The 70,118-nt window shown below is 53.7% G+C and overlaps 1 protein-coding gene across 3 annotated transcripts; it reads left to right on the top strand.

Annotated features, from left to right (window-relative positions):
• The first annotated feature begins 22,095 nt into the window (after positions 1-22,095).
• On the top strand, positions 22,096-67,824 carry CRHR2 (corticotropin releasing hormone receptor 2). Of its 3 annotated transcripts, XM_039229842.1 has the most exons (13): positions 22,096-22,182; positions 31,235-31,328; positions 38,366-38,491; positions 52,121-52,206; positions 53,774-53,883; positions 54,249-54,366; positions 56,144-56,297; positions 56,793-56,853; positions 58,310-58,382; positions 64,565-64,650; positions 64,816-64,951; positions 65,332-65,373; positions 66,773-67,824. In XM_039229842.1, exons 1-13 carry the CDS (start codon positions 22,096-22,098, stop codon positions 66,911-66,913), a joined length of 1,314 nt encoding a protein of 437 aa, XP_039085773.1. In that variant the 3' UTR covers positions 66,914-67,824. The 3 variants fall into 3 exon arrangements, with proteins under 3 accessions (XP_039085773.1, XP_039085775.1, XP_039085774.1); XM_039229843.1 differs by lacking the exons at positions 22,096-22,182; positions 31,235-31,328 and adding an exon at positions 38,119-38,230; XM_039229844.1 differs by lacking the exons at positions 65,332-65,373; positions 66,773-67,824 and having other exon boundaries at positions 64,820-64,907.
• The last annotated feature ends 2,294 nt before the right edge of the window (positions 67,825-70,118 follow it).

Here is a 70,118-nt window from a genome sequence, read left to right as displayed (position 1 = left end):
GGGCAGGGCGGGGTGCACAGGACACGTGCAAGCCTTCAGACGTGTGTGTTCTGCATGCAAAGATCTGGGTGCATGCACACAGGGACGTGTGTGTTGCTAGTGCAAGGATCTGGGTGTGTGCACACAGGGGACATGTGTGCCAGCAGGTGTGTGTGTGAGTGGCAAGTGTGTTGTCCGTGCAGGCCCGTGTGGGTGCGTGTGCATGCACGTGTGTGCTCGTGCATGTGGAGAGCCTTGTGGACCACTGTACGGCCCAGGCTGTCATTTGGAACAAGGTAGAAGTCATTGGAGGCACTTGAGCAGAGGAGGAACATGATCAGACTTAACCTTGAAGGCCCACGTGTGAAAGCAGCCTCCTGGGGACCTCACGCCTCCACCCCGCATCTGGTTCCTGCCCCAGCACCACCCCTACTGGTGCCTAGGACGGGGCCCGGCAGTGCTCCCCAAAGCCCTGTGAGCAGAAGCGCCAAGCCGGTGGATGCAGAGACAGGGCTGGGGCTGGGGAAAGAAGCGGTCAGGCTCCTCCTGCACCCTGGACAGTTTCCTGGGTGTGTTATTGGAAGAACAGTCTAGAAGAGCCTCGCTGGAGACCAGAACCACCCTCAGGCAGGCCCTCAGCTCTGAGGGCTTTATAAATAATGCCCAGAATAATTAAAAAGAGACTGTTCACTCCCCCTCCTCCTGCCTCCTGGGAGGGATATTCATCTGCAAATAAATTAAAACCAAATCCAGCAATTTGCATGACTCTAGCTCCCCGGCTGCCTAGAAGCTGCCAGGTCCTTGACAGTGCTGTGGACCTGAGTGTGGTTATGCCCCAGGTACAGCCCTGGGGGAACATCCCTTCTTCCGGTGCAGAGGCTCTCTCAGCCAGGTGCTGAGAGCACTGTCCTTGCAGTCAAGGATAGGGGATAATGAAGCCCTACTCACCACGGAGTCAGAGGTGGGGGCTGTCTGCAGGGGTTCTCAGTGGGGCTCGAGCTCCTATGACGTGCAGGGTGACCTCGGGAAGTTTCAGTCTGCTTGAGGGGAATGGGAAGAAGCCTTATGACTGATCTACACTGTGGGAAGAGGCACTGGCATTGAAGGGGTTGATGTGACAGGGCTTCAGAAAGAAAAAAAAATGGCGATGCAAATTCAAGGTAGAATTACATTATGCAGCCTAAAAATATCAGCAGAAACCATGCTGAGCCCTGCTTCTGTGTAGCTGAGAAACCTTCTCAAGTCCCAAATGTATTGCTGTCTGCAGCCATAGGACACTAACCCCATGATGGGGGTCCCTCCCAAACCCACCCCTCCCAGCCTAATATGATCATATAAGTTAGAGCATCAGCATATGAATTTGGGGAGAACACACTCAGTTCCTAACAGTGTGTGCACCATCCTCCCTTACCCTCTGGCTGCTTCATACAGGAGTTTTCGTGGAGGTTAAATGTGAGCAGAGCTTTGAAGGATGGGGTGGGGCAGTGAGCCAGACTGTGGTGTCAGGCCAATCTCCACAAATCCATCATTCTGTCCCCAGTGGGCAGGACCCCTGCTTTGGAGAGAAGAACCCCCTTGCTTCTCCCGGGGTCCCATCTATTCCTGGGCAGCCTCCTGCAGCTGGAATGGGGACGGGTGGGGGGTGGAGGGAGGCCTAGATTCTATGGCCCTGGGATGGCTGTCCCACCCAGGGCACACTCAGAGTGCAGGTGGCAGGGAGCCAGTGCAGGTGACAGGGAACAGGCTCGTGGCTCCCTATGTAAAGGGGGCTGATAAATTCAAGCACAAAGAGGTAGGTGCTATGGGGTGAAATTAAGCAGGGGAGGGAGATTGGAGTGCCCCGGATGGGATAGGATGGTGCAATTTTAAAAGGGGTGAGGAAAGGCCTCATGGAGAAGGAGACATTTGAGCAGACTTGAAGGAGGAGGGGAGAGAGTGAGCCATGGGGGCTCTTTGGGGAAACAGCCTGGCAGAGAATAGGTGCCAAGGACCTGGGGCAGAAGCACAGCTGGCATGTCTGAGACACAATGCAACAAGTGCATCCTGATCAGGGGGGAGACAGGTAGAAGATGGGGTCGGTGAAGAAACCAGGCAAGGTCAGGTGAGGTCCTATGGGCTCTCAAAAGGCCACTGGCTTTCACACTGAGATGGGGCTACTGAAGGGTGTCATTGTTATCTTACCATTATTAATAAAAATGCATGATAAGTGACCCTGAAATTAACAACATATAAGAATTAGTGGTATTATTTAGTTCTTCCTATGTGCCAACCACTATGCTAAGTACTGTACATAAGTGACCTCATTTAATCTTGTGATCACCCTGTGAGTTGATAGTCTCATTAGCTCCATTTTACAAATGAGAAAATTGAAACTCGGGAAGCTGTAGTAACTTTCCCAACATCACACAGTCATAGAACAGATCTGTCAATCCGGGCTGACCCCCGAGGCCATGCTTGGGACTGCTTCTTACACTGCCTTAAATTAATGAACAGGTATTCACAGGACCCCTCCTAGCTCTCAGACTGTTCTGGTCAGTTTCACGATGGGAGGATATAGTCATGCCCTGATCTTACTCTTTTAGATGAGTGCCCATCACCCACCCATCTATCCATTCTTTCTCCCTTCTATTTACCCATCCAGTCATTCACCCATTCAGCATTCATTGAGGCTTTCTATGAGTCTACACATGCTAGACTAGCGGTCCTCAGCTGTTTCCTGTTGATATTTTCTTTTGTTTCTTATGTTTATTCTTTATAGGGAGAGAGAAAGAGAGAGTGAGTGGGGTAGGGCAGAGAGAGAGGGAGATACAGAATCTGAAGCAGGCTCCAGGCTCCAAGCTGTCAGCACAGAGCCTGATGCAGGGCTCGAACCCATGAACCGTGAGATCATGACCTGCCCCTCTCGCCAGAATCTCAGAGCCACAAGGGCAGTGATTTTCACCCCTTCTGTTCCTCGGTGCTACCATAGTGCCTGGCACATAGTTGGCACTCAATAAACAGTTGTTGAATAAGAAAATAATGTGTTAGGAGGGTATGCCAAGACTTACCCCTGTGCCTCAAAGCCCAGTGATCCAAGGTGAAAGAGACAAATGTCCACATGGAGGTAGAAATACTTCTCAGGGGCCTAGAGGAGGCCTTGTGAAGGAGATGGCCTTTGCACACCTTGGAGGGTGGGGAGGATATGCTCAGGTAGAGCAGGGAAGGGGGGCATTCCAAGCTGTGGCTTGACATCAGTCAAGTCCCTGCAGAGAAGAGGAAGAAGGCATGGAGGTCCTCTAAGCAGGCCAGCCTCTGGGCAGGGCTGGGAAAGCGGTGCCGTTGACCCTGGAGCCACAAACCAGGCTTTTGCCTAGACTACAGGAGAGGGTGTAGGTCAGAGGCAGCCCTGGGGAGTCCCATCCCAGCCAGGCAGCCGGACCCCAGGGAGATATAACGAGCCTTCTCATCAGAGCTTCTGGAAGGATGGATTGCCCTCACAGAGGAGGCTCAGAGGTGAGCGTTACTGCCAGCCCCGTTCTGCACCTCACCTCAGGAACCACACATTCTCAGCCCCTGCTGGAGCTCAGGTGGAAGGCACAAAACCCACCGGGGTGATTGAAACCCTTCACTCTAGGTGAATTACATGTCTAAGTGGACCCCCATCCACCCTGCATGGAACGATGCCGCCCCCTCTGAGCAGGAACCAGAGGAGGCCACTGATAAGAAAGAGGCGTGGCTGCTGGATCCAGCCTTATGGACCTCGCACAGGTTGAGCTTGGCAAGGACTCAAGGGGAGTTGGGGGAGGGGGTGGCACTGGGCGTGGACAAATGAACGTTCAAGGGCAGCTAGAATGAGCTTTGGCTCTTGAGTCAGATGGAGGTGCCGGGTTCAGGACCTGGCTCTGCCACTTACCAGTGTTGGGCCATCCCTTCCAAGTCTCTGAGTCTCATTGTCCACACCTGGGGAAAACCTGCCCGAGGCGGGCCCACTCTGACACTCTGGGGTTTGCAAGTGGGATCCATAAACACTGGGGGTAGTTGAAGTGGGAGGCTGAGGGCACTCTCCTGGAATGGCCTCACAGAGCCTATGAACTTGGAAAAACAGAGAAAGCAGGTGTGCTGGGGAGGTCGTGGTGACCTGGGAAGGTCAGAGGTGTGCGGCCTCAGTTTTATTTATTTATTTTTTAATTTTTTAACATATACTTATTTTTGAGAGACAGAGACAAAGCACAAGCAAGGGAGGGGCAGAGAGAGGGAGACACAGAATCCAAAGCAGGCTCCAGGTTCCAAGCTATCAGCACGGAGCCCGACATGGGGATCAAACCCACAAACCGTGAGATCACGACCTGAGCCAAAGTTGGCACTTAACCAACTGAGCCCCCCAGGTGCCCCCAAATGCAGCCTAAGTTTTGGATATTTCTCCCAATCCAGACCTTCCCTCTGCTGTGTGTCCTGGCCGTGGGTTCTCTGAGATATCTCTCTAAGATCTCTGCGGGTAATCCATTCTCCTTTCCTCAATCTGGTTTGAGATGATTTCAGTTCTGTGGCAGATTGTGTTTCCAGAGACCACAACAATCTCTCCCAGCCCATATCCTCTTACAATGGGCCCTGGCCCCTCCCCCAACCAGGGGTTATGTCTGTTTCCCATCCTGGCCCCGTGATTAGTCAATGGCATGAGGTGTCATTGAAACTCTGGGCCTTCTGGGCACCGGCATTAAGATCTGACAGCTTACACTTTTGCATTCTGGGGGCAGCCAGCTGCCAAGTAAAAACTGTCACTTCCCAGAAGCCACCGTGCTGTGAGGAAGCCTGAGCTAAGCCACTTGGAGAGGCCCCAGAGAGATGCCTGGCCCAGCCCAGCCTCCAGACAGTGAATGAAGAAGCCTTCTCGAATGTTCCAGCGCCAGCAGACAACTCACGGAGCTGGCCCTTGACAACTGAGCTGGCCCCATTGAACCCTCCCCAAATTGCAGAAGCCTGGGCAAATAAATGGCTGTTGTTGTTCTAACCATTACACTTTGGGGTATCTTATTACACAATAGTAGGTCATTGAAACACACTGCAGCTAAAAACTATAATCCTCACTACTCCCAACTATTGGATTCCTGAGTTCGGATAGCAACACTTCTGATAGTGAGAGACTATCACGCAGTTAGGGTGAGACTCCATGAGCTCAGGAGGCCTTGGGTTCGTGTCCCAGCCTTGTCTCTGATTGGCTGTGTGACTCTATTGTCCTAAGAGTCAGAACCACCTTTCTACCCCTGCACCCCACCTAGGTCCCATGAGCATTGCTCCTGGACCAGCCTGGTAACCTGGAACCTCACAGAATAGTCTTCCCTGAACCATGCACATTACTCTTCTCCTCCGTTATCAGTATCTTTACGAAGCACCTAATTCATTCAATGAGCATTTCCTCTACAAATGGCCAATATTCATAGGAAAATATACTCAGCCTCATGAGTAATCAGCGAAATGCAAATTAAAGCAAGAATGAGATTCACCCTCCTGTTTATCAGGTTGGCAAAATGAAGATAGATCACAGCTGCTGCAGACAGAGGTGGGCATATCAGGGGTCCTGGGTGCCAACAAACAAGTAATCTGCAAGGCAGTTTTGCAGCATATATTAAAATACAAAATGTCTGAATCCTCCAATTTAGTAATCCCACTTCTGAGTTTGTACCCCAGGGAAATACTTGCACATGTTAGACAAAGAAGCAGGTGCAAAGACATTCTCTGCAGCATTATCAATAACTGGAATTCTGGAAATGTAGCGCACCTCCATTAACAAGAGCAATGTATACTTGCTCCAACACACCAGGCAGCCATTACCATAAGTGACATTTTAGGCCACATTCATGCCATAACAGAGATGATACACAAAGATGACATACATAAGTGACACAGACATAAGTGACTGAAAGTTCTCTAAGACATCTTGTCAAGGGAACGAGCATCTTTCCAGGGTGGTATCTGGGTAAATAACTTCACAAAAGGTAGAAATACAAAAATGTACTATAAATGCCAAGTTTAAGGTATGTTCGGAAAGTAACTCAGGAAACATAAAAAGTATTCTTTGGGGAGGCTGATGGTCTTGGGAACATCAAGGGAAATGTTTGTCTTATTTTTATTTTTCTAACAATGATAATGTATTTGTGTGTATTTCTTATGTTTTTAAACATAACAGTCTTTAAGTTTATTTATTTATTTTGAGAGAGAAAGAGAGAGAGAGAGAGAGAGAGAGAGAATCCCAAGCAGGCTCCTGGTTGTCAGCACAGAGCCCAGTGCAGGACTCAATCTCACAAACTGTGAGACCAAGACCATGGTCTTGCTCCATCCTCTCCTGTGCTCTGATTTCTCGGGCTGCTGGAAAGTCCTGGTCCCTCTGTCCATGATGCTGGGGACCAGGGTGCAGAACAGCAGAGAGGCAGGGCTTGACGTGTCCCCATTGCTTAAGCCCCAGGACCATTCACAAGCACGCACGCCTGCGCCACCTCTCCTGCCCCTTCGCATTCATCCACATGTCTCCTTGTGGGCTCATCTGTTCATTTGCATATTCTTTATTAAATCATGCATTCTTTTCCCACCTATGTGCCTATGGGCCCAGCACTCTGTCTCAGCCACCTGCCCTCCTGTAGCAGCTGAAGTCACTAGAGCTGGAAGGACCCTAAGAGTTCATCTAGTCCAAACGTCACCCATTTTATAGGTACCAGCAGGAGCACGACTTGCCCAGAAAGGCACAGAGAGGCAGGCCAGAACCAGGGTGAGGAAGGCGCCCCGGCCCTCCCTACCCCACCCCAGCCCACCTGCCAATCTCTCATTCATCTGCATCCTCCCTGCAACTCTCCCAGCCCCCGCATTGCACCTGCGTGTGGAGAGAGATCAAAACATTTGGTTCAACGAATGATGGAATAAATGAACAAATGAGATATGAGTAAATAAAAACTGGGCAATGCTGGCTTTCTCATCAGAGAAAAAGGAGAAGAGAGAGAGAGAGGCTTTCTTCTTTACAGGTGTAATCTGCTCTCCTCGTGTGCCTGCATGAGTGGGGCTGGGGAGGGGAAAGTCTCCAGGCCTTGGAGGGGATGTTTGGGCTTCAGGCCTAGATGTTCATCAGACCAGTACATGTGTGCCTGTGCCTGTCGGGCAGGGCCCTGAGCAATGTTGGGAGATGATCAGACCTTGACCTTAAGGAACTCAGTCAAAGGCAATAGCTCCCAAAGTTGACTGCATCAGAACAAGCTTGGGGATTGCTGCGCCCTAGTCAGAGAATTGCTGATCCAGTAGCTGTGGGGCGAAGCAGAGTCTTCATTTCAACAGATGCCCAGGTAATACTGATGCTGCTGATCCGGAACAGCAGTGGTTCGCAGTCCTGGCCCTGGTCAGAATCCGCCAGGGACGCTTGGAAACCACCCAGTGCCTGGACTGCTTCCTTGACCAACTACATCAGAATCTCTGGAGAAGAGACTCAGGCGGCAGAGCTTCTCATACTTCATTTAAGGTGAAGGACCGCTACTTGTTCATTATTGTCAATCAGTTGTAGAGCAGCACTTTCGAGAAATACACACACACAAAAGAGACATCTAGAAAAAATGAAATCAACCATGAAGTTGCACAAACATACAGTCACATTCTAATTCTTGGATTCAGAAAGCATAAAACTCCTCTGTCGATTGCCATAAAAGTATTCATATGCTTCTTCTCAATCTCTGTACTTACTGAAGATTGGTAGTCAAAAGTTTACAAACTGACAAACTGACGTCTATGGACGCCTGCTTGGAGCAGCGCTAGGCTAGACCTCTTACTCTCAGGGTCAGTCAAAGCCAGACAAAGATGACCAAAGCCTAACCTGCTTCTGGAAGTCGTGTCTACCATTCTCATATCTGGATGAGCATCAGATCCTTTTTCCCATATCTTAAGGTCCATCCTTAGAAGGGCCAGAGTTGGGGGATTTTCTGAAATACCTCTCAAAACACATCGCTAATAGGAAAACCAATAAGAGGAGACTTGCGGAAAGTACTACTTTCTTGCAGTTAGATTCCTGGTTGTGAAGTCAGCCTGAGTTATGGTTTTAAACCTATCACTCACTGGCTAAGAGGTAAATAATATTTCCCTGGGTGTCATTTTCCTTCCCTGTGAATGGGACAGAAAGGCGTCTCTGGACCCTGCAATGTCATTGGTGTGGTTCCAATGACCTGGAAAATGCCTATCACCCCATAGATTTGGTCATCAAGGGCTGGGATAGAAACCACAGTGAGATCCTCTCAGAAAGAATTGCTCAGCTAACTAGTCACACAGCTAAGAGGTCTGATTATTTTTTAATCTTCTTTTAAGGTTTATTTATTTTGTGAGAGAGAGCACACACACAAGGTGGGGAAAGGAAGAGAGAGAATCCCAGACAGGTTCTGCACTTTCACCATGAGCCTGATGCAGGGCTCCATCTCATGAACCACAAGATCATGACCTGAGCTGAAATCAAGACTCAGCCACTTAACCGACTGAGCCATCCAAGCGCCCCTAACAGGTCTGATGATTAAACTGATGGCTGCTGCCCCTCCGTAGGTAGATCCTGGCACCACCTCAGTGCCAAACTTGCTAACTTGAGTTGTGTTTGCCTTTTCCTAAAGGCGAGTTGTTTATTCTTTGACATTCAAACCTATGATCAGGTCACGGTCATGGATAGAGAAACAAATCTGGAAAGCCATTCACCCTAGAGGGACTTAGTCCCAACTCTAGGACTTCTCTGGGCCTCTATTTCCACATCTACAATGAGGGTAATTAAATTAGATGTTCTCCAAAGTCACTTGAAAAGCTCTACAGTAATTTGCCAATTATTGCTAGACTTTGATCACAACACAAACATCTATAAAAGATCAATATCACTTCTGGCCTAGGGCATCAGGAACAGGGTGGCCAGGGTGATCTCCTCCATCTTGGCCACATTCTTCACTCACTTTCCATATAAAACCTGCCATAGCATAGTGAGGTGAGTTGAGAGTGTGTGATGGGCTTGCCGTTGAACTAACCACTCTACCGTGATTAACCCTGTCAGAGGCCGAGCCGGCTCCAACAGGTCCAGGGGTCCCTGAAGGATGGACGGTGTCTGCGAAAGAGAATGAGAGAGCCCCGAGATTCTTACTGATCACCAGGCAGGCATCTCTGTCCTGTCGGTTTTGGTGTCTTTATTTATAGGTTAAATGATAACATGACATCAGAAAAAGGAATTTTTACAATGGATAACTCTTTGTGATAAGATGCTTTGGAAAGTGTACAGGGCAGGTTTTACAGAAATATTCTTGCAGAACTATTCCAATTATAGTGAGCTTAAGTAAATCTTATAACTAAAGATTTAGCAGGGTATTCTTAGTAAAAGACAGGATACATATTTGTTCTAAGTTAATAATGCTAAGGTTAGGTCATAGGTTAAGTGTATAGATGGGCTAAGAGTCATTCTGTCTGGCTCTCAAATGAATGTTTTTGAGTTGGTTAATAAGTTGTTTGTGGAAACCTATTTGATGCTGAATGTGTGAACACCATGGAGGCCCTAAATGTGTCAGCCTTTTGTTTGTGGGTAATGTTTTAGCTACTCTTATCTATCTATCCTCATCCCAGCCACCTGTAAGGGAGGGTGTTTGCAGAAAGTAGGCCTTGGGGAAGGGACTGCCATACATCACCAGTTAGGAGAAGGTGTAAGTATTAACTTAAGTTCTGCCTTTATCTGTACCTTAACTCTAAATTAGGCTCTTTGTCTCGGGGCCAGGCTCAATTGTAATTCTTGTGTTCTTAATCCCCTAAGTCTTGGATCTGCAAGGCCCATAGGAAGAGCCTTCTGACAATCATCCATAGAGCTTTCATCTAAAATCTCTCTTGCAAAGGCAGGAATATGCTTTTCCTTATGAGGTATCTGTGTTCAGAATATTGGTCTGATATGGAATATTGGGAGGCCTGGTCAATATCAGCACAACATGAGCCAGTAGTAGCAGGAGATACCAGTTTTCATTTCTCATGGCAGGAGCTGTGCAAACACTGCCATTTCCTTGCTGTGACTGCCATCCAGAGAGGCCGGTGTGGCTCTCGGCCATAACCCATTATCCTCAGAGGAGGAAGGGACTACAGTAGGTACCCTTCTGAGCTCCACTTTCTGTGGGGAATTATGACCCAGAGAACTGAAGCAACTCACCCAAGTTCACGTCACTAGAATGCAGCAGACACAACTCTAACCAGGCAGCCTGGCTTCAATCAATTGCTGTTGAGCCCCTACTACATGTATGTGATATAGGATCCTGCACAGAATCAATATTTGGGGACATCTCTGATGCTATTTATGCTTTGTTAAAAACCAATTGCTCCTTCTTCCTGACCAGCCAAGGGAAATTCAGGAGAATGTGGATTTCTCCTGTCAATATCTGTATACATGCCAAAGAGAACATTAGCAGATTGTGCAGGGAGATGCAATTCTCTACATAAATACGTCTTATTGTCACTAAATCAATGGCTTCAGTGCTAAGTTGGAGAGCACTATCTTTCTTAAGGGAAGAAAAAGGTTTTGAGTGAAATGCCAATTCTTCCTTCACAAACAGTCTCCTGGTAAGACTGGCTGGGGGGGTGGAGAGAGCAGGTAGTTGATGTCCCCATGGGCTCTGAACTTTGTCAGGAGACCTGGGTGGGAGATGTCATAGCAAACTCTGAGAAAACAAGAGTGGTATTTCTAAGGACCTGCAGACCTAGGGAACCTTTCCTGTGAAAGATAACCTAGCATAGTGGTTAAGAGCATGGCCTCCTAACCCAAACTGCCTGGGTTGAATTCCTGGGTCCACCACTTATGTGTCACATATGTGTCACAATGTGACATTGGGCCCATTATCTAATCTCTCTGTGCTTCAGTTCCCTCATCCTCAAAACAGACCACAGTAAGGTGTCTGAATATAGAAGTCCATCCAGTATATGCATCAGCTGTTATTTATTTCAGTTCCGGGTAACTCACAAAGCTCGCTATTTGGAAATGCAGATGTCAAGGGTTTAAGTGTCAGATTCAACTTTCTCATTAAATGGGCTTCCTTCTAAGAACAGTGTGATGGCCTTCCCTGAACACCAAGCAATGAGAATGTCCATCTTTCCCTTTTTCCTTCCACTGTCCAGCTGTACCCAACCTTGGGTTCCCATGGCCTCTCCTTGGCTGCCTGGTACACTCCAGCCTGGGCTGTTCTCCAGCGGAAGGGGAGTCAGGTTGAGAAGGGGGCCTGGTTTTTTCCTCTGCTCTTCCTCCCCTGCTTCTTATCCTTCTGGATCAGGCTGGGTCACCTCTTCTCCTCCTCCCTGACAAGAGCTGAGACAGGGCTAGGCCCACAGAAAGGATCAGGGGAAGGGCTAACTCATACCAGCTGACCACAGTAACAAGGTTGCCCTGAAGACATTCTAGGGTGACTCTGGCCACAACGAATGTGCAAAGCCATCCACAGAGTAGGGCTTCCACCAGCCTAAAAGGCCTGGCCTACTCTCTGATGCCTTCTAGGATTTTTCAAAAGCCTGGCTGGGGTTTAATTTCTGCACTTGGCCCCAGTCTGACCCAGAAGCAGATCTCCCAGTAAACCCTAGCTTGTATGTGAGGGATCCCCAGATCCCCAGCTCCAGGCCCTGGATTAACCCAAATGGCCTCACTCTCTCTGCACCCTCTAGCCTCCAAGTCTCCAGCTGGAACTGGGAACTGTGAGGCTATGCAGTGAGGTGGGGGAAGCTCAGGCCCAGGGGTCAGGAGGTCTGGAGTCTACTCCATGTTACCCTTGCTCAAATGCCCAGACCAACCCACCCAAGTAGGGGGCTGAAGGGAACCTCTTCTCATCCTCCAGAGGAAGCCATAACTTATCTCCCCTGCTAAATGCCAATCCCTTCCATTTTAAATGCTTTTTTTCCTTACTAGTAAAAGTAATATATATCCTTGCAAACGTTTGGAAAATACTAAAAGAAACACCAAACAAGTAAGAAATCATAGATATTCCCATGATCCAGATTTGTCTGTGTCTGACAACATGGTTCTATCCTCTAGTAATAGATATATTAGATGCACAAGCTTCCACAATATCTGAGGGAAGGAGTTAGGCCTCTATGCTCACCTGGTAACACTGGATGTTGACAGGTGGTCTATGGGGCTCTTAGTAAAACTCAAAGCCGAGCCCACCACATTCGGGGTTCAGACACACAGGACTAAAACATGAACAGGTGCAGGGCTGTGCTGTGGTTAATGTTAGATGTCAACTTGGTTAGACTGTAGTACTCAGTTGTTAGGTCAAACTCCCGTAGAGATGTGGCAGTGGAGGTATTTTTCAGATGTGACTAACATTTAAACCAGCAGCGCTTAAGCAGATTACCCTCTGTAATGTGAATGGCCTTCATCCAATCCATGGAAGTTCTTAAGAACGAGGACTAAGGTCTTCCCGAAGATGAAGGAACTGAGCCTCAAGTCTGCCGCGTGGGTATGGTCCACAGTAATAGTGCTGTACGGTGACCAATGGTAGGTGCACTTGTGGGGAGCACAGTGTGATGTTCAGACTTGCCAAATCACCATGCTGTACACCTGAAACCAGTGTACACTGTCGGTCAACTGTACTTCAACCAAGACGAAACAAGACAAAACAAACCTCCCACGTGAAAGCCCTGCCTACGTTTCTAGCCTGCCTGGCCTGACCTACAGATTTCAGATGCAAGACTGCAACATCAGCTCTTACCTGCATTGCCAACCTGCCGACTTACCTCTGGATTTCAGACTCGTCATCCCCTACAACTGGATGAGCCGATTCCTTAAAATAACTCTCTCTATAGGGACTCCTGGGTGGCTCAGTGGGTTAAACATCTGACTCTTGATTCCGGCTCAGGTCATGATCTTACAGTTTATGAGCTCGAGCCCCCACCTCCCCCGATAGTCTCTGCACAGACAGCATGGAGCCTGCTTGGGATTCTCTCTCTCCCTCACTGTCCGCCCCTCCCCTGCTCACACTCTCTCTTTCTCCCTCTTTCTCTCTCTCTCTCAAAATAAATTAAATAAACTTTAAAAGAAATCTCTGTATACATACCCTACTGGTTTTGTTCTTCTGGAGAACCCTAACGTAAGCAAAGGTGAATGGCTGAGCCGCTCTGGGACCCTCCAGGGGGCGTCACGGCAGGCCAGAGGCCAGAGAAAAAGAGTGGCCTCAGTGTGCCCCAGTGACTGTCATTTGCACCATCTCCACTCACCTCACTGGAAGTCTGTGGGCACGTTTATCCATTTCAGGAGCTGTCCCAACAGCACCCTGCTGTAGGATTCCAAACAGAGAAGACCCAGAGGAGGAGACTGTTCTCCCTCCCTGTCTGCCAGCAGCCTGCAGGGACTACAGTGGCCCCACAGTCAGCAATGTGCCGTCCCCAGCACGGTCCCCGTCCCCAGGCAACGGCGAGTGGGGCTGATGTATGGCAGATGCCAGGTTAGAGGTCCCAGATCCCAGTGCAGCTAGTACGGAGTGGCAGGGTCTCGGGCTTAGCAAGGTGGGAGAGGGTCTTGCAGCAGGAGTGGCTGCCCCCTGTTTCATGGTCAAGGGCTCAGGAGACATCCACGCATGAGCCTGTGCAAGCCAGAGAGAAGAGATGAGAGCCGGACCGAGAAACCAGCAGAAAGCGGGACGCTGACCAGAGGTGACCATGAGAACATGAGCTCCCTGGACTACATAGCTGCCCGGGAAGGTCACAGAACCTCCCCCTGGGATGCAGGATAGCGTGCTTACACCAACTCGAGTTAAGTCTCAAAGGACAGCTGTCATCATCACGTGGAAAGAGATATGGATGGGCATGGCTGAGGAGAGAGCAGCCCTCACACAGTTTGGGGCCCGGCTTCCTTGTTCTCCACGGGCTAAGGCATGCTGGCCAGAAGGGAGGGCATGGCAGGGGTCCAGTGTCCTGCTTCAGGCCTTTCTTGGATTTTGATTAGTTACACGTCTCCTTGTTTCTGGTTCATTTCTAGCCTTCCACACTGTTGATGACTTTTGTGTATCTTGGGAAGGTGGGAGGGGCTGAATCAGGAGGGGCTACTTTTAGCTGTCATAACCCCCTCATCTGCCCTTTTCAGGGCCTTGTCTTATTCCAGGAACAGCTGAGGACCATGGAGAAGAGATCGGGGTGGAGGGACTTGGATTCTCTCCCACGTTACTGACGGGCTGGCTGAAGCCGAGGGAGCAAAGCAGTTTCCACCCACCACTAGCCAGGAAGGATATCATGGTGTCTGCCTGAAAGGCCAGAAAATAGGGCCCCCACCAGGGAGGTCACAGCCCTGGGAATCTGAACTCCTCTGGCTTCTTCCATGACCTGAGGGTCATGGAAGGCAGCCCAGCCACACAGATGATCCTCATCCCTACTCGACAGATGAGAAGCCCGAGGCCCCGAGGGGGATGCTTTCCTCCAAGGGCAGAGAGCTGGGAAGCGATAAGCGGGCCCGGAACCCCCACTCCTAGTCCAGGCCTGGGGCCAAGTGAGCAAGTCTTCCAGGCCACTGGTCTTGCTACCACACTCCCCCAGCCTGTCCCACTGGCCACTGGGAGAACAGTCTGGAGTAGATGGGGTGTCCAAGTCTGGTTTCCTCTGGCTTGCTCCTTTGCCCTCCTGTGGCCCCAGGGAGCTCCATTAGCAAAGGCTACTCCTCGCCTTCTCAGTCTGGCACCACCAGCCTTGGCCTTGGTCCCTCATTTGCTCATATTCCCAGGTGCAGTCAGATCTCCCCAAGCTACCCAGCCCCTGGCTCTGACCTCTGACCAGCAAAAGGCTGAGCCCAGGCTCTACCAGCCTCCCAGAACACTCACCTCTTTTTAATTTATCTCTTAGGCTTCTGCCCCCAAGTCACCCCAAAACAGAGGCAATCTGATCCAGAAGAAGAGTAAGGGACATGTGTGCTTGTCTCCTCGCTCTCTGCAGGCAGAATGGGACAGGGGGCTGAGCCAGCACAGCGGCCGAAAAGCCTTCTGGGACATGGCCCCCCTGTAGGTGCAAGGCCATCAGGCTTCACTGGGCCTCCACTTCTCATCTATGAAATGGGAATGTGAACTGTGTGACTGTTAAGGTCCTTTCCAGCTCCAATGTTCTCTGGGGAGCAGAATCAGAATCAGAACCAGAACTCAGGCCCCCACTACTTCTTACCTGCAGAGCCTCCTGACAGCCTCCTGCCTCTCTCCTCTCTCAACCAAGCCATTTGCCACCCAGTTCTTTTGACAATGCCCATGTGACCGTGTTACCTCAGTGATCGGTTCCTCCAGTGGTTGCCTTGCCCAGCCCCCACACTCCCTGGATGGGGCCCTGTCCACTGACCAGTGACACCTGGGTAGTCCCCACCACCATCCGTGATGGACTTCACCCCCACAAACCTCCACATGCCCCTGAGCCCATCTCATCCTCTGGAAGGCCCTCCTTCCACACCCATTCTACTGGCCTCCACAACTTCACCTTCACCCAGTTGAGCTCTGCTCATCCTCTGACCCTGGTGGCTAGATTGGTGACCCCATACTTACTGGCCCTCGTAGCCTGGCCTAGTCACTGGTCTGTGCTCCCCTCCAGGCTGTGACAGCCACTATGTCTTCTTTCCCTGCACCTGTACTTAATAGCTGCTCAGTAAATGTATGTGGGCCTCATACTGAGCACTGTCTTCTGTCTTCTAGCCCGGTGCTCTTGTAGGAGTCCAGGAAACACAGACCGGAGTAGAAACCTCTACATTCCACTCACTGTGTCCAGCTTTCTCAAATCCCTCTGTCCCTGATACTCCAAGCCTCTTGCCCTATGACCCCCATGGTCATCCACATTCATTTGCTCACTTGACAAACATTTGTTCAGAATCTATTATGTTTCAGGCATCTATAGTGATGCCTTGCACACGGTCTTGTGCCTAGTGTGTTCTTAATGTCTGCTGACTTAAAAAAATTTTTTTTTAATGTTTATTTATTTTTGAGAGAGAGACAGAGTGTAAGTGAGGGAGAGGCAGGAAAAAGGAAGACACAGAATCCAAAGAAGGCTCCAGGCTCTGAGCTGTCAGCACAGAGCCCGACACGGGGCTCAAACCCACGAACTGCGAGATCATGACCTGAGCCGAAGTGGGACGCTTAACTGACTGAGCCACCCAGGCACCCCTCAATGTCTGCTGACTTTAAACTGGAAGAAATAGTGACAGTAATGACATCTTCTTACACATTTAGGGAGCGGTTGTTCCCACCCAGTCCTCACAGTGGTATGTTTGGCCCTCCAGGGCAGGTGTTATTATTTCATTGTGCAGTGGGGGGAATTCAGGAGAAAATTAAGGGAGCAAGATGTGCGTCACAAGGGTCACAGCAAATGCTGGAGCAGGGGCAGGGGTGGGACCCATAGATTGGACCCCTCCCCAGGGGGACAAGAGCATCCTGTCCCTTACTTCCCTCAGGATCCGCTCTAGGGGTTTCTGCCCAGCCCAAGTCAGAGCACTTGCTCCTGGGAGGAGCCTGCACAGGGGACAGAGGACCGTGAAGCCACAGACATGAGAAGCGGGAGCCATGCCCCGAGTGCCACTCGACACTAGACCCCAAACTATTCCAGAAAATACCAGCCCCACAGCTGTTCTCCAGGCGCAAAGTTCAAGGCTTCTTCATGGGCCAGTAGACACTCTGCCAGAGGAGACTTAATCCCTGCTCATCAACATGATGACTTGTTTTTCTTTAGAGTCGAGTGACAACATAGCTGGTCATAACTCATGCTTAGACCTGGCCTTCCTGAAGTAGGATTCAGGAGGGAAAAAACGAGAGAGAGAGAGAGAGAGGGAAAAAGAGAGAGAGAAATCAAAGTAAAATCCAGCAGAACCCACAGAAAAAAATTAAAATAAAAAAATTAGCAAAATCAATGCCTGTTCTTCAAGGCTATCAAACTGTATTCTGAAGCTGCATTGCAAAAGTACACCTCAGGCTGAGGCTAAATTGGTGTGACCGCAGCTAAAATAAAGAGCGTCATAAGGCTGGGGGAGAAGATGTCACCTGGCCATAAGTTGGGGGAGAGAAACACCCCCCATCTGCTATAGCGCCTGGTCTGGCAAGGTTCACCCCAGACAAGAGAGGGGGGGTCCGTGTGGGGGCCCCACAAGGTAGGACAGGGAGCCTGGCTGATGTCCACTGTGTGGCACAGGCCCTGCCTCCCCCACGGACCCTGCTCTGGACTGAGGTACCATCTTACGCCTTGCCTGACCGCTGTCCCAATTGCGCTGCTCTCTCCTTAGCTCCAGGCTTGCTGTCTCCAACTCAAGACCACCCTGCTGCTCAAGCAAGCCTCCTAGAATGCAGACCCAACCCTGTCCCTCCCCTGCTCAACCCAAGTCCCTCTAAAACTCCAGTCGTCCAAAGTCACCCTTTCCTTCCATAAGCACACACAACAACTCAATGGTCCTCAGCCTGTCAGATTTACAGAAAGTCTGGACGCCCTTTACCTCTTGTCGCTCCCGCACATATTCCCGGTCACTTTTCAGTCTGAATTCTACTCTGTTCAATTTCTGATCCCTTCTGTGTGGATCAGAATGCCTCGGGCAGTAAGTGGCAGAGACCCCTCAAACTAGCTCAAGCATCGGGGAGGAATTGTTGGAGAGCTCCCTTACTGGGGGCAGGGGCAAAGCCGGCTTCTGGCTGAACTGGAACAGATGCTGGAAGGCCACCAGGACTTCCTCTCCCCGTCTCTATTCCCTGGGTGTGGAAGTTCCTCCTCTTAGTTTGGGCTCCTCCCAACGGCAGCCCACAGCCATGGAGCTGCTGCCCTTGGCCTCTCTCACTGTTTCCAAGAGGAATAGTCTCTCTTTGACGCAAAGTTTTAAAACCCCAGGGAAGGACCGTGATCAAGTCAGTTTAGATCAGCTATCCATTCCTGTACCAACGAGCTGTGGTCAGTGCAGGAAGGCTTCTCACGTACCCAGCTTGCTTGAGTGCACTGGGCCAGTCCACAGTGGCTGCTGCCAATCAGATCGCATGGTGTGAGGGGCGCCTGGGTGGCTCTGTCGGTTAAGCGGTTAAGCATCCGACCTCAGCTCATGTCATGATCTCACTGCTTGTGAGTTCGGGCCCCACATGGGGCTCTGTGCTGACAGCTCAGAGCCTGGAGCCTGTTTCAGATTCTGTCTCCATCTCTCTGACCCTCCCCTGCTCGCACTCTGTCTCTCTCAAATATAAAATTTTAAAAAACGTAAAAAATTTAAATCGCGTGGTGGGAATAGAGCACGCACTCTCAAACTGGGCAAGAGCGCCCCCCTCCCAAGAGGGCAAAGGCAGTTCTCAGAGGGCAGAACAATCTTGGATATGACAAAATTGGTGGCCCTCCAGAGAACCACAGTACATAACCAGATATACACTGTGTCAGTAGTATTAACATTTCGTACTGAGGAGGGCAATTAAGGAAAGAATCTAAAAAAGCTTCTTTCGGGGGCAGGAGGGGTGGTGATAATGAAAAAAATCAATATTGAGCAACACCGGAGTAGAGGATGACGCACATCTCAGAAGGATGGGAGCATTCTGTACAAAACAAACAAACGTCCAGTCCCCTCCCATTTCCTGCAGCACCTTCTCCGCTCCCCCCCCCCCCAAGCACCATGACACACGCTGGCGTGCACAGTCCTCTCCTCATGAGGACGGAGACTGGGGAGGCTCATTACAGCCCCGTTACTAGTGTTCACTGACCGCTCACACCCTGGGGAAGCCCTTCCCACCCATCCCCCTTGCAGCTGGTCAGCCCCAGAGGCCTTGTCCCGTTTTTCCCTCCGAGTCCTTGGGAGCATCCCCCACCCTGATTCTAGGCTTGCTACCCTTCTCCATCTTGGATGCCAAGCTAAGTGTAGGAATTTCCCCCGGTTGATTTTATGGTTGATTTTACGAAGCAAACCACCCACCTTCCTTCCAGACTACCCGGAGCTTGCCTTTCATAATCAAAAAGAAGCCTTGAAGGCATTTCAAAAATAAAAAGGCTCCTCCACCCTGGAGTCTGCCCTCAGGAACACAAAGTTCACGAATGACAATTGTGCATTTGCTTTGCTCAGATCACAGTTGTAGGCTGGGTTTCTTCCACCAGCACAGCCTCTGAAAGCCAAGAAGGGGCTATGGAAAGGACACCCCAGAGGCTTAATCGGTTTTTTTTTTTAAATTGTTATTGTAGTTAGTTTTTAACCCATTACATTTAGAGAGGTCAAGTTCAGACTCCGGTGACCTTCTAGGCTCCCCTAGGTCCCTAGGTTTGAGATAAGAATTCACACGCACTGATGAGGGAAGTGCTCCCAGGTGAGATTGGAAGATAAGGAGCAAAGCAGGACAGAGAAATTAAGTCCCACAGCAGTGAGACGTCAGGCCGAGTCCCAGCCTCTCCTGACGCCACAGGAGCCCCACCTGTTAGTTACACCGGGAGTTCGTCCACCTCTAGCCAAAGGAGCACCAGCTAGTCACTGGTTAAACATGCCATTGAGCATGGGGGGATGTAAACGCCTGGATCCCTGGGGACCCCCACCTCATACCAAATGCAGTTCTAGTTTTCCAAAGAGCACTCCAGGTCAGAGGAGGGGATTGGTTTGGAAGCACAAGGAATGCCCTGCTGGGGAGGACTGAGGCCGAGCACATATGTGCCTCCTCTGCAGATCCTCCTAGAACCAGAGAGGATCTAGCTTCCTTGCGGCCTGTCCCCTGTCCTCTGGCGCTACCCTGTCCCCACCCAGCCAGGCTGCACTTGCCTAGCTCCTTGCTTCTGCTCACCCTGACTTCTGCATCTGGAGTACAGATGTGCCCTTCTCCATCTGTTTAAATCAGCACCTTCCCCTGATGGCCCAACCGTCACTCCCTGAGCCGCCCCACACCTTGTACCATCTCTCAGCTCCCATCTCTGTTACTTATGCCCAGACCTCATGGGCTCCACATCCCTTCCCTCTTCTGGCACACTCCTCACACTCCCCAGGCTATGAGATTGGCCTTGAGGTCAGAGCCTTTGTTCTCTGTTGAGCAGGGTCATTGTGAGCCTTGGAGATGCCTCGTGACAAGTGCTGAATGAAGAGCACTGGTGAGCCTCACGCTGACCCAGCAGCTCTCTCTCTGAGTCTGCCCACCCTCCTGAGTCCTGCCAAGCCATCATCTCCTGCCAGGAGCCTGGAAGCCCATCTAAGTCCAGCCAGCCATACCCTGTGCCAAGATTGGGAATGGGGTTTCCACCCTGTCACCTTCCAATGAATAGGAAGATCTGGTCAACTTTTCCTCAGGTCTTCCCATGAAGAGTCCCCCCCCACCCCCTGTCCTACTAGCCACCACCGGAGCTGGGCTCTGTGCAACAGAGAAGGAAGGGGAGAAGAAATCAACAGAGGAGGGGAGACCAGGCCTCTGCCCTCAGGATAAGATCCTTGCCTCCTCCCCAAGCTGGTTGGAGGCCAGCCTCAACCACCTCAGGGACAGAGAACAGTCCACATTGAGGATGAGCCAGGGGCTGAAAGGCCATTTTGTGAGATGTCAGGGGAGGGTCACACTCCACAGTTGGTGCAGTCAGGTAAGGCTGCCTGGAGGAAGCAGGTGGAGGGGAGGGGGACCCAAAGGACAGAAAAGTGTCCCAGGCAGAAAGACCAGACTAAACACTGAGTGTCTAAGTTTCTTATACTCAGGCTGAACCTCCAGGAAAAGTTAAATGCTCCACTAATCACATTCCTCAAATGCTTTCCCTTCTAAGAGGCTGGACCTGCTGTTTAAGTTTCTAAATGCCCTACAGCCTACACCAGGCCCACCTTTAGAACAGTTGCAAGGGCAGCTTCAGTGGCTCCCGGAGAGCAGGCCTCACGGCCTGAATGAACCCTGACCCAGTCCCAGGTTGGACATGTCACCGCCCAAGGCCAATACTGCTCACCCTTGCCTGACATTAGGGTCCTTGAGCAATTTGCTGAAACATACCAATGCCTGAGTTCCTCCCTCCCACCACCTATAGCAAAATCCCCCAGGGTGGAGGGCCTGGCCTTGATGCATTTGTTGTCGTTGTTGTTTGGTTTTTTGTTGTTGTTTGGTTTTTTGTTGTTGTTCTTGCTTTTTAATGTTTATTTGTTTTTAAGAGAGAGCGAGAGAGAGCGAGAGAGAGAGCACAAGCTTGAGCAGGGAAGGGGCAGAGAGAAAGGGAGACAGATCACAAGCAGGCTCCACGCTATCAGCCCAGAGCCCAATGTGGTGCTTGAACTCACAAACCTCAAGATCATGACCTGAGTCAAAGTCAAGAGTCCAACGCTGAACAGACTGAGCCACCCAGGTGCCTCTGGGTTGTCGTTGTTGTTGTCGTTTTAATTTAGCAGTTTATTTCAGATTTACAGAAACATGGGAAGAATGGTCAAAACTATGCCATATACCCATTGCCCACATTTACCAATTATTTACATTTTGCTTTCCTGTTCTGTGTGTGGTGTGTGTGTGTGTGTGTGTGTGTGTGTGTGTGTGTGTGTGTATTTCTCAGCCAGCTGCAAGTAACTTAGAAACATGGTGCCCCTTTACCCCTAAATGTGAATGTACTTCTTAAAGGCAAGAACATTCTCTTACCCACAGTGTAGTTATCAAAACCAGGAATTTGAACGTTGATACAGTGCTCTTATTTAATCTCACATCCACATCCAAATCCAATTATCCCAATAGGCACGGGAGGCTGGGAAAGCTCCCCAGATAATCAGAAGATGCCCTCAGGAAGCCTGGTGGAGATGAGACTCGCCTAAGCCGCTGTGTGCTAAGGCCACAACCACAACCCATGTTCCCCTCCTCCCTTTGTCAATTCCTCTCTCCCCAAGTTGGGGACCTAAGGCGCTAGCGAAAGGGGCGGGCTGATAAAAGGCATTAACCCCCTGTGTGCAGGCTGGACGCAAAGCTTGGTCCCTGGCTGCGGAGGCAGAAGCCGCTGCCCAGCACCTGCTATAAATAACCCTGAGGGGCAGGCTGTGGGGAGGTGTCACGCCGCCCTGGGGTGGGGGTGGGGGTAGGGGGAAGAATGGCCCCGGGCCCAGGGCCTTACCTGGGCCTCCGCGCGCTGGTAGGGAGGGAGGCAGCCAAATGGACTCCGGACGGGGGTGGGTGGGAAGGAGGGGCAAGCGGGGCGGGACCGTCGCGCTGGGGAGCTGCGCTCCTTTCCCGAGCCACCAAGAGCATGGGGGGTCCCGCGGGGCCCCCGCGCCTCCTCCACGCCCCACACTCCCTCCTCTGTCTGCTCTGCCTCCTCCCGCCCCTGCTCAAAGTAAGTACTAAGGGAGATGGGGGTCGGTCTCGGGGTGGGGGCGCCCGGGAGCGCGGAGCTCCGGGGTAGAAGGCGGGTCTCTTTGCTCAGTGACTGGTCCGGGCTTCACTCAGCGCAGTTAGGAGCTGGGTTGGGGAGATCTCAGGACGTGGTGGCCAGGTTGAGGTTGGGGATCCCTGTACGGGATGAGGGGGTGGAGATAGATCTCTTGCCAGGTTGAGAGGGGGCAGGTGGAGGGGAGATGAAACGAACAGCTAGCTTGGGACACGGGACACGGAAGCCCTTATGGATGAGCAGAGCGTTCTGAGGGACACTCATGTCTAGGACAAAATGCGTCCTCCGGTCCAGAAATTCCCTATCCCCTGTCCATTGTGTCCCCTCCCCTGTGGGTGCCCCTCCATCTCCCCATCACACCCTTTCTCGCCGTACCCCAGTTCTGGCCCTTCCCACAAGGGATCACAAGGGCTGTGCGCCCCATCTCCTGCCACCCTGTGCCTCCTCTCTGTGCCTTAAACCAGGCAGCCCCCAGTCCCAGTTGAGCAATGGGACAGAGGAGGCACTGGGAGGACCAATCTAGCCAAGGGTTTCTGAAAACTGTGGGCACACACACCCCACCCCTGGCTGTGGCTAGAGTCAGGGTGTGAAGGTGGGTGCGGGGATGGATGATGGATGGGGCTATACAGAAAGAGCTGCAGAAGTGGGGGTGAGGCTAGGACGGAATGGTTCCCAGAAACAGATGCAGGAGGAATCCACCTCTAATCTTCTCCCCATTTTACAGATGGGGAAACCAAAGCTCAGAGAAGGAGGGACATCTGTCCTAAGTCACACTGCTCATGAAGAGCCAAGACATTAAAGGCGTTCAGAGGCCACACAGTGCAGGCGAGAAGCACCAGGCTAGAAGTCAGAAAACCTGGTCTTGTCCTGACTGTACCACACGCCAGCCCCTGGGCCTCTTTCCTGGGCCTCGATGTCACTGTATATACACAGAGGACTGGTTAACACTCGTTCAACAGATAGACAGTGAGCATCCATTGACTGCTGGCAAAGTGGCTTTGCCAACACACCTGATTCAAATCCCTGCTTTGCTGCTTAGTGCATAGCCTCAGACAGGTTACTCAAATTGTCCAAGCCTCAGTTTCCTCATGGGCAAAATGAAGGTCATATCAGTGCTTACTGGATAGAGTTGTCATGAGGAATAGAGATAATATTAGATAATAGAGAAAAGCTCTTAGCACCGTGCCTGGCACAGAGTAAGCACTCAATAAACTCAGCTATGGTTCTGTGCCAGACACTATAGGTAAAGCATGATGCCACCATGCATGATGCCCTCCCAGTGGGTTGGGTCAGGTGGGGGAGAGGGGCGGTCAGTGCCCCATAAGGGCAGATGGCTCTGATACACGCCAGGTTCTTTTAATGACATTGCATGCTGCACTTGGGATGAGTAGAGGCCATGGGGTGGGTTCACTATCACCTGCATCTCCCCAACCGCCACCTCAGATCCCCTGGGCTTTGAGCTCTTTTTGCTTCCTGACCCTTGTTCTCAAGATACATGCCTTTCACAAGAGCCGGATGTTAAGCCCAGGGCTGCCCCTTGACCCTCCCCTCTGGAGGCCATGATGCCAACTGCATAAGCTGATGAGCCGAGGAGAGCTTTCTGGTCCCTGCCCCCAGAGCCAGGCCAATGTGGAAGGGCCTGTGGGAGGGTCCCCTGGGCTCTGGGGGTGTCAGAACTGAGAACCTCAGAGATAACAGTCTGCATCCCTTAGAGTCAACCAGACCCTACCCATAGTTCCCTGGGAGACCTCAGCCTGAGACTGAAGATCAGTTATTTGCCCAAAGTTGCTCAGCACATAACCTCCTGGAGAGGAACTGAACTGTGATCTCTCTGGTCCTAAAGTGCAGGCCTCCTTGTGGTAACAGGATTTATTTCCGGGTCTTCGTCCATCTTTTCCGAGATTTCTGCTCACTGTGAAAAGAGAACATGGGACCCAGCGCAAGCGCTAGGGAGGGAAGGCGACACAGGAGGGGCCTGGACTCCAGCCCTCTCGTGTAATGAACTGACATTTAAGAAGGACGATGCTTGGTGGGGACAAGCAGGTGAAAGCACCTGTCCAGGGCTCCTGCCCTATGGAGTTGATAGCTTAGCAGGAGGCACTGGCAGGAAGAAAATAATGGCAAAGAGTAAATGTGCATTTGTAAACTCTGGTCTTCAGAACTAAGGAAAGCGTGTGTGGGTCATGGCAAAGTCTGTTGGAGGTGGACAGGACAGCAGGGATAGGGACGGGGTGGCCCTGGAGGATGGCAGAGGGGAGAGCAAGCAGTGAGGGAAGGCCCCGGACAAACCCCAACCCTGAGAAGAGATGGTACCAGGCATTTGGTGTCTGCTGGGTCCTGGTGGGATCAGATTTCTGTCCTGAAACCCTGGAAGCTTCCTGATTAGGGGAGGGGCCTGCCCTGATTTGCCGTTGTGGAAGTTCCAGCTGGAGGTGTAGTCGTGGGGCAGACACCTGGACCCAGCCCACACTGCCAGAGCCCAGAGGAGCCGAGCCTTGACCTTGGTGCTCCTGGTTGCCCTCGGAGGCCTTGGGGAAGCTGCTTCAGGAGACAGCATGTAATCACGAAGCCCATCTTGTGCACCAGGCTGGGCTAAGGGCAGAAGGTTATTTCCAGGTGGAAACCAAGGTTGAGTGAGGCTAAGCAATATGGCTGCCAGATTCTGAAACTCTTGATTCTAACCTTTTGAGCTACTTGGTTTACCCTCCGTGAAGATCCCAGGAGTCTACCAGCTCCGTTTGGCTGCGTTCAGCCTCTTGGACCTTCGGGTAGCAGCCCAAGGTCTCAGAACAGCACTTCTGTGGTCTCTTGCTCCAGGTGCTGCCTGCTGGTGGGTGCCTCTGTTCCAAGGAGGCTCAGCAACGAGACAAGTCCCTTAGCTCCAGAAGCCTGGACCCTCCCCGAGCTGCACAGTCCTTCCCATGACTAAGGCCAGGGCCCTGCACACCTTCCCCACTCACCCAGGGTCTGCGGGGTGTGGACAGGGGGCTCAAGGGCCCTTTGCCAGGAACTACATCATAATATCTTTTCCCCCAAATTCATCTACTCTCTGAGTTGTTGACTAAAGCCAATCATCTAATTTAATCTCTCTGGATTTTTTTCTTTTTTTGCCACTTTGTTGATGTTTATGTACTTTTCAAAAAACCAATTTGTCTGAGAGCACCGCTTACTTAATTTTGTATTCCTGGTAAGTCTTAAATTTGCAGCACTTTATGAATTACAGGACTATTCTGCATCCTCTTAGCTGCCATTTTCTACTTTATCTGATTTTAGCCATTATTAGGACTCCTCAGCCAGTTTGTCTAAAGCCACTTTATTCAAAATTCTAATTTTTTTTAAATGTCATTTCAAGTCCACCAGAGGGAAGGATAGATTATTCAGTAAGCTTATTTTGTTTATTCTATTTGGCATCTACACAGGGCCTAGCCCAGTTCTAAGTCCTGATATGCGTTACCTATTTTAAGCTTCAAAACACCCCTAGAGGGTAAGGCCGTCATTTTCCCCATTTTACAGATGAGGAAACTGAGGTGAGGTCATGTGCCCAAGGTCACTGTCTGGTAGTGGCAGGGTCAGGATTCAAAGCAAGCAGTCTGACTCCAGATTCTCTTCCCTCTGCAAAAATTTAATTAGGACACTCAGATACCAAAACAAATCAGAATGGAGTGACTTTTAGGTCAACTGGACATTAGATGAGTTAATAAGCAAGGAGATAATTTTAGGCCTAGTGACCTGTTCGAGGGCCTCCTGCTGGCCAGCTCCCTCCCTCCCTTGAGTGGGCCTCCCCCCTCCTGCACTTCCTCCATCCTCAGACATCTGAGTGAGGGCCCAGAGCTTGACATAGGTAAGGGGAGAGGCGTGGAGAAGAGAGAGCCACAGGCTGTCAGAGAGCACATGGTAAAAAGAGGCTGGGAACTTCTACAGGGGAGTTGTTGGCTGTTAGAACTGGGTGGGAGAGCGGGCGTCTCAAGAAGGGGCACCTGCTGGACCCCTCAGGGATGGGAGGGCCCAGAGGAAGCGGCTGGGGCTCTTGAGGTCCTCACTTGAAGTGTAGCACCTGGTAAGTTAGAACCAAGTATCTAGTCTCCCCTTCCAGAAGCCTGCCCAGATACTCCAAGAAAAGAATTCCCTACCCTCTGCCTCAACCATCCTTGGCTCCAGTACTGCCTCCTGTGTGTCTGTCTGCTCAGCGCCCAGGGTCTTCCTTCTCACTGCCATCCCCCCAGCATCCCCTTGTCCCTTGCCTCCCCCCTTCCCTCTCCCCCTGCTTCCCTATCTCGCCTTCTCCCCATCTCCGGCATCCTCTTCTCTTTCTCTCAAAGCTGAGTTTCTTCCTCCTCTAGCCCCAGCTCGGGCTCAATGAAATAAAACAGTGGGGAGGGATCCTCTGCATCCCAGAGGAGTCCTCCCTGACCTTGGGCAGAGAGGGAGGAGGCAGGAAGGGAGCTCACCCCATTCCTCGCTGGCGACTGGCAGCCTGGCCACAGGCTGTGGGCCCGTAAATCTCCCAGGCTTAGACTAGGGGCTAAATTTAGATGAAGCTCTGTGGCCAGAGCAGGAGGCAGCCTTCGGCTGTGCCGACACCGTGGCTCCAGGGAGGTGGCACCTTTGAGGCCTGCCTGGTCCCTGGAGCACACATTCTGCCTGGACAGGCCCCACGGGGCAAGAACAGAAGCTGGCATCTTGGCTCTGCCCTGCTGCCTCCTCCGCCTGCCAGGGCCTCTCCCCTGCCCCTTGTAACATGAAGGCTTCCAGTTCTGGGCACACAGAGGCCAGGACCAGGAACTGGCTGGCCTCAAAGGGGGAAGTGAGAGAGAAGGACTCTGACAAGCAGGAAGAGAGCCCAGAACCTGAGCTCCCAGAATTGGGGGTAGGGGTGCCGCTCCACCTGGCTGACGGGGCTGTGGTCTCATCTGTCTGTTTGTCCATCCAAGCAAACAGTTACTGAGCACCTGCTATGTGCCAGGCTCCAGATTGGGAACTGGAGACACAGATGGGAACCAGGCAGATGTGGGCCACCTACAGTCTCCCTGGATAGAGGTGAGGGGTGGCGAGTGGCACTCTGCCCCTAGGACACCCAAGAGCTGGGTACAGAAGGCTCAATTGTTCCCTGCAGAAGAGAGAATAAGTTATAGAGCCCAAACCTCTCCATGTGCGAGGTCCTGCCTGGCTGGCTGGGTCCGCCTACACCCCTCCTGTGACCCTGCGTTCTGCCTAGAGGCCCCGCTGCACGGGTGAGAACAGCTTCTTACTTGAGTGGCTTCCCGAGCCCCACAGCCACCGTGTTTGGGACTGTGTGGTAGTCTCGGCATCTGTGGACCACGGGCCCTCCTTCAATTCCTCACCCAGGACCGATGCTTCTGTGTACCTGACCAAGCCACAGCCTACCAGATTGGCTGTCCAGTCCCCCCTCACCCTGCTTGCTGTGTGGCCTTGGGAGATGGCTTTACCTCTCTGGGCCTCAGTTGCCTCCTCTGTACAACGGGGTTATTTGCAGCTACCTCAGAGGCTGTTGCGGGGCTTAAATGAGCCGTCATAAAGCCCTGAGAGTTGTGTCTGGCACTTTGTAAGTGCTGATTTCACATTAAAGAAGTTTCTCCTCACCTGTCTCCCTGTCCCCTGTGAACGGAATCCTCAAACCAGAGGCTGGCCGCTTCCTGGGCAGCACCTATGCTTTGCTGCCTCCAAGACTTTGCTCAGCTCCTGTCCCAGGGATCTCTATCTGCTCTTCTTACCCCTCCTCCTACCTAGGACCTATGTTCCATGCTTTGGGACTGAGCTCCAATGCCCAGCCCTCCACGGAGCCCCGAGTTTCCTCAGCCAGCATTGCCTGGGCACTGCTGAATGGTGCGCCCAATGAGGAGGCTTCAGGCTGCATGCCCAGGGCCCTGGCGCGGGGAGGAGTACCGAGGGCTAAGGGGTATCGGTGGTGGCTAGGGAGCTGGGGAAGGAGGGACATTGGTTCTACAAAGCTTTTCTAAAGAAGGGTTTGAGTAGGGCCTTGAACCCCCACCCCCTATCTCTGAGCTCTCTAACTGGACCCCTCCTCAAGTCCTTGACAGGGGCCACCATTTGATAACATGCCTTCTGTATGCCAGGCTCGTGACATGCAGGCATTTGTTTAATGTATCCCAAAACCCTATGGGGCTTTGTATTATCTCCAATTTAAAGATGAGGAGAGTCAGGCTCAGAGAAGTTAAGTCACTCGGCCAAGGCCACAGAGCTAACAAGCAGCATGCCCAGAGCCCTGAACACGGGGGTGTTTCCAGTCTAGCTGCTCCAAGAGCTCATGGCCTAGGCCTTGAGGTGTAACTACTCACAGCCATGTCTCTGCTTTCCCTGGCCTACCGTGGGCTTTCTTCCTCTCTGCCCACCCACCGCCGCCACCAGCAGCAGCTCCTAAAATAGGGACCTCCAGGGTATGTCGTGGGTTTGAACTGAGTCAAATCCACCCAACCAGCCCCTTGAGGAGAATGAACATCTTTAGCTGTGCTGGCTTAATTGAACCTGTGGAGAAGTTACAGAAGCTGGAGCCCAGATCTGGGAACTATTCCCGAACCTCTTCTGATCGGCTCGCCCATGCTGCCCAGACCTGAAGGGCACACATCAATACTGAGCACGGTCACCCGCGCCCCAGTGCTCTGCTCAGCAAGGGGACTTGGCCACAGCCGGAGACCATAGAGTCTGATGCAGGGACAGCCCCGCAGTGCCCGAGTGAGGAGGCCCTGAACCCCCTCCGTCTGTGGGCTCCGAGCCATGGGGCTCAGACTGCGCCCCCCAGTGATGAACATGAGACAGCCTAGGGATGCGGTCAAAATGTGCAGCTGGAGGCTCTGAGAGAAGGAGCTTGCATCTAAGACGCAAAATCTGATCAGCCTGGAGGCCGACGATCAATACCATGTACCTCTGGGTGGAGCACTGTCTCTGCCGTGACCTCCAGATGATGCTGATTCCCTGGAAATTCTGTCCCCCCAAGGAGGGCATCACCAGCTGCTTCTCAAATGAGAAGGGGGTCGGGAAGTGTATGATGGGTCAGGCCTAGAGCCCACACTCTCCCCAGGCCCAGCTGAGCCTGGGGCCTCAGAATTCTTCTGGAAATCCCAAGACAGAGTGTCCCCTCCCCTTCCTAGCCCACCTCACCACTGGCAGGGCCTTCCTGCTGCCCGAGACGCTGATGCTGAAGAGCTCCCAGTAGCTCCCGGGACATGTGAACGGCAAGATCATGGCCCCCAGTGTCTGTCTTGCAGGCCGAGAGGCCAGAACTCCCAGCTCATGGCCCAGAGCCCCTTACAGACACACACACATACCCACAATGCACCCTACGCATGTACTACTCACACAACCGCGTGTGCTGCACAGACATAATATACCCCCCGCCACACACACACACACAACACATGCCTCTGCTCTCCAGCACCTCCGTCTGTACCCAGCCTCCTGGGACAGAGTTGGCTGGTCACAGGTGCAGTGACTGCCTATGAATGGCGTCCCTGCTGCCCTCAGCTCTCTGAGAAGCAGCCGGCGGTGGATCTGGCCAGTTGGAGTTATTATGGAGCTCCAGGTCGGCATGCTGAGGCTAAACGTGCAGTCTTGGCTAAACGTGCAGCCTCCAGCCCTGACACAGGAAATGGACTGAGCCACATGTGAGGAACGTGATGTCTGAGGGCTGTTGGGCTATAGCTCCAGGGACATCCTGGGGCAAACACTGACCCAGCTGCCATGGAGAGATCAAGTGACAGGCAAGGGAAAGGGGAGGGGTTGCCTGCTGGTGGGCAGTGCCTTCTAGAATCTTGGAATCAGGAATGTCAGGGTTGGGAGGGGCCCAGAAGTCATTTTGCAGGCACGAGCACATACTCACAAGAACATAAGTGCACACATGCACACGTGCACACACGCACACACACACACACACACACACACACACACACACAGAGGCCACAGAGTAGGAAAAGTGGTGGCCTTGGGAGAAATAGCAGACAATTCTAGAGTTAGAATTCTAGAGTGCATTACTCTCATCCAGTGGCACATCATGCATTTCCCAGCCTCTCTGCCTTTGCACATGCTGTGCTCTCTACCTCGGCTGCTCTTCCTGGTGCCATCCTTATCAGCTGGGCAAACTCCTACTCAGTCTCCAAAGCCCACATCAGCATGACTTCCTCCAAGTTGCTACCCCATTCCACCTCAGCAAGTTATAGATGCTGTAGCAACTTGGTCACCCATCCCTCTTTCCCACCAGAAGATGGGCTCCTCGGGGGCAGAGGTAACCACATTCACTTTATGCCTCCACGCCCAGCACCTACTTTCACGGTTTTCTCAGGAGATGGGATCCTGGATGGTTTTTATCTTTGGATGGAATGGCCATGGCTTCAACAGCCATGTCTATTCCCTGCTGAGTGCCCACATTGGCATAGTGGTCCCTTCCTTTCCCCCATCCATTCTTCTGCTTGCCTCCAAAGTGCTACCTCTTCCAGGAAGCCTTCCCTGTTTTAACCAATCCAGGGAAATCTCTTCCATGTGGAGACACCTTTTGTTGTAACTGCCTGTTTCCCTGTATGACAGGGAAACAGAATTATATTGTCTACTCTCCTCCTCTCCCTTCTATACCTTCTAAATTTAGGGGATCCCTGCCCGGCCTGGGATTACCCCAAGGACAGCCGCTGGGTCTTCCAACTAGGACCAGACACATAGTAGGCATTCTACAAATATTTGTTAGCTAAATGAACAGCTGGTGGACTCCCACCTGGCTTTGCTGACAGAAGGACACGGGGCACATCCCGTCCCGAGGAGGAGAGCTTTTGAGGCACGGACTAGAAAGCACAGATGCCCGCTTCAGAGGTCAGGCTGCACTGGACCACTTCTGAGACTCTTTCGGGCTTCCAGGCCTGGCCAGGCTGCCATCTTGCTGCCTGCATGAGTGACGGAACAGGGTACGGGGAGCAGACAGCTGCTACAAGGGCTAGCCAGGGCCTGACCTCTGACCCTCGTCCGTCCTATCCCCTAGGCTGCTGGGCCAAGCCAGGCACCCATAGACCAGCCCCTGTGGGCAATGCTGGAGCGGTACTGCCATGCCGCGATGACTCTTGCCAACCTCTCAGGTAAGCCCACCGCCCCCACCCTGTAGCAGGCCCCAAGAGATAAGGGTGAGCCTCGGGGCCAGGATGGGGGAGGCAGCTCTCTTGGACCAGCCCAAGCTATGTGAGATGGGGACTGTTGGCTTCTGGTCCTGCCTCTTGCTTCTGTCCTTGAGCAGGCCCCTTCCCCGGGTGGGGCTCAGGCCCTTCCCTGATGATGAAGGACGTGGCTGGGCACCCTCTTCCAGCCCTCGGCTCCCAGCTCCCTGCAACCTAAAGGAAGCCAGCTGGGCTGGCCTTCAAGAGCCAAAGGAGGGGGTAACCCTCTGTTTATAAACTTGAACAAGACCAGCAGAAGGTGTAAACCGTATTCTCTGGTTGCCGTGGCTACAAGTGTCACTTCGTGGTAAGGACTTGCCAGACAGCAGCTGGGCCTCTGAATTCTGACTCCTCAGAGTTTTCCTGACTCAGAGTCAGGGTCAGCCACCGCAGAGCTCAGAAAAGCCTTGGGCTCTCGCGGGCTCTGGAGAGCAGTCCCCAGGCCCTGCCCGGTGTGCTGGTCCTCTCAGGTCTATACCCCCAGCAGCAGAGGGATGGCAGAGGGCTTGCCACCAAGGCAACACGGAGTTAAGGGTGCTGTCCAGCAATGGGACCCAGCCCCACACGCAGCCTGGGTCAGACATCCAAGAGAGAGGCCTTGCTGCCTGCCTGCCTTTCAGTGCAGGGGCCAGAGCTCAGATGCGGGTCAGACAGACCCAAGCCTGGATCCCACCTCCTCCACCTAGAAGCAATGTGACCCTGCTGAGTCACCTAAGCCATCTGTATTAGTCTGCTAGGGCTGATGTAAAACACTGCAGACTGGGTGGCTTAAGAAGAAATCTATTTTCTCACAATTCTGGAGGCTAGAAGTCCAAGATCAAGGTGTCAGCAGAGGTGGTTTCTTCTGAGGCCTCTCCTTGGCTTGCAGCAGCCGTCCCCTCCCCTTTGTCTTCACATGTTCTTTCTTTTGTCCACCTCTGTGTTCTCAGTTCCTCTTCTCTCTTATTTTTTAAACTTCATTTATTTATTCTTAATTTTTTAGAGTGTATTTATTTTGAGGGAGAGAGCACAAGCAGGGTAGGGACAGAAAGAGAGGAGAGAGAAAGAATCCCAAGCAGGCGCTGCACTGTCAGCACAAAGCCCAGTGCAGGGCTCGAACTTATAAACCATGAGATCGTGATCTGAGCTGAAATCAAGAGTCAGACGCTTAACACCCTGAGCCACCCAGGTGCCTCTCGGTTCCTTTTCCTGCAGGGACCCCAGTCACATTTGGATGAGGTCTGACACTGACGACCTCATCTTCATTTCATTACCTGTCTCCAAATAAGGTCGCATTCTGAGTTATCGGGGGTTAGGACTTTAACATATGGATTTAGGGGGGACGTAATTCAGCCATTCAGCCCATAAGACTGTCTGAGCCTCAGTTTCCGCATCTGTTAGAAACAGATCTAAGTCAGGCTCAGAGGCTTACTGTGGAGTTTGGTGAGAGATCGTGGAGACACCCAGCGTGGGCCATGTCAAGTAGCCACCAGCCAGGAAATGAAAGGCCCCCATTTCAGGGGGTCCCCAGCCAGAGCTCTCTGTTCTCAAGAGGGAACACTGGTTTATCAGCACCCTCCCTGCCTTCTCCAGCACACGGTACAGATCCTAACCCTCCCCGGACCCCTGGTGCGTGGGGATCTGAGTCTAGAGGGGAGGAGTTCAACTTGCCCAAATAGGCCTCCCCTACTTAACTGATAATATCATTTATCCGTTTGTAAATGGGATATTGATACAATCTGGGGGGGAAAGAGTTTTTACACATCAAAGAAAGAAGACCATGAAAACTCATTATCACGCCACCTGGAAATTTTTATATTTATATCCCCCAGGACTTTATCAATCTATAGAGCCTCATGTTTTTTCACTTCTTTTTTTTTTTTTTTCCCCACAAAACTTGGGATGATCCCTGTGTCCACAATTCTGTAACTTGCTTTTTTTGTCTTAGACCTCAGGGTGAGCACTTCCCCATGTCATTAAATACGCCTCCACCGTATCACTGATGGTGCTTCCTAGCAGTGGTGGGTGGGACGCACCATCCTTCACTAACCTGCCCTTAGGTTGGGACGCATATACAGTCAGGATGCCCTTCAACCTGAGGTTCCTGTATGAAAGTGACCTCCTTTCATGATTACAGTGATCCCCACTGATTGCGAAAATGAACCATGACTAATATAAAGTTCAGAGACGAGTGAAACCAAACAATCTATTGTTTAGACATCCATACATAAGATAAAACTGAAAAACTAAGAGCCGGGGAATGGTAAATGAAATGTTCAAGAGATTGTTCCCTCTGGGGAAGGAGTATTTAGATAAATATGTACATGACTGGCAACAATCTAGTTTTAGATTCAGCGATAGATTCCTTCTATTTACCGCTACATACAAACTTCCATAAAAGAAAAAATTAAAATAAAATAAATTTAGGCCACGTGTGGGCTAATGATGACAAGTGGTCATAAATCAAAGGCTAGGACTCGTTAAATTGTATGCCTCTGAGGTGCAAATGAAGGGAAACCACACATAATCACAAGAGACTTCAGGCAGGCTTTGGATTATTTGTTTTGTTCATCACAGAGGCACCTAGTAGGGCATAGATTGTAAGACATATTTATCCAGTCCTTAGGCAACATAAGGATCCTAATGGATTCACGGATCCCTTGAAATAAAGTAACTCCCCAGGCCAACATGTGCAAGTGCATGTGTGCATGTGTGTGCAGACACGCGCGCGCGCACACACACACCAAGGCTGGTCAAATGGGAAAAGAGGCTTGGCCAGGGAGACAGAGCTGCTGCCAAGGCCTGGAGCATTCTGATGGGTGCTGGAGGCCAGTTAGTGAACACGACCAGCCCTGCCCTCAGGGAGCCATGGGATGTTAGAGGAGATCGTAGAAGAACTAACAACCTTGGTGTGATATAGGCCAGCCCCAAGAGATGGAGGCAACGCGGAGGGCCACCAACCCAGACAAGTCCAAGAAGGGGAGAGCCAAGCTGAACGTTTGAAGGGCAAGTGGGAGGCAGCTAGGCTAACTGGAGTGTAGAGCAGTAAGGGCCTTCCCAGCAGAGGGAACGGCACATGCAAAGGCGTGGGGTATAGAATGGTTCCAGGGAATGACAAGTTGTTCCAAAGAGCATCTCAGGCTTGGCAGGAAGGAGAGCAGGAAGGATAGACAATCTTGAAGAGTGTTATTTGCAGTGGTGAAGAAGCTGGGCTCCATCCTGAGGGCAATGGGGAACCACTCTTAAGAGGAGGAATGCCATGACCTTAATTGTAGAAAAAAATCACTTCATCCGCCCAATGGAAGAGACAGGGAGCCCAGTCTGGCTGCTGCAGACTTAAGGTGGCCCCGGGAGGGGTTGAAGGGAGAAATTCCCTTTGTCCATCTATAAATGAGAATGTGGGATTGGAAAGTTTCTGAGGGCCTTCCTGATCCCATAGCCTGGTCCCCTGGTTGGACTTGAAGATATCATGTCTTCTTGGCCATTTTCCTGTACCAAGATGGCATAGGATGTGGGGTGGCGGGGGGAAGAGTGTCTGTCTGGCCTGTGGGCACCATCTTCAGTGTCACCAGACAAGAGTAAGGCACCTTCTGGCCTCTCCCAAGACTCCATACCCTCAGCAGCCCCATTATAACTCCCAGAAAGCCCCACAACGTTGACCCAGATCTGCCTACCCCTTGGGTATTCCGTCTGACCAAGCAGAGCCCCTCAGTGAGGCAGAGATAGACTCTATCTCTCCTTAGAGTGTTTTCCAGTGCTGTTTTCCAGCTGACATGTGATGGATGGTGGGATGAATGGGAGCATATATGTGATTCCATGAAGGCAGTGATTGCAAGACGCTGTGTGTGTTTCCAGTGTGCTCTGCACGCCCATTCAGCTGTGCGCTGCAGGATCAGGATGGGTGTGCACGCTTGCCTGAAACTGTCCACTGCCACTGCCGCTGACATCAGAGGTGGCCCAGGGGCACCTGCCTCACCCCATGCTGCCCCGACACACAGGTATCTTCCCCAGCACTTGTCACACTTCCCTGAACTTACCTGCAACCCGTCTCACTAGCCTGGGGGCACACACAGCCACCCCACTAACTCTCCCCTACAGTGTCCGGCCTGAGAGCCCATCTCCATCCCATCTGCTCTGCTTCCTTAGTTAGCAAAAAGGCCCAGACTTTATTTGTAGTTGGATTTAATCTAATTGAGGGAATTTTTAGCTCGCTACCATTTCTTCCTCATTTACCTATTTTCAAACACTCACGTGAGCTATAAAGTCAACTCGTTCCAAAGCTGTTTCCTCTCTGCCACATCTAGAATAACAGACGATGATGCTTGTATTAATAAGGTCCATGAAGAAAGGTCCCTCATCCTGGAAATCAGGGCACCTTGGGTCCGTGGGTCTGTGCTCAGGCCCTGACTGGCCAGTCAAGGTGTGGAACAGCTGTTGGCTCTGCCTCTAAAATAGTCACTTTCCAAAGGAATTTATATTACAAGTGCTTTCCCAGTGAAGAGCGATCTGAGTGCCCCCCCCAGGCCATCCTGCTCTGCAGAAAGTTGCACGTGGGACGAGAAGTCTTGGCCTCTTGTCGCTGGGCACTCACCACACCCCGAGATGGCTAATTCCTCTGCGCAGTGGTTCTGGGGAAAAGCACATTTATAAGCTTGATTTCTCCCTTTCCCCCTGTACTGTGATCGGCGAGTGGAGGGCCCTCCTTTGTGCATGAAGGAGACTCTTTCCTGTAAAGACATGAGCTGACCCAGCCAGCCACATTCTGGCCTATGTGGGACCCTGTGGGGTAGGGCTTAGCCTGGGACTGGGGACTCTGCCTAGGGTTGGGTTTGGGACTCAGGTCTGAGGCGGGGGTTGGGACTCAACCTACCCTCCTCCGCTCCTGGTTGTTAGGAATGCCAAGGGATCTTTGCCTCCGTGGCTGCCCAGAGCCGAGCCAAGGGCTCTAACTGTCCATTCAAGAGGCAGAGGACGGGCTGGCTGGTGAATCTGCACCTTGTACCTGTCAATCAGCGAGCCCTGGAGAGAGTCCAGTGCTCATCCCTGGTCTCAGTGCTCTCTGGCTAAGCTGGGGCAGTGACAGAAGCATTCATATGGAGGCTAGTGAAATTGGAGGATGCAAAGGCAGCCCAGCCCACCTCATCCCCTCTCTCTAGAGGGCATCGTGCTAGTTCAGGGTGGTATTGACCTTCTCTGGCAGCTTTGGCCCCAGAGGAGGCCAGCAAGGGGGAGGACAAGACTAGTTCCCTGGAGACCTCCAGCCCATCTGGGACTGGGTCCCAGCTCTCCCTGCCCTCTCAAGATAGAAACACTCCACACACACTCACACGCACAGGCACATCTCTCTCTGCCTTTGCATCTCATAACTCAGAACCAGAGACTCCCAGGGATGGGAGGGGCCTCAGAAAACCTTTCACTTATGGAGAAACAGCCCCGAGAGAGAGGGCAAGAGCTGGGGTACCATGCAGGGAGAGCAGACAGAGAGGCAAAGCCAGAACCCAGGCCCTGCCTCCTGAGCCCGGGTCCCCCCTGTCAGCAGGCATGAGCAGCTGGCCCACCCCGGACACTCTGACCATGAAATCAGAACAAATTATGGGTAAGTCCATATAGAGGCGTTTAGGTCCTACATGCGCGCGTGCCCGCGCATGGGTGCGCACCCACACCCACACCCGCACACTGGTATGGAAACTAGTTTCAGGTGGCCCTGTCCAAAGCCAAGAGGAAGAGACATTCTCGCTTCTCCCTTTATTCTCTCTGGACCTTGAGATAGTAAGACCAGGGTGTTTGAGGTCCTACAGATAATTTCACCCAATTTCTCCCCTGGACTTCCCCATCTCATTAAATGGCAACACTGACCCCTCCCCAGTCACCCAAGGGGAAGACACGGTGCTATCCTTGCCTCCTGGCTCCTGCTGAAATCCACCCGCTCATCCCTCTCTCTAATCCCTCTTCTCCAGGGGAGGCAGTCCTCTGAAATACCTCTCCATCCCAGCCCCACGGCCTGGTGCAAGCGTTCAACCGTTCAGCCCACTCGGATCTCACGAGACTTTTCCGTGGCCTCCCTGCTGCCCTCAAAGCCGCTCCAATCCATGTCCTTCCCAGAGGCCACCGGGGCTTTTCCAGAGCACATAACTGCACGTGGACTCTCCGCTCCCCCCACCTCCCGCCTCCAGGGCCCTCGGCTCTAGGAGAGGAAACTCAGGCGCCAAGCCGCTCAGTCCTGGCTCTCCCGGAGGGAGGCCGCGGGGGGCTCCCCCACGCGGGGGCGGGCGCGCTTGGTTACCCGGTGCTGCCCGGGGGCCTGCGGTCCTCGGATGGGGCATTCCCCCGCCCCAGGCCCACCATGTCCAGGCCCGCCGCCCTCGTCTGGACGGTGCCCGCGCCGGAGAAGTCGGACTCCGAGCAGGGCCGGGAACCGGGGGACCGGTGGCCAGGGGGGCTGGAGGCTGGGCGCGACCCACTGGAGCCACCCGGCCCCGCCCCCTGGCGCCGCCATTGGCCGCGACCGAGCGGGTGGACCCGCGGCGCGGCTCCGCGCGCTCCGCAGCTCCACTCCGCGAGGGTCCGGACTTGGCAGCCCCGGGCGGTCGGGCGCGGCTCCCCGAGGCTGCCCCGCAGGTCGGGGACCGCGCGAGCAGGGGCCCGGACCCGGCACTCTCGGCACCGCTCACTCTGGCACCCGGTCCCTCGCAGCCACGCAGGGTGCGCACTCACACTCCCTGTCGGCGCGCGGCTCCCGGGCACGATGGACGCGGCGCTGCTCTACAGCCTACTGGAGGCCAACTGCAGCCTGGCGCTGGCCGAAGAGCTGCTCTTGGACGGCTGGGGGCTGCCCCTGGACCCCGAGGGTAGGCGGAGACGAGCGGCGCGGCGGCGCGGGGCTCCTTCCCCGGCGTGCTGAGTGCGCCCCAGGCCCCGCGCTCCGAGCGCCCCGTGCCGCCGGGCTCCCACCTGAGCCCCTCTCCTCTCTCTCCCGTCTTCAGGTCCCTACACCTACTGCAACACCACCTTGGACCAGATCGGGACGTGCTGGCCCCGGAGCGCCGCCGGAGCCCTGGTGGAGAGGCCGTGCCCTGAGTACTTCAACGGCGTCAAGTACAACACGACCCGTGAGTGCCCCCCGACCCTCCGCCGCGGGCTCTGCTCCCGTCGCCCGGAAGAGCGGTTTAGGGAGTGGGGACGACTCCGGACCCAGCGTCGAAGACTTGTTGTGGGCCGTGGCAGCGTCATACCGCCGGACCTTTTATAATGCTGCGGGCGCCCCCCGTCCCCACCCCACGGTAGCTTCAGACCTCCGTAAGACAGTGATTTGCCCAGAGCCCAGAAAGGGAAGGAGGAAATTCTTCCTCCCTTTTGAGGGCGAACCTGCCTCTCACAATATATTCTCTGAGTGCCTGAAGTTCCCCTCTTTGTTTAGCCAATGCTAACCACACCAAGGAGGAGGGGTCGCATATGCTAGGCATCTAAACCCCAGGGTGTGTGCGGTGGTTAGACTCTTTACTACCAGAGAGGAAGGAGGGCACGAGGCAGGAAAGATGGGAGTGCGCACTCTTGTTGGGTGGGGGCCTGCGGAACACAGGTACTTCTGGGCCAGAGTGTGTGGGTGTGACCTCATCCCTACCTGGATGTCCAGACTGGCCCCCTGGACGGTGAGTCAGGGCTCCTGGGCAGCGTTACTTCTCCTGCCCAGGTATTGCGTGGTGTCTGAATCAGGACCACCCCCCATCTCCTGGGGGGAACAGCCGGTGCCTTCCTTCCTCCTGGCAAATCACTGGCTGGCTTGAACCTCTGGAGAGGCAGCGGTGGAAGCTGCTGGAGTCACAGAGCATCCAGGTGGGGGGATGCAGCGTGGGCACTGGGAGTGAGGGGGCCAGAATCTCTGCCTTGCGCAAGGCCTCATGGGGGCCAAGTGGGCGTGTCTTGTGAGGCCGTGGGGCACAGCATCACTGGCCCATCTTGACTGGCCACTGGCATCTCCAGCCCCAGTCCCCCCCCCCCCCCCCCGGCAGAGAGAAGTCCTCCTGAGAGCTTCAGGGCTTGGGTTGTAAATTTATCTGAAGCCCCTCAAGGTGAAAACACTGTAGCAACCTCTCTCTGCATGTCTGTGCCTGAACATAGCACAGCCCCCTGTTACCCACACTCACCCATGTGCATGCCCCGCCACCCCACATACACATACACATACACACCTGTCCAGACTCTCAGGGGCTGAAGCCTTCAGTGAGAGAGATGGCTAGAGGGCAAGACAGCCTCGCCTGCCTCTGATGCTAAGCAGCACGCCCTTGTCTGCCCCGGCGGAGGGCTCTGGTGGGCCCGGGGAGCGGCTGTGCTCTGAGAAGCCCATCAGCAGAGGTGCTCCTAAGGAAGCCCATCGTACAGGTAGTAGAGCCACTGAGGACCATTTCTGCATTATCCAAGGACCTGCTTCCTATCCGTGATAAAAACAACCCGTCTGGGAGGAAGTGAGGTCCCTGACCCAGGAGGTATGCAAGCGGAAGGAATGACTCTCATGCTCCTTTCCAGTCCTGAGATTGTAAAACCGTGCTTTTAGGGTCCTGTGTGCAAGATCACAGGATCATAGGGTCTGTAGTTCAGACTGGACCTGGGGATGAAGTGAGGTGATGAGACATCTCAACCTCATGGTCTGTGGACCCTTAGGTCTGCTCTGGTTCCTACCTCAGCCCGGGCTGTCCCCTGCTCTCCCCAACCAGCCTGGAGCCCCTTATGGGCAGGGTCTGTGTGTCTTTTTTAGAGCTGAGCACAGTCCTTAGTCATTCCTCTTACTAATCAGCTACTATATTCGAACCACTGCCCTGTCATTGACAGCCTCGCTCACAATTGCAACAGACAAAAGGAATACAGGGATAAATGCCCTGATGGAGGGGGACAGGGGGGCTGTAGGATGGGGGCTAGGGGACAGACAAGGCAGGGAAGACTTCCCGAAGGAGATACTGGAGCCCATAGCACCCCTCACATCACATCAAGTGAGAGGCTGAAAAAAGGGCAGGGTGCCACCGAGGTTAGTAAATGGAGTGCCAGTTAGCTCCAGGTACCTAACGAGCGATTTTCCTCATTTGGACCAAAGTGCTGCCCACACGTGGCATGGGGTGCAGGGAGCATTGCCATTACCAGTGCAGCCAGCTGAGGTGGGAAGAGCGAGGAAGCTAATGGCAAGGGAACTGTGATTGATTTCTCCCCTGCCCTGCCTCCTGGACGCTGTGTGCCCTTGCCCTTGCCCTGCTTGCATTTTCAGTGGGGTCTTTCCCTTACAGAGGATTCAGGGAGGGAAAGAGCTCCTATGAGAAGCCTTGGGCAAAAGGAGGCTCCTCTTCCTGCCCAGTTCTGCTGTCTGTCCTGTAGGCATCCCCCCACTGAAGCCACCTTCTTTAGAGGGCCAGCATTCCTGGGGTAAGATAGCAGCTTAGCCGTTAGTCCCCATGAACTTTCTTCCACTCACCTGAGCACAGAGAATCTGTCCCAAAGCTACCAAGAGTGGATCGTATTCCAGGCATCATCTACCACTGAGAGAGCTTTGCACACACGATCCCCCACATCCCCACCTCCCGAAGGTCCCCTGAGATATGTGCTGCTTTTATGCCCATAGTGCAGACAGGAAAAATGAGGCTTAGAGACACTAAGTGACTTTTCAAAGTTATATAATCCACTCCTATGCACCAGCACAGACAGAGGAATCCGCAGCCCTCACTCTTAACCACGGGGCGGTCCTGCCTCCAAAGAGACAGTTCTTGAGGAGAGTTTAGAGGGACGGAAACAGGACCCGTGCCTCTACCCTGGAAGACCCGGGAGGGCTTAGCCCCCTGAGCCGGACTTCTAAGGACCAGTGGGATTTTCGCGGGTGAAAGCGTAACAGGTATACAGGAGGGGATGCAACCATGCTTTGTGTCTCGGGACTGAGGAGTGAGTACGGCACGGAGCACAGAGAGGAGGAGACGGAAACAGACAAGAGCAGAGGGGCGGATATGGTCAGATGCTGCAGGGCATTGCAGAGGACGTCACTGGCTGTGCGTGAGGGAGCCCGGGGCGGAGGAGCTCGGCTTTGGTGCACAGAGGCTCTAGAGACAAGAGGAGGGGTTACGAGCCTACTGCAGCTGGCCCAAGTCTAGTGGGGGCTGTGGGAGCCGAGGAGGGGATGGGCACAGGAGACTTTGGGCACTTGTACAGAAATGGGGTGGGATGGGGGCGTGGGAGGAGTCAGGGGTGACACCAGGAAAATGCTGAGCATAGCTGGAGATGCGTAGTCCCTCCAGCACCGGTGCTAGAGGGACATCTGGGTGCAAGTGTCCATCCAGAATGCATTCGGCTGGAAGAGGAAAGCCCAGGAAGGTGCCTTCTGCTAGAGACAGGCACTGAGAGCTCTTGGATGTGGGATTAGCTAACTGCTACAGGTGGCAAGCTTGGGAGGCCCATGCAGAGCCTTGATAATTTTCACCCGGAGACTATTTCCAGATGCAGTGCGGCCAGGGAAAAGGATGGGACTTGTCCCTGGTCACACATGAAAGTCCCTGCAGAACCGAGTTCCCTTCAGGGTTCTCTCCACCCCCACACTTCAGTGGCCCAGGCTCCAAGTGTCTGTGTTGCCGTTTGATATTGGTTAACTCGTTAATCTTCCCATTGATGCTTTGACGGGGGTGTAATGTTATCCTCATATTACACATGGGGAAATGGAGGCACAGAGAAGTTCATTGACTTTCTGATAGTCACACAGCTTGTAACAGAGTAAGGATTCCAACTCGGGCTCTGCTGCCTCTCAGAAAGCAACTGTGCCAGCTGAAACAGAGAAGGGATTGGGTGAAAGGATATCAAGGAGCTTGTAGAATCACTGAGTGGGCTGGAGAGCCAGATTCGGGGCCCCCAGCCAAGAGCTCGGGGCAGAGCTGGCCCAGTGAGGGAAACTTACTCTCCCTGAGTAAGACCCAGCCACCAGATGGGCCACACCCCTGCTACCACACCTGCCCAGGGTGCTTAAGCTTTCTGCAGTGGCCGCTGGGAGGCTTTCTCCCTGTTTCCGTCTTGTGGACCCCCAGCTCATGAATTCCCTTGGAGCAGGTGCATCGGGTGGGGTGGGGGAGTATGGGAGGCTCTAGGTCCCACACTGTAGCTCTGACTACAGGGGAACCTGGAAGGTGAGAACCTGGCATTTCAGCTCTGTGGCAGGAAGTGGCCTCTGCCCCCCACTCCCCCACAGGTTTCCCCGAGCCCATACAGGATGCAGGTTCAAATCCTGGGCCACTGAAAATTTCATCACGTCTATACATAGTATAAGCTGGAGCGATGCTGATCCCCTTCCTGGGCCTCAGTCTCCCTGTCTGCAAGGAGAAAGGAAATGGATTAGCCCCAGTGGGTTGGCCAGAAGCAGGCAACGTACTCCCTTTCCTCCTGCCCCCCACTGCTGTGTGCAGACTCTGGGCCCGTGTCTGCGTGTGCATGTCTGTGTGTCTCCCCGCCTCTGTTTCTCTCTAGGTGCGGCTCTGTCTTTGTCTGTGGGTGTTTTCTCTCTCTTCCTGTGTGTATGTCGCTGTCTTCCGCACTTTCTCTCTTGTTTCCTGTCTCTGCTTCCTTCTCTCTCCCTCCTTTCCACCTTCCATCCTCCGTCTTTCCCTCCCTCCCCCTCTCTACTCCCTCCTCCCTCAATCCTCTGCCTCTCCCTCCTCCCATCCCTCATTTTATCTGCCCTGCTCCCTCACCTCCTGCTGCCTGTTCCTCTGGCCATTGTAGCTGCAAGGGAGGGTCCTGCTGCCTCCCGGATGGGGCTCATTTTCCCCCTGCAGCCTTGCTAAACCCAGCACAGCTCGGCCCCGGTCTCCTTGACCTCAGACTCCCACCATATCCTGTTGGGAACTGTTGGGCCCGTGGTACTGAGGCATCTGTCAGGATAGGGGGGAACCAGACACCCCACCTAGCCTAACCCCGTGGAGAGGGTTAGGCTCTCTAATTTTTTAAAAAATATTTCATTTATTTGTTTGTTTATTATTTTAGAGAAAGAGAGAAAGCACAAGTTGGGGAGACAGACAGAGGAAAAGGGAGACAGAATCCTGAGCAGGCTCCACACTCAGCATGGAATCAGATGTGGGGATCGATCCCATGATGTTGGGATCATGACCGGAGCTGAAATCGAGAGTCAGTCGTTCAACCGACTGAGCCACCCCAGCACCCAAAGCACTACTTGTGTTAGAAACACATAAACTGAATGGCCTCCAGCCAGAGGTGTTGGGTCTCCCCTCTTCAGCCCTGAGAGGACACGGTGATAGGGGCCGAACCCGGCCCTCAGAGAACCCCAGGCTGCTTCAAGGCCAGCCTCACACAAACCACCAGTCAGGGATTGGAAAGAGGGGGGCTCGGTGGGCACTGGAGCATTCCTGGAAAGCTTCCTGGAGAGGTGGGAGTGCTTCTTGAAAGTCTTGCTGCAGTGGAGACATCACGTGTGTGTCACATATGTGGCAAGGGTACGAGCCTCAGGGAGGGTTCTAAACAGAGCCTCGCCTCTGGGTTGAGGAAGTAGAAGCCCTGAATCCAGAAACTCCACGACGCTGTCATACCGTGACCCCTGAGGCCCAGGAGCCTGCTGCTTAAGGGTGGGAAGTGACTGGCCCAGAGAGGAAAAGACACTTTCCCGGGGTCCCGAATGGTGTCTGCTGGCTCTGAGAGCTCTTGGTCACTTCTCTGGCATTCTTCCACTTCCGTGTGCATGGCGCCCTGGGGGCCAGGAAGCGTGCTCGCATAGTTTCAGCTGTCGCCCTGCCTGAGGACCCTTCATCTCAGAGAGGACCGAAGGCGCAGCCACTCCCGATGTTCCCACCCTCCTTCCCCAGGACTCCTCCAGCTGCTTACAGGCCCTCTTCCTGCCCAGGCTCACCCCTTACTGGCTTCGCGGGAGTGCTGGCCTCTTCTCACTGTAAACAAGGTCTTCAAATGTGCTTAAGACCTGAGCCTGCCTTCCAAGGGTTCCTGAGAGAGACTCTTGAAGAGAACTTTCTGATCCTTACTCTTAAGTGAAACAGCACAGCCAAGATGGTAGGAACACACGGGAGGAGGTTGATTCCAAGGGGAAGGGAAAGCAAGGTGGGAAGACTTCCCGGAGGAAGTGTTGGGTGGGGCCTGGAAAAGCCAGGCCAGTGCTGTGCCAGCTGGAAGGGAACAGATGGAGAGGAGACGTGGGTGAAGGTAACAGGGTCAGGGAGGCTTTGAATGCCAGACCAGGGTGCCGGCCTCGATTCTGCTAGTGGTGGCACTCCCAGCTGCTTGTTCATAGCCCTACGGTTCAGGAACAGATCATTCTGGTGGGCCACAGCTTGATTTTCAGGATATACCTTTGAAATCTAAATCCAGGCTGGCTGAGGACTTTGAGAAGCCCCCTCCACCCCATAAGCAACCACCTGCTGAGTCTGGAACCCCACAGCAAAGCCACACACCCCTGACTCCCAGGGACCCACCCCCAAAGGCCCCAAGTACAGACTACCCACCTGAAATCAGGTCTCCAGAGTCTGGTGGGAAGTTCCTTTCACAGCACCGGCAGCGGTGGGGGCTGGGATGAGGGAGACCAGGAGGAACCCGGGCCCAGATTCAGGAGGGCAGATCTAAATCCTGGTTCTGCCCTGATTCACTGAGTGACAGGGAGGTCCCCCTCATCAAGGTCCCAGTGTCTTCATCTGCACAAAGGGGACAGAAAACACGCTGACCTTGTGAGCTGCTGTCAAAACCGGGGAGACGATACGACAAAATATGTTTGGGGTTCCTGTGGACAGCTAGAGTGCTGTGAGCAGGGTGGGTAAAGGTGGTGTGGGGCCCAGACCAAGGAGCAGCTGTATCTTTGGGATCGTGACCTTGAGGGTCCTGTTCATGCCAAGGATGGTTGTCCTTGTTCTGGGTGGTGTGGCCTTTGTCATCTACAAGAGCTGCCGTAAGTCTGTGGCCCGTGGATGGTGTCGTGGGAGGGAGCAGTCTGCTGTACTCAGAGGGCTTGATTCCCAAAGGCCTCTGGGAAGAGGCAGGTCCTTGTGCCTCCAGAGAAATGCCATTGTTGGTAAAGGGAGGGCAAAGGATTCTGTCAGTCAAAGATGTCTTCACCCTTCATTCCTTCACAGAAACTCTAGTTGAGAGCCTGTTCTTTTTTATTTTTTTATTAAAATTTTTTTAATGTTTGTTTATTTTGAGAGACAGAGCATGAGTTGGGGTGGGGCAGAGAGAGAAGGAGACACAGAATCAGTAACAGGCTGCAGGCTCTGAGCCATCAACACAGAGCCTGATGTGGGGCTTGAACCCACAACGAGATCGTGACCTGAACTGAAGTCGGACACTTAGCCCACTTAGCCACTCAGGCGCCCCTGAAAACCCACTCTAATTCTGGCCAGGCCACCTCCTGCTTGTCTCACCTTTGGCCAAGTCTTTCTCCTCTTAGAGCCTCAGTGTTTCTGTATTAGGTGGGGAAAAGGGGTGAGTTTGATGAGTTCTCATGGTCCCCAAACCCTGATGTTCCTCTTTGCCATGGCCGCCTCTGTCTCGGGGGTCCCCTGTTCGTCTTCTCTTTCCTATTTCCCTCTGCAGACCATAGGCTGGCGTCATGGCGACAAGCCCAAGAGTGTTGCTAGGGCTGAGTAGAAGGAGGAAGTCTTGTACAATAGAGGCTGGAGCAGGGGGTGGGCGCCTCCTCCCACTTGCACCAACCCTGGGGAGGGCAGTGATCTCATGCAGTGAGCTGCCTTACAGTCACACCTCTTTCGGTTTTGTGGGCCCAGTGTGGTCTCCATTAAACTGCTCTGTACCTCCCTGACTCAGTTTCCCCCCATCTGCTCTAAGTAGAGACACTTAATCCTGACATGCCTACTCAAGGAGGAAAAGGCATCCTTAGTGAAAAAAAAAGGAAATAAGGAGCTGAGGGCTTTTCGGAGGTCCAGGTGGACAACTGGGGCCCCAGGAGCAGTGTCCCCACAACACTGAAGAAATGGAATTAGAAGTTCCCTGTCTCTCGTCCCAGATATCATGAGCTGATGGCCCCGGGGAGGCCCTTCCCAACCTGATGACTGTGTTGACAACGGGAGATTCCCAGTCTCTCAAGCCGGGTCATGCTGGCTCTGAACTTGAAGGGTCACCACCCGCGGCAGCCCCCCGCCACCCGTGGGCTGTGATCAGACCAAGACAGGGAACGTTGATGCCGGGCCCCCGAGCAGGCCGGCCCTGGTCAGCCACAGCAGCATTCCAGCCATGCAGGGGTGTTCACTCAGGGAGTAGTGCCGTGGTTGGGAAGCTCAGGGGAGCTTGGCTCTTGGCACCATGGCCTTGCCCCGCTTCCCCAAATGGTGTCTTGACTGGAGGCAAAAAAGCAATTTGTCATGCCTCATGACATCCTCACCTAGTCCAGGCAGTGGAGATTAAGAGATAAGAAAACTGACCCCCAGGTAAGGGCCAAGATTTCCCAGACAGGAAGGATATGGCTACGTCTGGAGCAGCCCAGCTCCGAGGGCAGGTCGGTAAGGGGGCTCAGGATGTGATGTCCGGCCCCTCAGACATCTCCTGCACTGGGGATCTGGACATGAAGTTGCTAAGAGACCACAGTGGAGGCACACGTGGCTGCATCTTCTGGAACACAGTTGCTGGGCGACCCCCAACCTGTCATTGTCCCTCTCAAGGCCCCTCCAGACCCAATGAGGGAGAAACTGCCTCCCCAAACCCCTTGAATTCCCAAGAAGACGCCTGCTGACTCCGTTTCCCGTGTGCTTTCCTGGGAATGGTCGAGGCTTTCTTGCCTGCAGTCTGGAGGGTGCCTGGCAGCAGCTTTGCTATTTTAGATGCCACCCCTACCCCACGTGGGGCTGTCCTGACAGTGTCCACAGCGCTGGCAGTCATGCTCAGCCTACCTGTGGCACGTGTATGAGACCCCAGATACCTCCTGCATGTGTGATTGGTTTGCATTGACTGTGCAGCTGTCAAGTCCTGGGCCCCTGAGGTGGCCGATGGTCTCCTCAGCCCACTCCAAGTGAGTCTCTCGTCTTCATCCAGAGTTCCCTAGTCACGTAACAACCTCCGTCCATCCTGAGCCCCAGCGCACTCAATTCTGTGTGGCTCTTACGAGGAAGGCTGGAGGAGAGGGCAACCTCAACCTTGCCCTGCTAGCTGGAAAAGAGCAATCCTGACCCAGAGTGGGCTACGAGAAGTGAGCAGTGGAAACTTCAGGGGCCCGGAGCAGCCTTGGAGGTACCTGGAGGAGCTAAGGCTGTAGCTGGGCCTTGAGAACAAGGCATGAATTAGTGTGATCTTGGGCTGGGCCCAGGGACAGAGGCTGAATGCAGTGTGGCAGGGCTGTATCTCAGGAGCTCTCCAATGTCACTCGCAGGCCTTGGTGGGGAGTGGGGAGTGGTGTCGTTCTGCTGTCCGCAGTGCTGAAAGTTCCTGTCCTGCACAGCGATCTCACTGCTTCAGTAAATATTGCTTCTGGCCCTTCTCACCTCTCTGCCAGCACCTCCTTGTCATTTTCTTTCCAGATATCCAGTGACCACACTGCGGCCCTAAAACCAGTCCCATCCACTCCCCGTGCCCAGCCTGTCTGTTGCACCCACTCCTCCATAGCTCCCACCAAAAATGGTCCCTGTAGTCCCTGTCCCCAATGTCTTGTCAGTTAGCCTATCAGGGATAGAAATGCCAATCTACAGAGCACTTGAAAGTGACATAGGGATGTTTGGAGTTGCAATAATGGCTCAAGAGTATTACTGGCATTTAGTGGACTGAAAAGTCCCACACAATAGACACTTGACCCACAATAGCCAGTAGCATCTTGGAAAAATGATGTGCACTACTTTTACTGAGAGGAGAAACTGAGGCCAAGAGGGAAGGGACATAGCTAAGGTCACTTAGCCAACCAGCCAGAGACAAAACTACAGCTAGCATCTAAGCCCCCATCTTCTACCAGCCCGGCTTCTGAACCACTTAGGTGACTGTCTGAACCAGGAACTCTTATCAAAAAGGAGTCGGCATCTGAAAGAGGGAAAGGCCATTATAAGTGGGAGCTTTTGACAGACCAGGGCCACGTTGGGGGCAGAGATCTGGCACACTGCTGGGAATAGGGACCAGGATTCCCAGGCCACAGAGCACTGGAAGAGAGGATCTTGTTTGCATCATCCAGACCCTAATGCCCCCGGCAGGCTGTGCCGCACACCATCAGCATTGATCTTCGGCAGGGGCACTTGTGTTGCTGTGGTAACAGGCACCCACCTCACTGCCCCCATCCCTGTGATTCTTGTCTGGCCACCTGCCCCCAGACTTTCCGCACCCATTCTCCCATAATTCCCAGGCATGGGGGACGGGAGACTCCTGTTTTACTCTCTCCTGACCAAAGCTGTGCTTGAGGGCACAGTGTCCTCATTAGCCAGCTCCCCTGGAGAACGGGGCACATCTGTCTTCCAGTCCTCTGGTACCTGGTGTCTGTAGCCAGGACCTCATCTCCGGGCACAACTGGGCCCCCAGAGGGAAGCCCCTTTCCACCACCACATCCCACATCTTAGACCTGCTTTTCAAGGTTTGGGCACATCTGAGTTGGTTGGATGCAGCCCATATCTATTTGATGGCTAGTTCCTGACGGGGATCCAAAGGCTCCCATTTGGTCTCTGCCTACCCACCCCAGGGAGCTTAATGTCAGTAGCAAAGGAAAAGAAAAAATAAAAAGAATCAGGTCCAAAAAGATGAAGTCCATAGTGAATTATGGCAAACGGTCTAAAATAGCATTTTGGTTTTCAAACTCTGGGTTATAGCACAATAGTGGATTATGAGGCCAATTTAGTGAGTCACAACCAGCACTTGTACATAAAATAAATAGAATTCATTAGAATAGGAAGAAAAATATTATAGCTGTGGCAAGATAAATTTTGCTTTGTGAAACTGGACTCACCAGTGTAGGGGGGTGGGGTGAGTACCGGATTTTGACATGAAATAGATGTATTGCTGTGGTTCAAGCACAGCAGAATGTGAAGGCCTATGTTTCAAGAGATGGCGAGACCTAGAGAAGGCATTTACAGGGAAAAAAGAAGTGATTCCTTAAATGCCTAGGAGGTTGGGGAAACCTTCATGAGGGGATGGCATTTGAGCTGGGGTTTCAAAAATAGGTCAGTGAGCCATGGGTGAGAACAAGGAGGCTGTTTCAAGGGGTGGCCCAGCATAGGCTGCATGCCAGGCCTGGGAGGGCAAGTAACAAGTGCCTGAGGAGTGGTGGTGGGAGGCGGGTGGATTCCAGAGAAAGAAAACCAAGAGACAGAATTCATAAAACTTGGTACCCCAGGGGACATTGACGTAAAGGACTAGAACGGTCTGAGATTTGCAGCATTTCTATCCTGACACCCTCCCACCCCCAAGCCCACCCCGCAGTCAGTGCCATCATGAGATATCAGACTTGGGAAAGTATTCTGAGTTCCCGTCTTTGGTAAACCCCACACTGATCAGCAAAACCAGACTCACACCCCTGAACAGCTCAGGCCAAGTAATGAGCCAGGGATGAAGCATGAGGCTCAGGCGCTGAGGACTCTGGGGTGAGGTGGGAGGGGGCTCAGGAGAGAGAAATCTGTGAGGTGGGAACAATCAAAGAGGCCTTCTTGGAAGAAGGAGCTTAGCACTGACCTTCAGGAAAGCTGGATAACATCTACGAACACATCCCTGGAAGATAAATGTTCTGTGCTTTGAACCAGAGCTGGTTCACCTCAGACAGGCCTATTGAGAGAGACCGTAAAGGGACTATTCATTTTACAAAAGGATCTGCCCTCCCAGGATGCCTTTACGTGGGTCCTTTTGACTCACTGCACACTCTGTCCTTTAGTTCAGTAACTTCACTAACCCTGTGCCTCAAATTCTCTTAACACACAACCTTCCCATGATAAAAAAAAAAAAAAAAAACCCTGAGGAATGAGGACACCCAAGCGTGTCAAGAGTGGGCGTGGGTGCCCTGGTGAGGGGCGAGGAACTGGTGTCCGCACGTTGGGGTCAGAACCGCCTGGACCCCCACCAGGGCCAGGGCCCTGCCTGAGGCAGCCTCGAGCTGACAGTCCCGGGAGGCAGGAACAGGCCAGTGCAACCCTAAATTTGAAAAATCCGAGAGCTCAGAGCACCAAATTAAAAAACAATTAAGCTAATAGAATCTCCTCCATTGTTTCTGCTCTTTAGCAAGTGCTCCCTCAATAATTCCATTGTTTTTAACTCACTGTCAGCTCAACAGAAGCGGGTTTTTAAAGTAACTTAATTATTTCAGAACTCACTGCTTCCAAAAACAATCTAAGTTTCCCCCTCCAACTCTGTGACTCTGCCCTGTGAGCTGTTTATTTTAATTAGCTTTACGTTATACATCTAACGCCAACCCCAAAGAAATATTCGCAAACAACTGCCCATTAGCCAGAGAGCAGAAAACCCCAGTGCACATCACCCCCAAACAACGGATCATTCAGAATTCAGGGGAGATCAGGTACACACTAGTGATGCAAAGCAAAGGCTGGCAAAGGGCTTTGGAGTTCTCAGGTGCGACGCTTCCTCCTGGGTGGGGGTTGAGGGTGGGCTACCTGGAGGGGGTGGCTTTGGAGCTAGAACTGACAATTAAGCTAGCATTTCAAGAAAGGTAAGTCTAAGCATTCCAGGGCCTGCCTACATCACTCATACACACCAGACATCGGTGCCCTGAAAGGTCTTTTCACATATCACGTTCCAGTGTCAACGGGGATCCCGGTTGTCAGACACTGAGAGATCTCACGTGGTAGGTGGCCTCCCAGGCGGTGGCAGCTCAAGTCTGGCAGCACTTGGAAAGTCCTCTTTCCCCAGATGGCCCTCATTCCTCTGTACCCTTGCTCAGTAACCTAGGGGTTGAGAACAGGTAACCTGAAGCTAGACTTTCTGGATTTGAAGCCTGGATCTACCTCTTCTCATTTTTATATCCTTGACAAGTGGGTTAATCTCTTTGTGCCTCAGTTTCCTCCTCTGTAAAATGGGTTAATATTAATCATGGGGTTGCTGGGAGGATTGACTGGACCAGTGTACCTAAAGCCGTTAAAAGAGGTTCTGGTCTGTGGTAAACACCTAGGTGAAGCGTAGCTATTATTCATTCATTCATTGATTCATTTCAGAGAGAGAGAGAGAAGAGAGCACAAGCCGGGGATGGGGGAGGGAGAGAGAGAGAGAGAGAGAGAGAGAGAAAGAGAGAGAGAGAGACTTCTAAGCAGGCTCCACACTGTCAGCGCAGAAACCAATGTGGGGCTCAATCTCATGAACCGTGAGATCATAATCCTGAGCCAAAATCAAGAGTCAGACATGTAACAGACTGAGTCTCCCAGGCGCCCCGAGTGGTAGCTGTTACTAAAACAGAAGTTCTGGCACTGGTGAGGAAGGTACAGCTCTCCTAAGTATAAAATGAGAGAAGAACGGAAATGATGTGGTGTGCTGAAAGCAGCAAATCTTCAGCCACAACCCAGGGCTCACAGTCAGGTTCAGTTCCGAATATAATTAAAGAAGGTATACAAAGTGCTCGGCAAAGATTGTGTCAACAATGGGTTTTATCGTGCCTTTTCGCTGCCATGTGTGGGAAGCCTTTTGCACAATCTTCATGTAAATGACTTTCACGTGAACTTTTAGACAGGTGTTGTGTTGCCTGGCTCAGAGAGGCTGAGAAGTATGAACCTTATCCTGTGGGCCCCAGGGAGCCAGGGAGTGTTCTTGAGGAGAGGAGGGACCTACCTCTTGATGGTTGGCATCTCTTATAGGGAACGCCTACAGAGAGTGCTTGGAGAATGGGACGTGGGCTTCCCGGATCAACTACTCACAGTGTGAGCCCATTTTGGACGATAAGGTGAGTGGCTCCCACCAGCCCCAGCCCTGGTCCTTGTGCAATCCGGCCACACCTTTTTGCACTTGTTTCCCTCCCCTGCTCAGTGACACTGCAGTAGAGAAGGGGGACAGGGCCCCCCACCTTTGGGAGAGCTCCGGTGAGCAGAAGACACAACCAAGATGGCATGTGACACAAGAAGGGAATGACGGTGTGACCAGTGTCCCAACATCTAACAAGCTGTGTCACTTCTTCCCTCCACTGGGCCTCAGTTTCCCCATTTGTCATTCTTTTAAAAAAAGTTTTTTTGATGTTTATTTTTAAGAGAGAGAGAGGGAAGGAGGGGCAGAGAGAGAGGGAGACACAGAATCTGAAGCAGGGTCCAGACTCTGAGCTAGCTGTCAGCACAGAGCCCGACACGGGGCTTGAAACCACGAACTGTGAGATCATGACCTGAGCCGAAGTCGGGCGCTTAACCGACTGAGCCACCCAGGCGCCACAACCCCCATCCGGCATTCTGATTCTGCGGCTGCACAGGGAAACAAGCACAATTCCCAGAAGGGTGGGCCCCATAAGAAGTCAGGTCCTGTTCAGACCTCACCAGCCCCCTTGCCCTGGAACCTGACCCCAGGCCCCTGGCAGTGCCAGCCTCCTCCCCTTTGAAGATATGCCTCATTCCTGACCCAACATGATACGTGCCCCCTTCATCCCCTCTTCCTTCACCCATTACAGCTCTCAGGGAGGCTGGAACTTTCCCCACAAAGAAGTTCAGGTTCAGAGGGAAAACGTTTATCTACCCTGAGAAAGTGACTCTACAATATGTGGGCCAAAGGGGGTCTGCAGTGGGGTCACAGCAATGGCTAGTGGGACAGGTCATCAAGGAAAGAAGGGGGCTCCTTCCTGCCAGACCTCTGTCCTCCCCTCCCCACCTCACAGCCCCTCTGAGCAGCGGCAGACCACAGTGGGGGCGGGCGGGGGACAGCCTGCCCTGGCCAGAAGGAGTGTTTTATCGCTGCTTCTGTTTAGAACTGCCAGCACATGGGCATCATTAAAAGGAGACCGGCTTTTCCTCGGTTTTAATATTGTTCCTAACTTCCCTACGGACATCGCACCCCCTCACTGCTACATCCAGGACAGACTGATCCCAAGGCTTCCTCCAGACTTCCCAGAGCGTGCTGCTTCTGGGGCAGGAGGGCAGGTTGGCTCCTCTGTACAGATGTGAAAACTGAGGCCCAGAGATAGAAATCGACTCACAGCTGCTCAGCCAGTGAGGGTCTGAGCTGGATTAAACACAGGTGTGGCAATTCCCAGTCCAGAATTAAAGAGACAATAAAATCCAGAGAGCCACACTTTGGGCATATCTCAGAATACGCTGTGTCCAACCCTGCCGCCAAACTGCATGTCAGGAGGCCTGATTACAGGAGCCACTCATGGCCACTCATGGCCAACAGGAGCCAGGTGTGGTGGTGACCCTTGAAGCCACTTCTGCCTCCCGGGGCAGGACACACAGGGTGGCCGTAGCTAGAGTGCCCAGCCAAACCCTCATGTGCCCCGTGCCTCCGTCCTCCTGTGTATGTGTCTGTCTGTCCAGCAGAGGAAGTACGACATGCACTACCACGTCGCCCTTGTCGTCAACTACCTGGGTCACTGCGTTTCTGTGGCAGCCCTCGTGGCCGCTTTCCTGCTTTTCCTGGCCCTGCGGTGAGTCCACTTCTGCCCACTGCTGCTTTTCCGTGCCCCTCCCCCCACAGCAGCCCTTCCCCCCCTCCCAGACATTCTCGCCTCCGCTCTGAGGGCCCTGAGGCCAGTGGACAGAGAGGTTGGGGGGAGGTGCCAAGCCACCAACCTGTCACAGGCTTACAGGATGCAAAGGGGGAACTGAGAGACCCAGCCAGGGCCACCACAGGCAGGAACGTGGCCGCTGGTGCAGACCTGCCTTCACCCCAGGCCGAATCTCTCTCTACCTGGCCACGGGAGCCACCATCCCCGCTGATCCCTGACCCCAGGCAGAGCCCATCTCCGCTAACTCCTGCTCCCGGCCGACCCCCGACCTGGGCCTCCCACAGGAGTATCCGCTGCCTGCGGAACGTGATTCACTGGAATCTCATCACCACCTTCATCCTGCGAAATGTCATGTGGTTCCTGCTGCAGCTCATCGACCACCAAGTGCATGAGAGCAATGAGGTCACTGGGCTTGGGGCTGGGGGGCTCCGGGCTCTGGCGGCACCCTCTCTTGCCCAGTCCTCGGGTGGAGGCCTGGCTTGAGCTCACCTCAACCCCAGTCATTATCCCTCCAGGGCTGGGGCCAGAGGCAGGGCTGGATAAGGGTGGGGGCAGGGGGGCACTGCCAGGCAGCACTAAGCTCACACGAGACTGGCTTATCCTGTCCCACTCCCTGTCTTCTGAATTCAGGCCCTCCAAGAGACCCCTTAGAGAAGAAGAGGCTGGAATTGCACTCTGTTGACCTTTATCTCACTTAATTCCGATGAGATACCTGTAGGGATTATTCCCCCATTATACAGACATGGAAACTGAGGCTCGGGGAGGTTACATGGCTCTGTAATGATGCCTCTACATCTAAGCCAGCAGGATCTCGACCCAGCCATCCCATGTGTTTGCTACCCACCCCTGGAAGTGTGTTGACTGCTGCTGTACTGTGTCCAGGTCACCAAGACCAATGAAGCCAAGCAGAGTTCTGTGGCACACCGTTAGAGAGCCTCAACACCTGTTCTTTGGATGGCAGGCCTGCGCAGACGTGCAGCCTGGTTTGACCCTTAACTGGGCCCCATATTAAGCCCTGCCTCGGTGCTAACTGAATTCAACCCCATTTTGGGTCTCCTGCAGCCCAATATTAGTTTGAGCTCATAAACTGTTGCTTAACTTGGAGAAAAAGCAGGGTTCACGGCGGTGGGGTGGGAGGGAGAGCCGCGGAGGCGGAGACTAGTGCAGCACAGGGCCATCTGACAGCCAGTGCTGTCGGAGCCAGACAGAGAGGGAGGGTCAGAGAACTGCCACCACGGAGCTCCTCTGACCACCAGTTCCCGGATCTCGGCCTTGGCTCTGAGGGTGCCCGGGGGATGAAGCCTGGGGAAACATGGCCAGGGAGGACTTGTTGAGTAGAGCTCTGGCCTGGAGGCCTGAGACCTGGCCTTGGCTCGCTGTGGCCCCGGACAGGCTTTTTCTCTGCCTGCATACCCATTTCCTGTCTGCAGGGTATTAGGAAAGGTAGCCCTGTTCAAAGGGACAAGGACAAATTCCCCTCTGCCAGGAAGGCGAATAACAACAACCCTCATTCCTTGGTGCCTGCCTTAGTGACCCTCATCTCCTTCAACTGCCCTGTGACAGAGCAGTATTATTTTCTCCGGGTCCCACTGAGGCTCAGAGAGATGTGGTGACTCGCCCGGCTTGGTGAATTTCCCTCTGTAGCCACCATGATCATACCAAGCCCAGAATGTTCCCAAACCAGAGATTTTGGGGAACCTCTCCATAGTGGCAGCTCACTTTCATAACCCCTGTACTATTATTTATATGACGACTTTCTTTTTATGGACTCCCTCCTTTTTTCCTACATGCAGTTTCATATTGGGATGGCAACCAGCCTGACTTGCTGTAGATTGAAGGTGACTCTCAGGAAAATGACCACAAAAACACAACAGTGTTGTTCGGTCCTAGGCCCTGCCTGCAGAAAGCTCAGAGCCGGGCTCCCCTTTCTCTGTGAACAAGGGAGATTATAAAGCACTGGGGAGAAGCCAAAGAAGGAACCAGTGGAGGCTGGCGCCTTAACGGGTTCTGAAACCATGAAAGAGAAATGGTGGAGGCTGACGCTTCCCAGAGTGAGATTGGAGGGTATTTAACACCATGTCCACTAGATGACTCGGATGTCCTGACTTTGGTGGGCGCTGGGGTCGCGTACTTGGGCCCCGGCCCCGGGCGGCCCCTGACCACCGCCTGCCCCATGCAGGTCTGGTGCCGCTGCATTACCACCATCTTCAACTACTTCGTGGTGACCAACTTCTTCTGGATGTTCGCAGAGGGCTGCTACCTACACACGGCCATTGTCATGACCTACTCCACCGAGCGCCTGCGCAAGTGGCTCTTCCTCTTCATCGGATGGTGTGAGGTTCCCTGGGGGACGGGGGCCCTGCAGGGCCTAGTGGGGAGGGGGCACTGTTGACGAGGTCACTTCCCTTCATCTTGGGTCCAAGGACAGGTCCACAGCACTGCCTGATGCAGCCACTCCCTTCCATCGCTGGTGAGGAAGGAGCAAATTGTCCTTCCAAAAGAACAGTGTATGAATAGCCCTCCTCTGCCTGGAAAGACCAATCCAAGGATCTATGTCTCTCTCCTGGGAGAAGCCAGCCAGTCCACTTCTCTGTCCGACCGTCTCAGAAAATCATGCTGTCCCCTCATCTGTCTGACCTGTTTAGAGGGGGGTGCTGAGAGAGGGAAGGGTGGGGTCAGCGTCTAGGTCAGGCCCCTCTTGGGGCCAAGGATGACCATGCACTTGGTGATTGGTTCTAGGCCCTTTGTGGTCCCTTCACCCTGTGTTCTACAGGAGGGTCCTTGTCCATCTGTCTGTCTGCTGGAGCCTGTGTGTGTCCTTCTTTCAGGCATCCCCTGCCCCATCATCGTCGCCTGGGCCATTGGCAAACTCTACTACGAAAATGAACAGTAAGTAGGGCCAGCCGGCCGCGGGGGTCAGAGGGGTGTTAGGAAAGGTCAGCCAAGGGCTCCAGCCCAGCCATGGGGCAGGAGCTGAAGTCCTTCCCGGACAGATTTACTTCCCATTGTCCTTAAATTGGAAAAAAAAAAAAAGCCCTGGCACCTAGGGGTACTCATGTGGTAGGTATCAGATCAACTTTGTTGATTTGAGTTGGGAATTGTGGCTCCTTTACTATGCCCTAACACATGGTCTCCTTTGACCTTTGGTAAGGCCTCCCCCTCGGAGTGGCAGGTCTGGCGAAGACAGGAGGCTTTCAGCCTAGAGCACATCCAAGGCTGTGTCACTGAGCCTCTTTCACTGAGCCCTGGTGCTTGTTTTCTTCAGGCATCCCAGTCTCTACCTAGGGTACCTTGTCCCATCTTGGGACCCTCCCTGCGCCAGAGAGGTTGATATATAAGCCACACCCAGGTGATGGCAGTTCTGGCCATGGGTCAACCAAGGAGTGGCTGGGAAGTTGGGTGCCTCCAGCTGAAAATAGAGGGGCCAGGGGAATGCCAGCCTCTGGATACAAATCTCTAAGGAGTCTCTGAGGCTGGAGAGGGATTTGGGAGCAGGGGCAGAGTTGGGGTGGGCTCCAAGAGCTCAATGTTGGGAAGAGCTCCTAATGATAAAAACTACCCAAGAATAAGAAGGCTGCCTTGTAGGGTAGTGAGGTTCCCGTCAAAGGGGGTGTTCAAGCAAAGACCCGAAACCTCAGAGCTGGGAGGTACCAGGGGAGATTCCTATCTAAGACAGTGTGCACTGGATGACCTCTAAGCTTTCAGAGGACACAGCCGGAGTTTCCCCAAGTCCATGTGGACCTTTCTGAAGTGCAACCGGAGTTGTTGACTGAGCCGGACTGTGCTCTGGTCCCACTCTTCCCCTGAACATAAGCTTCTCCACTCGCCAGTATCCCCAAAGAATAACCGAGCCTCTGGGAACAGCTGGCTCCTTTCACTGGGTGAATGAGGCTCAGCTCAGAGAAAGGCCGGGGTTCAGGCCCGGAGACAGCTCCCGCCTCTACATCTGCTGCTTTGTGTGGTTGAGCACCTGGCACATGGAGCGGCCGGTTCCGAGCGATGCAGAAACAGGTAGTACAGGGTGGCTGGGCCCTGGGCCAGCAAGGGAGGGACTGACTCTCCTACCACTCATGAGCCTCCTGCATGGCCAGCCCTGGGCCAGCAGTCTGGAATGGGGAGGCGGGATGAGGAAGAGGAGGAGGAGACCCAGGTCTCCAGCTGGGGAGACCAGGCGCTCCATGGAAGGTGAAGCCCAAGGGCGAGCCAAGAAGGGCCCAAGCTTTTGGGGAAGCACAGACTAGAGACTGGATCCCAGGAAGGGTCAAGCCGGAGAACCCTGGGCCGGGTCTGCTGTGGTGCCTGGACACGGCACAGCAGGCCACTTACAGCCACCCCGTCTTTGCAGGTGCTGGTTTGGCAAAGAGCCTGGTGACCTGGTGGACTATATCTACCAGGGCCCCATCATTCTCGTGCTCCTGGTAGGTCCTCATGGGGACTGGAGTGGGGTGGGCATCAGGAGGGCAGCAGAGGACCTACCCGGCAGAGATGTTGGGGAAGCATGTGGCCCCCTGCACATACTCTGTACACACCACCCCTTCCCGGCCGCCCCCCACTCTCCCTCTCCACGATCCATGCCCTGGTGCGTCCCCCTCACCTCTGGCCCTTGGGTGCTTTTTCTGGGCAGAGAATGGTTCTGACTGGTAGTTTTCTAGTGCCTCCCACATCTGATGTCCCCTTGCCAGGTACTGAGACAGCCAGGCGAGGGGAAAGCCGGTGGCAAGAGAAGGGCGTATAGACTTCTGTTCAGCTCCGACCGACATCCCCCTCTGCCCCCTGCACCCCCCCTCCAGGGCCCAGCCCACCACCCCCAGCCTGGAGCAGCGGTACCAGAATGGAGCGTAATGAGCAATTGTTCCTTGTCCGGCTCCCCGCCCTTTGCCAAGTGTATTCGCATCTAAGGTATAATTGCCGCCACGTCTTTAATCCATAACGAGCGTTAATTAAGGTAGAGTTTAAGTAGAGGCTGCATTCTGCAAAAACGAACCCATTATATATCATACATTTAAAAAAAAGAGACATGCAAAAAAGCCCCATAAGAAATTGGCATTTACGTAAGACATTTCAGGCTTGGTAATTTCAGGCTCCCGAATGCACCAGCTTCCTTAAAGGGCCACCCGCTCCTTGTGGGTACGATCGCCATCCTCCTCCTGTACACAGCAGGTGCCTAATGGGGGTTCTTTGGTCTACCTTGGAGACAATTACTGTTTGCCTCTTTCACTTCCTGACTCTCCTCCTTTTTTGTGACTTCTTCTGGGATGCGTGTGACCCCCATCTCTGGAGTGTCCTTGATGTATATGAACTGGAGATGACTAGGAAGGTTTCTACCCGCTGCCTGAAATTCCACCATCAGAAATTCCACTTCGTTTCAAAGGCAGAAGTAGTGATTGTCCTTGGAGTCCCAGCTGCAATGAGTCACTCATCCCCACCCCGTGTGAATGGAAACCCCTTGAGACCCATCCCCTCCCAGCCAGCTGCTGTGAGCCCTTCGTGGAGGGATAGGGCTTTTCGTGAATCCGGGACCCTGCCAAGGAAGTCTGGCCTGGGTGGGGAATCCGCAGGAGTGGGGAGGGAGCCCTGGCCGCGAGGCCGTTGGGCAGTAGTAAGGAAATGCAGGGGAGACAGGTACGGGAGGGCTCCATGTCAGCCGCCACTCCCCGCCTGCCCTTCCATGCCTCTTTCTCTGCGTCCACCCTCACCGCTTGGCCCAAGAGCCCTTTGCTTCTCTTTGGGGCCCAGCCCACGTCCAGCTATTACACGTACAGGGTTTCCAGGTTCCAGCTGGAACTGAGCTAATGAAGACAGGGCTTCATTACTTCCAAATCTCGTATCGTCAATGCCTGGACATGGGAATGATGATCCCCATTTTACAGATGAAGAAACTGAGATGGGACTGCCAGCTGAGCTGAGACTCGGGGCCGGTCACCCACTGCTTGCCTGTCCTGTCCATGAGATACATGCTCAGTACTCTGTCACCCTGCCCTCCCCCAGGGGTTCACAGCTGCACTTCTGCTGCCGGAAGGCATGAACAGACTTATTGCCAGGTTCCGGGAAGTGAATGGGCTGGTTCAGTTTGTAGGAGGCTGTTGTCCCTGTGTTGTCATGGGAAAGGCATGCGGCACTTCTTGGGCTCCACTCTGGACCAGGCTCAGGGCTCAGTGCTCTCCATGAGTATTTTCACCTGTGCCAGCCTTCTCAGACAGGCTCTGTGGTAGCCCTTTTGGACCGGTGAGGAAGCAGAAGCTGGGGAGGCTAACTGAGCAGCTTGCCCAAGGCCGCACGAATGCCAGTCGAATAGCCAGAATTAGAGCCATGCGGCAAGAATGTGTGTGGGGCGTTCCAGGGAGAGGTGGTCCAAGGAAGTACAGCGGGGGAGGGGGGGAGTGGGAGACAAGGGTGAGGTGATGAGCTGGCTTCGAAGGATGCAGCCACGCAGAAGAGTCTCAGGATTGCCCGCCGTGGACGGTTTGGAAGCTAGGTTATGAATCCACACGCTTCATGCCTCATCAGTGGAGGTTGCTCTGGGGACATGAGACCCCCATATTTCCAGGTCCCCCCGCTTTGAGGCTGAGCTAACTCCCCTGGCACCAGAGGAAGCCCAAGGCTGAGAAACGTCCCTTGCAGCTGCTGGTGAACACAGGGCCCCGGGCCCCCGCACCTATAGGGTGCGGCACCTTGGGTCTGTCTGACTAAAGTCTCCTCGCTTGATGCCGCCCCCAGCAATGACCTAGCAAATATAAATTGTAGACCCCTCGCCTACCACTGGGAATGTCTGGGGTGAGGGGGGCCCAGATCTGCATTTGGACCAAGGGCCCCAGTTACCTCCGATGTGTACACTCTAGTTGGAGAACCGCAGTACCTGGGGCCCTGCCTGGCAGGGATGTGCGATGCCTGGTTCTCTGTGGCCCAGCTAGGGCCCCGCACGCGATGGGCTCAGGACGCAGGCCTTTGAGGCTTCACCTGCCTAGAAAATGCCAACAGGAGGGGAAAACAGGCATCCAGTGAGGACCAGGTCTCCAGACCTGGTCTCCAGGTTTCTGAAGGCATCCCCAATGCCATCTGGACAGGTCACTGGGCTCCACAGATGCACGGGGCTGGGACAGGCCGGCCGTGTGTAACTGCCCCGGCACATGTGCAGTACAAGAGGCTGAGAGCTAGGGAGCGGTGAGAGAGGGACCTGGGACGTCCTCGCAGCGCCCCGGTAAACCTGCCCAATACCCAGAACTGGAGGGAGCAGAGGACATCCATCCCCGAGGCCGGGAACCATGTCCGAAGCCCAGGAGGCAGTAATGGCATCCCCTTCCCCCTCCCCTCCTTGCCTGCCTCTGCACGAGTGCCGGTGTGGTTGGAGCAGGAGGGTCTCCCATGAGCACCAGGACTTAGCAAGTACCCTCCCCCTCGCAGGGGTGGAGAGGGCCCACCGTACCCATGCGCTGGAGGTTAAGAGCCAGTGAGCCGCATCTGTTTACCTTCTCTGTCTTGGTGGGAGGCCATATGCTGTGTGGCATCCTGGAGCCAGCACTGGCGGCAGCCACCTGGGATTTGTGGTGTGATCCTGGGGGAGCTCTTTGCTTGGAGCCTCAGTTTCTCCACTTTCTCCCAGTTTCTCACCTGTAACCCGAGGCTGCCAGTCCCTGCTTCACGGGGTCGCCGTGAGGACCAGCGGCCTCCAGATGCACGTGCACTGCCCAGCACCCGGAGCCACAGGTTTGGACCCTGTGCTGATGGGCCATGTGGTGCTATCCTGAGCTCTGATCCCCCCTCCCCAGTGCTTAGTGCCTTCCCTCTAGTTCCTTACGTCTAGCCCAGATCTCACGAACTCCTGCAGGAGCGGCTGTCTGATGCGCGAGGCCAGCTGCCTCGGTTCGAATCCTGACACCGAGTCTGTGGCATGGGCAAGCGATATAGCCTATCTGAACCTCAGTTTGTACGTCTGTAACATGGGAATAACAATCACACCTACCACCTAAGGCTGCTGCTTGAAGAGTAGCCAGGAAGCGCTTCAAACAAAACCTGGAATGGGAACACCGAATCTCCCTTGTCTGTCCTGGTAGCAACCGTACTGTCCAGACCCCCAGTCTGGGCCTGACACCCACCACCACCTGCCATGCCGGAGCTGTGGCCAGGCCAGGGTGCTCCTCCCACAGAGCCTCATGAGGAACTAACGTGCCAGTGGGGACCCAGGCTGCTGGCAGCAGCGCCCTTGGACACACGGGGCAGGAGGGTGCGAGGCTGGACTTCTGCGGGGCAGTTTCTCCACAGGGTCTGGCCGCACCCTCTCCCCTTGGCATTCCCAGAGCCCATGCCACGCAGGCTGCCCTAGGAGCATCCCAGGCTGGGAGGGCTTCGCGGCAGCTGTTGTAGAAGCAGGTAGATAGATTCCACTATCTGGGCTCAGCGCAGCCACAGAGGCCGCCGGCCGGCCTACCTCCCCGACCCCAGGGCTTTCTCCCCTGGCTCTTTCTCTGCTTGGAACACAGTTCTCCACCTTCCTTCAGTTCTCAGCTCAAGTGCCAGTTCTCTAGGCCTTTCTGAGCCACTTCCCTCCCTCTAGACCACAAGACTTCTGGGAACAGGGGCCTGACCCATGACAAGTCAGTTTGATGAATGAATGAATGAATGAATGAATGAATAAAGAGACTAGGTTGGTCAAGGTTAGGGGATAGTAAGCAGTGCTCATTGAAGAGCTGGGATTTGTGGGGGTGGAGGGGGAAGGAAGGTCCAGGAATGGAAAGCTCCATGTGGCTGGATGGTGAGAGGCTCCCTGGAGGAGGGGGAAGGTGCCGGTGGGAGGGAGAGGTGGAGAAGATGCAGTGGAGGGCGAGGCTGGGAACCATGCTCACAAGGGAAGAGTGACTTCCGGGCTGCACAGACCCAGGCTGAGAGGCGGTGGGGACAGCATCACTAACTGCCTGCGTCACAGGAGTAGAGAGGATCAGCCTTGTCTCCCAGATCCTCCGCACTAGACCCTGTCCCTGCTCTTGGCCTCAGCACATGGGACAGGACCCTGCAGCCTTAGAGGTGCTCTGCAACTCACTGCCAGAATGGATGGGTGTGTGGGTGGATGGACGGGTGAGTAGATAAGCTGATGAATGGATTGTTGAGTAGATATTTGGATGGATGGATGGGTAATTGAATGAATTGGTACATGGGTTGATGAATAATGGGTAAATAGACCTAATGCAGGGAATATGGCAGAAATGAGAATAGATTTTGATTCCAACAGCCTCTGCTTTCAGAGAAGTCAGAATGAATCAGAAAAGGTCAAGTATTTTGTGTCATTTGTATGAGAAAATTAGGATTGACCTATGTGTTATGGTGACCTTGTGATCTGAGGAAATAAGCCAGAAACCCCAGGGGCTGGAAGTGAGATGAGCCTTAAGAAGAAGCAGAGCACAGCCGGCCACTGGCTGAAGGCTTGCCGCCCACCCCAGACCCTGGGCTCCCCAGGCCATGCTGCCATGGGCAGGAGAGCAGCCGGCTGTGGCTGATGTCTGCCGGGACCCCCACTCCCAGCCTGGGGGTTGTTGCCGGATCTTAGGAAGCCTTAAGAAGTGACGGATTCTTGGGACAGAGACTCGGGAGGAAATTTGTGTATGTGCACACATATGCACTCACGCATGTGCACATGCATGAGCCAGCAGACACCCTCTGACTCCTGTGCACTTTCTCGGGAGGGATTCCCAAGAAAGGGAATCTCACTTTCCTGTCTGCTCACACGTGGGGATGGATATAGGGAAACACTGGCACACCCACGCCCCCAGATACACGTTCACAAATGAACACACTCTGAGGCAAACACACTCCCACAGGCACAGAGAACAGACCCACTGGAAGGTTTGACCCACCCCAGACCCGTCACACAGACAAGCTGGTGCACATGGACAGGACACTTGGGGCCCATGGTGACCATACACGGCATGAGGATGGCTCAGGAGGCCCCCTGGGCAGGTCCCAAGAAGAGGCTGTGTGCCTGGCCTCTGAGGCTGAGAAAAGGCTCAGAATGAAGATAAATGAGTCCCTTCCAGGAGCCTTGGAGTCAGCCAAGCAGATCATTCATCTCCATTGCCTCAGATGTGTCTGTGAAGGTTCTAGAGCTTTCCTGGATGCAGGGGAGGGATGGTGAGAGATTAGTTACTCCTAATGGCCGCATCTGCTCGAAGGGTAGAAGGGCCTCAGGGAATCCCTCAGTCAACAACTGGGGACCCACAGCAGAGAGGGCAAGGGACTAGGGGAGAGCCCTGGCCCCGGCTCCTGTGGCGTTCCAAGTGGGGCAGGGGTTTGGAAACTTTCTGAGGAGCTGCCTCTCAGAAAAAGTGGACTTTGTGGCCTGTTCACTGCCTCTGAGGCTGCTTTTCCTCCCTTGGGTCTGGAGGTGGGGAGGCAGGCTCTGGAGCCCTCAGGTGACAAGGAATTGGGCAGAGTGTCTGCCTGTCCTGGTGAGGGAGAAACAGAGGCCCCAGGCCCCCGGGCAGGGGCTGGGGTGGCCGGGAGGATGGATGTGTGCGCAGGACATGGCTTCACTGGGTTCCAGGGAGCAGAGACTGCCTCTTAATTCATTCCCCACCTCATGGTCCCTCCTTCTTGCCTGCTTCCCCTCCAGATCAATTTTGTATTTCTCTTCAACATCGTCAGGATCCTAATGACAAAATTGCGAGCGTCCACCACGTCCGAGACAATCCAGTACAGGTGAATGGCAGGCACCTCAGCCCCTGGAGGTGGGGGGCCCCCTCGGTCCTCAGAGCCCTCTCCCGGGGAGCCTGCTCAGGGTCCCAGAAGAAACGTCACCCGAGTGAGGCCCCCTGCCTGCTGTGTGGTCTCAGACCAGTCTTGTCACCCTCTCATCCCCCTTAGGAAGGCAGTAAAGGCCACCCTGGTTCTGCTGCCCCTTCTGGGCATCACCTACATGCTCTTCTTCGTCAACCCTGGGGAGGACGACCTGTCGCAGATCGTGTTCATCTATTTCAACTCCTTCCTGCAGTCATTCCAGGTGGGGCACATGACCTGCTGGGGACTCCTTCCTGACCTAGAATGCTGGGGCACCGAGGCCCTCCCAGAGACTTCATGCAGGGCTGGCGGACATGTTTTCACCCTGAAATACAAATGGCCATTGGCACCCCCGCCCCAGGGTGGGCTCACCTCCTGACTGGGTCATGGTCACCCTAGCCTGCACCTCCCGAAGGCCCAGCACCTTGTTCTGAGGACTCAGGGCAGCCTGTCACTTGCAGTGGGCCCCAGTACACCTGCACCGTGAGGGCGGGGCTCCCCCCAGCTATGAGCCTCCGGGGATCCTGGGGGCGGAGTGTCCTGGGCCATCCCTGCAGAGTGCTCGCCAGGCAGGTCTCTGACTCCTCCCTCCTTCCTTTCCAGGGGTTCTTTGTGTCTGTCTTCTACTGCTTCTTCAATGGAGAGGTAGGAGACCAGGCTCCGGGGCAGCCCTCAGTCCCCACTCCAGTGGAGTCGCCCAGGTGTTTGGAAGTGCCTGGCTCCCTGGCCCCGCCGAGCTCTGCCTTGGACAGGGGAGGGGAAGGCCGAGGAAGCCACCCAGCTCTGGCACACAGCAATCCTGCCTGAGGGTCTCAAACCAGTTTAGAAGGTCGACTGAGCCGGCCAGAAACAATATGCCAGCACTTTGCAGATGCACGTGGAGAGCTGGAGGAGCAATAATCAGAGGCGCCCAGGCTGCAGGGTCCCGTACGAGAGGGAGGCCCGAACACAGGTGGTGACGGGAAAGTGTGGCAGGAGAGAGTCATGTGTGAGCCGTGCGCCCAGGCCTTTATGGACCCAGGGAGTGGGAAGGGCACCAGCACGTTCTCCCAGAGAAGATCACACACCTTCAGGCCAACTCCAGGGAGCGAGGCAGGGGGGTCAGCCTGGTTAGCTCACAAAGCCCAGCTCTTAGTGTGGCCAGCTTGGGAGAAAGGCTCACATAGGCCTATGGTGCTTGGGGATGCACGGCGGGTTATGGGGCAGAGAGCAGACCCAGTCCCCAGGTCCTGAGAGCTTCCAAACGGGAGGAGAGCCAGTGCCATCCTGAGGCTCGTCACCTGCCTGTGCAGAAGGTGACAGTGGGCTGTCTCTGTCGAGGAAAGCAAACTGCAGATGGGGACATCCAGCAGCAGCGACTGGCCGGGGCTGGAGGGCAGGGACAGAGCTGCTAAAGCAAACAGACAATGAATGTCTAGGGGGCATTTATTCTGTCCAGCCATGTGTTAAGCTAGCATATGGGGAGGATGACCCATACCGCAGAAAAAATTCCTGCCATACAAATGAGAAGAATGCAGCACTGGCAACGATCAGGTTTTGAGACGAATAGAACCATTAGCTTTCCATCTCAGCGGCACACACCGTGGCCAGTGAGGCAGAGTCTGTCAGCAGGTGGAGGAGGTTGGAGGAAGGACTTTGGGGTGTGTGCGTGGGGTGCCCAGTATGCAAGGGGAGCTCGCAGATTAGCAGATGCCCTTGGAGAGCGAGAGGCAGATCCGTGGAGCTGCTGCCTTGGTCCCGCCATAGCGATGAGGTGGCAGAGGGAGGGGGCAGGGAAGGCGGTGGGTCCCAAGGAAGTGGGAGCTTCTCCAGGAGAGGGATGAGGACAGGGGGACCTGGTCACTGGAGAGGTGTGAGATTCCAAGGTCAACGGCTTCAGGGAAAGGACCGACCGGTTTTGGAACCAGCCAGTCCTTGGGTGTGAGGGTGGCGGTCAGGAGGGCACCCCGCCTCCCTTTAAGGGCTCTGCAAGGGGCAGGGACTCCCTGGTCCCAGGACTGGAGCCCGCAGGCTGAGCCTCTGCCCCCCTCCCCCGCCCCTGTAGGTGCGCTCGGCCGTGAGGAAGAGGTGGCGCCGCTGGCAGGACCACCACTCGCTCCGAGTGCCTGTGGCCCGGGCCACGTCCATCCCCACGTCGCCCACACGGATCAGCTTCCACAGCATCAAGCAGACGGCCGCCCTGTGACTCCCCCGCCACCCCGCTCGCCCATCACTCCACCTTCAGGACAGCTTCCCCATCCTTGTGTGGCGCCTGTCCCTGGGTTCACCTTGCTGCACGGGCCCTGGTGGGGGCAGAAGGGAGAGAAGAGGCCAGCTGGCCAGCCCAGCCAGCCCGGGAGAGGCTGTCAGGAGCCGGGGCCAGCCGGGCCGGAAGTGTCAGGGCAGAGGGAACAGAGGGAAGTCGCAGAGACGACCCCCCCCCCACCCAGAGGAGCAGGCATTTGCCCACACCAGCCTCTCTCACTGCATCCTCACCATAGCCCCATTCACAGAAGAGGAAACTGAGGCCCAGAGCCGGGAGGGGCCTGCCCAAGTCAGGGCAGCTAGTTCTCAGCAGAGCTGGGGGAAGGGGGGCTGCCCTACTCAGTGCAGTTGGCCCTGCCTTCTGCCTCCATGCTCAGTGCCGCCCTCTGCAGTTGAGGGGGGTGGTCACAGCAGCAGGAAGTAAAGGATTAATCTGGCTTCATCCCAGGGACTCTCACCTACACCCCCACCCCAGACCAGGTTGTCTCTCTGCCCCTTCCCAGCCATCCTCCTGTCCCTGGGGCCTTGCGAAGGCTGCTGCTTCCTGTCTTGGGGGAGCTCTTCTCCACAGGCTCAGGGCCTTGGGGAGGGACGTGTGTGGAGGAAGACACAACCAAGGCAGCCATACGCTCCCAGGCCAACCAGATGCCTAGGCTGGAGAAATGAGGAGGAGGCGGCTGCCCCCACCCCGCCCTGGGGCAAGGAGTAGGATTGGAACATCAGAAACCAAAGTGGGTGTTTGGTGATTGGCACTAACCTCTCAGCCCCCTCCTCAGACTGGGCTTCATTTCAGCCTCGCCTTCAGAAGAAACATCTCTGCTCTCGGTGCAATAAACCATGCCTCTGTGGAAACGGCCTTCCCTCAGGTCAAGTCAGCCAGGCACGGGAAGGGGTGCTGTGGCCGGGGACGGAGGGCTGGATCCATTCTCATTTGTGAGCCCATAGCCCAGCGCCTAGGGCTGGCTCTCCGTCTCTAACCTCTGTGTCTGCAGGTCTGTCCCTTATCGTTCCCCCGGGACAGTGTCTGCCGCTCCCCGCCAACCGAGGGCAGGTTAATTCAGCCCAGAGGACAGGTACAGCTCACGTGTCATGCCACAGCCCGCCCCAAAGGCCAGTGTCCTGAAATCAGAGGCAATTGTAGACAAGGCCCCATAGTCTCCCTGAACAAAACCATGGGGGGATTTCCAGGAGAGGGTGGGAGTGCAAGGGACAGACTGAGAGGCCATCAGGCCAGCATTCAAAAGGGCTTTTCCTCTAGGAATACCCCCAAAACATCGTTTTTTGTAATCATGTATCCCATCTTGCATTTTTTAAAGCTGACATCTAATATTTGTTTTACATAAATTTTTAAATGTGCGAGAGAGTGATAACTGGCATTTGGCAAATATTTACATTTTATCTAAAAATTTTTTTTCATGTTTATTTATTTTCGAGAGAGAGAGAAAGAGAAAGAGAGAGCAGGGGAGGGTCAGAGAGAGAGACGGGGATGCAGAATCTGAAGCAGTCTCCAGGCTCTCAGCTGTCAGCACAGAGCCCGATGCAGAGCTTGAACTCATGGACTGCACAATCATGACCTGAGCTGAAGTTGGACGCTTAACCGACTGAGCTACCCAGGCGCCCCAACTATTTACATTTTAAAATAAAACTGCCACAACACTTTAAAACATGTCATTCAGAATCCCAGCACAACAATGATCGAATAGCCACCCTCATCTGTTTAAAGACACACGCTAACCAACTAGCTCTCCCTCAATAGTAAAAAATTTTACATTGTTCCTTTTCTCTTTGAACTTGTCTTCATTCCATTTCCCCTATAGAATTTTACAGTGATGCAGTATTTTTATGGTGGAAAGTCCTTCATTGCTCGCCTTATCGTACTTCTCTGCCACAAAACATATTTAGAAATGGAAATGGAAATCTTTTCTGTAACCAAAGCTTGTAGGAGTTTTTTTGAAAACTCCTTCCAGATTGAGTTGTTACAACTATTTTTCACATAAAATATAGTATACAGTTGATTAACAAAACACAGACACCAAAAGTTTACCAAAAGTAAAATGTTAAATGTCAAAAGAAAAATGTATTGAAAACACATTTTAATGGACTGCATGGGACTTTCATTGTTCATGAATCCGCGGGTGAATATTTATTGCTGGAATGATTCAGGACTCAGCATCTTTTCTTCTCTTTTTTTTTTCTTTTTCGTTTTTATAGCTCCTTTTGTACATAAAAAGGTAGATGTCACATAAATAAGTAGATGTCACTTTGTTCTCTGAACTCCCAAGACGTACGCCAAAAAAAAGCGTAGTGATCCATCATCAAAAATTACATGTCAGCCACTTGATTAAGTCCTCTTATTATTAAAAATTTTTTTTTGTTTATTTATTTTTGAGACAAAGAGAGACAGAGCATGAGCGGGGGAGGGGCAGAAAGAGGGAGACACAGACTAAAGCAGGCTCCAGGCTCTGAGCTGTCAGCACAGAGCTCAACGTGGGGCTCAAACCCACAAACCTCGAGATCATGACCTGAGCCAAAGTCGGACACTTAACCGATTGAGCCACCCAGGCACCCAGATTAAGTCTTCTTTAAATCTGGCTGAAGGGGCCGCCTAGGTGGTTCATTTGGTTAAGCACCCTACTTCGGCTCAGATTATGATCTCAAAGCTTGTGGGTTCGAGCCCCTCGTCGGGCTCTGTGCTGACAGCTAGTTCAGAGCTTGGAGCCTGCTTCTGATTCTGTGTCTCCCTCTCTCTCTGACCCTCCCCTGCTCACACTGCCTCTCTCTCAGATATAACTAAAACATTTAAAAAAAATCTGGCTGAAAAAAACGAATTGAAAGATATCAGCTTTGTCAATGGCTTGACTACCCAGGGAACCTGGGAGCCACCTGGCACTTGGGCTGAGCCAGGAGAGGTTCATCGCATGATGTGCAGCAAAGTGGGGCCACCAAGTGCCTGTTGGAGAATGAGCCTGTAGAGGACAGTGATGCCAGCGGGCATGGCAGGTGTGGAGCCTCTGTGGGGTGGGGCGTGGGAGGTGACACGACATTTCCCTGCTGACAGGGTCTGTGGGGGAGGTGCTGCCTGCCGGCTGAAGCCTCAGGACTGGCTTCCTGTGGAGGAGGCCACCAAGCAGCAGAAAACGGACAAA

This window comes from Hyaena hyaena, unplaced genomic scaffold (assembly GCF_003009895.1).
Source record: "Hyaena hyaena isolate Hyena2069 unplaced genomic scaffold, ASM300989v1 scaffold_40, whole genome shotgun sequence".
Classification (NCBI taxonomy): Eukaryota; Metazoa; Chordata; class Mammalia; order Carnivora; family Hyaenidae; genus Hyaena; species Hyaena hyaena.
The sequence above is the reverse complement of the archived record's forward strand: the minus strand, read 5'-3'. Positions and strand labels throughout refer to the sequence as shown.

What these genes read in the sequence shown, in the direction of transcription:
- CRHR2 (XM_039229842.1), top strand. Translation starts at nt 22,096, where the DNA reads ATGGGGGGTCCCGCGGGGCCCCCGCGCCTCCTCCACGCCCCACACTCC. An exon ending in CGTCAAGTACAACACGACCC is followed by an intron (nt 38,492 to 52,120) that starts GTGAGTGCCCCC and finishes CATCTCTTATAG; the next exon opens with GGAACGCCTACAGAGAGTGC. An exon ending in TCCGAGACAATCCAGTACAG is followed by an intron (nt 64,651 to 64,815) that starts GTGAATGGCAGG and finishes CATCCCCCTTAG; the next exon opens with GAAGGCAGTAAAGGCCACCC.